General features: G+C 39.8%; 2 protein-coding genes and 1 pseudogene across 2 annotated transcripts; 2 read left to right on the top strand and 1 right to left on the bottom strand.

Moving 5' to 3' along the window:
* Positions 1 to 24,126: 24,126 nt before the first annotated feature.
* Positions 24,127 to 29,676, bottom strand: LOC115256144 (uncharacterized; annotated as a pseudogene).
* Positions 29,677 to 30,870: 1,194 nt separating this feature from the next.
* LOC134290770 (uncharacterized) lies at positions 30,871 to 38,992 on the top strand. Its single transcript, XM_062857967.1, has 4 exons — positions 30,871 to 30,903; positions 33,732 to 33,897; positions 34,176 to 34,185; positions 38,866 to 38,992. The coding sequence occupies exons 1-4, from the start codon at positions 30,871 to 30,873 to the stop codon at positions 38,990 to 38,992; spliced, it is 336 nt and encodes a 111-aa protein (XP_062713951.1).
* A 16,127-nt stretch (positions 38,993 to 55,119) lies between these two features.
* Positions 55,120 to 57,764, top strand: LOC134291331 (uncharacterized). Its single transcript, XM_062858948.1, has 2 exons — positions 55,120 to 56,783; positions 56,860 to 57,764. Exons 1-2 carry the CDS (start codon positions 56,434 to 56,436, stop codon positions 57,167 to 57,169), a joined length of 660 nt encoding a protein of 219 aa, XP_062714932.1. The 5' UTR covers positions 55,120 to 56,433; the 3' UTR covers positions 57,170 to 57,764.
* Positions 57,765 to 72,089: the final 14,325 nt, after the last annotated feature.

Raw genomic sequence — 72,089 nt, 5'->3', positions numbered from 1 at the left:
GACTCGTGCTGAAAAAATCAACTTTTTGCAACTCGTTACATAAATAACTATTAGAGACTCCGCAGTAGGCCTGTCCAGCTTTTCAAAAATGTTCTCTGATTCTCAAGTCCACCCCCGTATTTTGATTGGCATCCTGAAAGAAGTGACTGGTCAAAATTTCAGCCAAATCCTTTGAAATAAAGAGGTGCATCAAATCAATTTTGTGTTTTTCAAATATTTTCGAACTTCAAAAAATCATAACTACACTAAAACTTGACAAAACTTAATTCTTTTGGCACGAATTGAAAGATATACTTGTTTGCTAGTTCTCCGAACAACGCATGCCAATAGAATTGAATGAAACATGTGTAATTATCACATATGTTATCAGAAAAACCTTAAAAAGTTGATTTTTTGATAAGTTTTGTTCTGGATCATCCTAATATACGTAATATGATAGATTTTTGAAAACGGCATCATTTTCTCTTATGTTTTGTGGCTATTTGCTTCTTTGGCATCGATCCTGTAGGAGTTGAGCAAAAATTATTAAAATTCGTGAAAGCCAAATGTGTTCTAAAAACTAGCTTTTCGGGGGCAATCATGCTTGGGCGTGCAGAAAGTGGCATCGCGTCAGCATTGATATTGATGGCCAACACGCTTGTTTGTTGACACCCGCGATAAGGGGTAGCCAAGATATACCAAGGAAGCAAAGCGCCACAGCGTGATTGCCCCCGAAAAACTAGTTTTTGGGACGAAATTGGCTTTCACGAGTTTTAATAATTTTTGATCAATTTCTACAGCAATGATGTCAAAAAAGCAAATAATCACAAAACATTAGGGAATACGACGCCGTTTTAAAATATCCAACTTATTACGTATATTAGGGGGTTCCAGAACAAAATCTATTAAAAAAAATAACTTTTTAAGGTTTTTCTGATTACAAATGTGATAATTACATATATTTCCTTTAATTCTATCGGGATACGTTGTTAGGAAAACTTGTAGCAAACAAGTATATCTTTCAATTTCTGCCGAAAAAAAATAAGTTTTGACAAGTTTTAGTGTAGTTGTGATTTTTTGAAGTTCAAAAATAGTCGAAAAACACAAAATTGATTTGATGCACCTCTTAATTTCAATGGATTTGGCTGAAATTTTGACCAGTTACTTCTTTTAGGATGCCAATCAAAATATGGGGGTGGACTTGAGAATCAGAGAACATTTTTGAAAAGTTGGACAGGCCTACTCCCCAGGCATTGATCTAGATCAGTGATTCCCAAAGTGGGCGAAAATCAAGTCCAAGGGGGCGAAAATTACTAAAATGAAAATTGGGGGGCGAAAGTACTGAAAAAGGGGGCGATTTTTCAATAATAGAAATCCATCTATAATATGAACAAATAAGTGCAAAGCTTTGAAAAAATCATGGGTCAAAAAATGCTAATGACCTAAGTTATACAGAATTCCAAAGGAAGTGTAGTAAATTTTAGATGTTTTTGTTTTTGGAAATGGTAGGAGCTTTCCTACAAATTTATTCTCGTAAGACTACTACAAGAATTTACGAAAGAATTCCGTGGGAATCATATTCACAAGCTTCTAACTAATGAGAAAATTTGTAATATACTTTTTGGCAAACATTCGAGAAAAGGTTTTACCAAATTCATGTAAAGAAGATAGTGTTGTCACGTAAAAAAATATTTTGAATGCATTGGCGGATTTCTGCAGAGGTTTACAGTCACGAATATGGAGAAGTTTTAGGCATTTTTATAAACATATTGCTGGTGATATTGGTGAGGAAGTTTCTGATAGGATTTTTGGTGCGATTCATGTTTCCCAAAGAAAATTATGAAGACTTTTGATATTTTGTAACTAATGTAATTCGTCATACAGTATCTGATTTTTTAGGAAATGTTTAAATTTTGATTAATTATTTCCAAAAATTTGATAAAAAGTAGCCTCAAAAATTTTAGGTTCGCCGCAATATTCTTCATATTCCGTCAGTGGGGGTGTCATTGGGCCAAAACTGCATAGTCCATCCCTTTTTATGTCGTTACAACAATACTTTAGCTCTGAATCAATGTTGAATTCGGTAGACACGTTCATTTATATATTGTTTAGGATTGTTTAAAGTATAAATGCTTCAACTTTAATTTTGACACTAATATGGAGTAATTAAAATTGGCACAATGTCACCCCTTCGAGGGGGTGACATTGGGCCAAACACTAAAATTCAATACAAATAAATCAATGTGAGAAAATATCGCTTGCAAGTCAAAACTAGTGAATATATAGCTGCTTGCGCACAACCTATCCGTGCCTAGTCACTTTAAAATAACATCACAGACAAACAAACGTGAAAGTTTGACCACTTTCATTGTAAACGATCGTTGATCAATTACAATACATCCGCTATCCCCTGGATATAACTCCAACTAGCATTCTCAAAAGACAAAAGAAATATTTCCTCATCATCTACCTATAAACTAATATGCGTGCATTTTTAATTTAGCATGAATCTTACATTTATTTCTAAAACAAACGCCGATTTATGCATAAAGTAATGTGAATACTCGCAGTTGTTTTAATTCACATTTGTAGGGTTCTCGTACTGACTGCATTGCTTTTATATGGCCCAAAGTCACCCCCAAAATGAGTTATTTGCACTACAGCTCGAATTAAAAAGTTTTTCATGCAAAATAGCATACAAAACCAAGAAAACTTATATTACTTTTCAAAACAACTACCCAATATATCTAGAAAACAGCAGTCATTACATGTCCGATGTTCAGTTGTTTTCTACTGGGCATTTTAAAACAACGATTTTGTACAGTACGCTTAACCATGATATTCACATCACGTTTTCTTGATGGAAAATTAACACAATGTGACATTTTTTACAGTGGATGATCAACGCAAGTTATATTCACCATATGGTATCAGCTTTTTGATAATCACTTTAATAAATGTTAGTATTTTGAGCGAAACATCTTTCTTGATTTTTGGCCCAAAGTTACCCCCCAGGCTCAATGTCACCCCGACTGGCGGTTTTTCAGTACCGCCACCAAGTAGCGTTTTAATTCTTGTGATAAGGCCAATCTGCATAATGATATTGAAATTTACCATCTTACCTAAACGAAACCATAGGATGCGGGACCATTTTGGAAGGGAGTCATATTTTAGTCACTATTCCGCAGTCGTTAACCGAGTTATAAATTACGAGCAAGTGCCCAAAATAAGGCCCACGTCCAAATGGTGCCATCCCTATATCAGTAGTTCAAAATTATCACCTGTTTTCAATTAACAATCATCGGAAAAAGAAATCAGGGCTAATTTTTTTGTGATTAACTGTTGGCTCTTTTACGTATTAAAAATTGGTAAATGAACTTATTACACCCGATTTTTTTTTGTACGGGTCGTTTTTTTTTTTTTGCTATATCTTGGTCAATTTCGAACCTATTGATGGTTTTTTGTACAAGGGTAATACTAATTGTGTCTGTAAGTGGACAAAATTTCGTAAGGATCGATTCAAAATTGACTATGTTTTGAGAAAAAAAGCGACTCGTGTTTGAAAAATAATCAGGTGTAATTGCATTTAAAAATCAAGCAAAAAAAAGAGGCAGAAATGTGAACGTAAATACGTTACATATATTATTTTGCAATTTCAGTCTTCTTAAAAAAACTTGCCAAGGGGGGCGAAAAATTATTTCATCAGCTCCAAGGGGGCGATACCTCCGACAAGTTTGGGAAGCACTGATCTAGATTCTCAAAAAACTACAAGGGTATAACCCTAGGGGTTGTACGAAAGGGTGACGTAGGACCACGATGACTTGGATTCAGTAGTGTGATGATTCTTGTAGAAGGGATATTATATCCTAGAATTGTATAAGTTCCTCACGGCGGAGGTTTGTTGCTGCAAATTACTCTTTCATGTTCCTTGCTCCTTGCATAAGCATTTCAAACAATTTTGCCATGGCCGTAAATTTCACAAGACTGCTGCCAAGTCCTCTACCAATTTACCATTCAGTCCTTTTCGGGACTACCGATAGAAATTTCTCTCAAGAGTTTATCATTAATTTCTGCACGGCGGCTTTGTACTAGTAGGTTTTGAAATGTTGGAATTTACGTGTTTTCAATTCGGTAACTGTTCAAACTGGATTTCACTACATATAACAACTATAAACGCGATACTAGCACGGTTCGTCAAGAAGATCCTGAAGAACGGCGTTCGGCGAGAAGGGCACATTGGTTGGCGAAAAGGCAGAAGAGTTAGTTAGAATCCGATCGGCAAGAGGAAAGCAATGGACATCAATTTTACATAACTGATGCCAAGTCTACTACCAATTAACCATTCAGTCCTTTTCAGAACTACCTAAAGAGATTTCACTTAAGAGTTAATCATTAATTTCCGCACGGTGCCTTCGTAGTAGTTGGTTTCGAAATGTCGACACCTAATTCTAGGAGAATTAGATAATAACTCTTGCAGAAAATTCAGAATTGTAGCCCTCATAAGGGCTGTTTAAATTTGATTTCGTGATATCAAAATGTGATCAACTTGCAGAAGAGATTTGTTCGACGATGGTGCTGGCTCCGATGTCGAAATTTTAATTCACGCGGGACCGGGTTAGCTCCGATGAAGTAAATAATTATTCCCAGTTGCTGTCTTCCCATCCGCTGACGCACTGGGAAAATGCGAATGAGCCACCATCGCCACCTGCTCGGTTGCCGGCGGTGCGTCTACCACGCCCAGCGGCGCTTTTGCAGTGGTTTGTTTCAAAATGTTGGCACTTGCTAGGAAAATTTAGTATTAACTCTTGTGGAAAATTCGATTTCTAGCCCTTAGAAGGACTGTTTAGATTTAATTTCGCAAAATCAAATCTTGGAGATCACTTGCTTCGACGATGGTGCTGGCTCCGATGCTGGAAGTGCAAATGATGACGCACGCTCCGATGATGAAAAATTGATTTCACCGCCGCCGCTGCCCGCTACTGCTCGGTTGGCAGCGTCCGTCCGTCTGCCGCGCTCGACAGTGTGGAGAAGAATGGACAAGCGAAACGCAAAAGCGCTGTCGCCGACCCTCCACACTCGACGACGCACGGAAGAACACTGAGCGAAAAGGAGAAGAAGATTTTAATTTATACTCCACGGGCGCTCCGCTGATGCGCTCTCGACGAGGTATCGAAGAAGACTGATGGAAGATGAGAAGAAGCAGAATGCTTTTATACCGCAAGGAAAAATCCAAAATTCTGCTTGCACGTGATTGGTCAGTGAAAAGATGGGTCAACAATTTTCAATTTTTCAATAGTTTATGATTGAAAATAGTAACTTTCAAGTATTGTAGAAAATTGTTGTGCAGTTTTCCCATCGATTCGAGCTATAATCCGAAAAATCCACCGTTTACTTTTTGCGTTATTAACGTTTGAAATCTTTCATAATTTCGTGACGCGGCCGATTTTTGGTTTTTGCAAAGTGTACCTCGGTATAGAAAATAAAGACGTAGTCCTACGTCAAAAAATATTCAATGATGCCTAACCAGTTTTATCCCACAAAGTCATTAAAAAATCTCAACCATAATTTAAGTATAGGATTTTATACACTCATTGCACAATTATGGGTCACTCAAGGAACAATCATTTCATAATATGAATCGTATTTCGTACAAAAATAACACTTTCATTAATTTTATTTTATATTCTCTTCAATGAAACTCCTTTTTATTGTTTTATATAAAAATCTGCTTGTAAAATTCACTTCAGGCGGTGAAAATTACCAAAATGTTGGTGAATAATGAAAACCACAATAATGGGTCAAAATTGGCTGTGTAACAATTATGGGTCAATTTGTTGCCTATTATGGGTCACTCAAGAGGAATCGGCTCAACAATAATGGTTTGTCTATTTTTTCAATGAATGATCACTTATTTTCGATAGATCAACTATAGTAGAATCTAAAACTGGTCTCAAACCTCTTAACGAAGCTTGTTTTCACGATTTGGAATCAATTTTTCAAAATTGGTACAAAATCCCAAACACAACCCTCGTTAAACGCCTAAAAGTATGCAATGACCATGTACGCAGAACTCTAAATATTATGCTGCACAAAAAGTGACCCATAATTGTGTGATTTTCGCTGTTGTTTGGCACAATGAGTCACTTAAATTTTGCCTGAAATAAGCTTTAATTAGCTGCAGTCACATGAATTTCTACATTTAGAACGTAAATTATACCTTTGTTCTGGTGACGATACCATTTTGCACTCGAAAATCACTATAGCTCGCTTTTACAGAGCTTACGAAAGCAGCGCACGCACTTTCCGATGTTCACAATCGAAGCGTTACTTTGACAGATGGTTTTGAACCGAACAAAAAATTATTGAAAATATGTATGTTTTGACGTAAAAGCCCGTATGCAATACGTATAGTGACACAAAATAAATCAACTTATGAACGAAAAATGATAGTGGCTAACAAAAGCTTGCAATTAATTAGTATTTATGTATAAAAGTGGATAGTGACTAATAATTGTGTGTGACCCATAATTGTGCAATGAGTGTACAAAGAATTTGAAAACATTTCATTTCAACATGAAGAAAGCTCTGACTTCTTCAAAAACTCTGTAATCTGTCTACCAGGAAGATTTTTTTTTCCAGGGACTCAACTAAAATATTTTTCCAAAGTTATACCTGGAACTTCCACACTTTTCCAGAAATGTACCTTCTAAGCAGAAAACCCCCTGGAAAACCCTATTTGAATTTTCGAACCTTCTAAACAGAATACTCTCTTCAAATGAGTGTAATCAGTTTTGAACCTGTTAATTTCACCCTCTAATGCTTATCTTTTGACAGATCTACTCGTTATTCGTTCATTCGACTACCACTTGTAGTCTTTCTGAGTGTCAGTTATCCACTTTTTCAGAAATTAAATTCAGAAAAGTAAGAAAATTGAAAATAGTACCATAGACTAATTTCAAGACCTCGATGTACCAAAGAAAACCATTGATTTTCTGAGTCCAATCCAGTACCCAATAAATATTCATTACGGTGTACTTTTTCCGTCCTCCTCTCCTCTCCTCTTCTTGGCGTAACGTCCTCACTGGGACAAAGCCTGCTTCTCAGCTTAGTGTTCTATGAGCACTTCCACAGTTATTAACTGAGAGCTTCCTCTGCCAATGACCATTTTGCATGTGTATATCGTGTGGCAGGCACGAAGATACTCTATGCCCAAGGAAGTCAAGGAAATTTCCTTTACGAAAAGATCCTGGACCGACCGGGAATCGAACCCGTCACCCTCAGCATGGTCATGCTGAATACCCGTGCGTTTACCGCCTCGGCTATATGGGCCCTTGTACTTTTTCCGTGTAAATTGCCTTTTGTGTAAATTGTATTTAGTGTGTTACACCGATCTGACAGCTCTGACAGTAAGGGACTAAACATAAATTACGTAAAGTGGGTACCGTAATCCGGGGTATCATTGATCAGCGGGGTAACATTGATCGGCTTGACCCACCTCATGAAATGTTCAAACAAGCATTTTACATTGAATCAGTTTCTGCTATGGAATGGTATATCGTAATCTGCTATCATTTAGCTATTAAATAACATGCAATTTATGAAAATTGAAATTCATAAACATTGAATTAAATCGATTTTTTCATAACTGTGTTTCGTAACGCAATGAGATACACTGTCAAACATTCATGCTTGGCGTGAATACTAGATATAATATGAGGTTCGAAATCACTGTATTACTTCAATATGATATCCTAGAGTTGGATTTAATAAATGAAACTCTTATGAAAATGCTATTTTTCAGTAAAATATACGATTTATTAAAAGTCGGCTATCAATTTCTTAAGCCATTGCCTACCATTGGGCGTTATTCGTGGTTTAGAGGATTATAATCCTAAAATCACTTAAAAAGTACATTATTTGTAAGAATTTTGACAACATATTTGGAATCAGCGACCCCGAATTTTCTAAGTAAGGGTATTTTCAACACAAATGAACATTGATCACTGACATGATCAATGTTACCCCAAATCAACACAATCAAATATTAGATTTAAAAACCTATTTGAACATGCTTTAAAGTTTTACAATACTTTTTCGAGTAGCTTAACACAAGCTCAGAGAGCCAGTACTTCTTTTAAAAATATAAAACATGTAACAATTGGTTTAACAAGAGAATTATTCAAGAAAGATCGAAAATTCTGATCAATGTTACCCCGGATTACGGTACCGAGGATTGTTCACAATCAGCGTACTTGACTGCGGAAAAAATCGCGACCATGACGCCGCTGCTTGCACTCTACCACAACACCACAATTATGAAGAAGTACAAGGCGGGTTAAATCTGACAATGCTTTGTCAACACCTAGATGTATAAACTTGTGCAATAGCGCAGTTAACTTGATTATAACAAGTATCCACAACAGAGCAGCGGTACGGCAGCAGATTATCACGCAGAAGGATCCGGCTCGAATCTTCTCCATGAGTGAGTACACACTTAAAAATTCTGAAATTTGCACGAGGCAGAAACATTAAGGTGACTTGGTGCATCACAGAATTTCCATAGGAATCATTGACTTTTTAATTTTCAATGATTGTTTGCCTCGCGTTTTTGAAGTGATAAAAAACGGGAAATTTTGCAGTCACGCAGTAGAAAAAGTATCATCACACTCACCACGAGTGAGCATATGGGATGATACATTTTCATCCTAATTTGCGCTTTGGTAACTGAGTTTTATCACTTTGAAATTTCGAGCGAGATTTCAATGATGCTGATGACGCACTACGCGTCGTTAAAGAACGTAAACATTTTCAAGTCTGAATCATAAATTGGACTCAATTTTACGCGCATCATGTAAGTACTGGTTGATTGTCAACAAATCCACTTCACCAGAAACGTTAAATTAGTATCATATTTATCAGCCACCTTCTAACTCGGTGAAATAGCCGAGAGGTAAGATATGTAGCTCACAATCAGCAGATCCGGAGTTCGAATCCAGGCATGTCAATATATTGCGTTTATATGTTTTATCTTTCAGATCGGTTCTAGCGATTGCTAGACGCAAAGAAAACATATGTCCTGGAAGACGTAAATTTACATGTTTTTGACCTCTAAATGTGTGTCTTTGAAGTCCTGACATATGGTTCAGGACACCTAAAATTACATGATTTTTTCTAGGTGTGTAAGGTTGATCATGTTTCACGCAATATAAGCAATTAAACACAGGCTGTGGTGAATCTGGAAAGTACATTTTTGTTTTTACATTCATTTTGAGAAAGTTTCATCAGAAGCTGCTTAGAAAGGCAAACAAGCTTCCTTGTGTGAACTTTCAAGTTCCAAAATTACTGAAAAACGAAGCTGGTTTGAAGGCTAAAGAGCATCCTCCTGGATAAAAACTAACCATAGGGTATTTGGTGAAAACCATTCCTGTACCATACAGTGTACCAGCTACAATATAGTGTATTGTAATGGAATGGTTCACTAAAAGCTTTGCACATTGGTAGCTATCATACATTTACATCCGATCTTTATGTAACAATATATTATACTGTTTTTCTTACGTTTGAACCATTCACTATTCCGAAACAATCTTTTTCCGTGCATTTTTAATTTTTTATTCAATTTGTGATTTTTTCCGTGCTTTGTTTTGTTGATGTCCGTGACATTTTAGTTGCAAAGGAAATGAAAGAGAAAAAAGTGAATAAGTTGAAACATCTATTTAAAGTCAATAAAATGTTTAAATAAAATGGTAAACCAGGTGTCCTAAGGACTGCATATCCAAGAGATATGGTGGGCTAGGTATGTAGAGTGCGATGAGAGGAATACGAATGTAGGTCAACCCGGAAAGACGCAGGCCAGATTACCGTAAATCAGTGAATGAGTTCAACACTATTCTTCTCTTCTTCTCTCATGTGAAATTGCCTTGTACAACAACCGAACTTAATGCGATTTATCTTTAACATTTTTAACATAAGGACTGGACTGGACACTGAAACGACTTCTGAAATAAGTTCGTCTTCGCTTTTTAACCTAACTTATAGTTGAATCGAACTTGACAGTTTTCTCATGAGTCGTTATGTACACATTTCATAGTTCAGTCAAATTGGAGCCTCAATATTGCAATAATGGTTAAGCACACTTAGCGCGCTAGGCATAGTTCCATCATGCCGCTCAAAATGTTGCCACAAATAATGCTTAGTTTGCAAAACCCGGTTATCTGGCTGGTGGGACATGGGAGCTTAAGCTTCAACTGTTAATGCAATCAGAGGCTACTCAGACTTAGAAGAGTTTAGGTTAGTTTGGTTAGAACTGCCATTATCGAAGGAACATGACGAGATAATATAACATTATATGGTTTATCTAATGTAAAACAATACAACATAAATAAAAAGAAAATCGGGTTAAGTACGGTTCCTTTGAATTCCACTAAGAATTTGCATCCTTTGTCAGATACGTATTTCGACCTCAACTGTAAGGTCGTCTTCAGTGTCTTGTACTTGACTTGAGTCGAGTCAAGTACAAGACACTGAAGACGACCTTACAGTTGAGGTCGAAATACGTATCTGTCAAAGGATGCAAATTCTTAGTGGAATTCAAAGGAACCGTACTTAACCCGATTTTCTTTTTATTTACAGATATTCCCCTAACAAGCCCAGGTTAATCATCAACAATACAACATAACAAAAAAGAACCATTCCAAAACCATGATTAAATTCTAGATTGAGTTTAAAAAAGGGCGAAAGTAACATGAGAGAGTTCTCTTCATCGACTCTCTCTTCTGCAATTTAAAGTGACAAGATGCAAATTCAATCGAACTTTTTTACACTTAGACGCTAGATTGCATCGCAACCTAGCGATTTATGACCAAAAAGTTTAACCATACTTGCATCTTGTCACTTTAATTTGAAGAAGAGAGGGTCAATGAAGAGAAATCTCTCATGTTACTTTCGCCCTTATTTAAACTCAATCTAGAATTTATAACCAGTAGTGAAATTACAATTAAAAACAATATATTTACGGTACATTTTATTGTTTGAAACCATACGTGTACCATACAATGTACGGTATATTAAAGCCCACGTATCAGTATTTCGAACAATTCATTTACAATAAAATGTATGGTTTTGTATAAAAATATATATGGGGAAAAATATTTTTTTATATTGTTACGATACTTAACAACCCGTATAGTATATTGTAAAAATCTCATTTACAATTCACTGTATGGTGTCTAACATTACATCTTATTGTTTTTGTATTTTTGCCTTTCTCGTGCACCAAGGTGTACCGAAAGGCTATATGTTCACTCCAAAAACGAAAATTTGATAGAGCCTCCGGAGGGGTCAAGTCTTATATACCAATCGACTCAGCTCGACGAATTGAGGTGATGTCTGTGTGTGTGTATGTGTTTTTTTTTTTTTTTTTCCTTCTAAACCATAGGGGGATAAATCTGCTCATCAGACACCCTAACAGGAAGGTTAGGGTAGTGTGGGGATGAGGCCGTCTTCTACAATGCCGGTAGAAGCCAGGACTACTCTCTCCTCGACCCACTAAAACACATTCCTATGGTCGCCAAACCCTACGTCTCTCCGGAACCACCAAGAAGGTATTGCTTCAGAGAGGGGCTAGTGCATATCGCACCCTCAAGGTTAGCTGCCGTAGCCTAGCAGCAACGAACATCGATGACTCGCACTGGAGAGTCCATCACGATAGCATGCTGGCGCTTAGCCAGTTTCCCGAGTGGTCCTCGCCACTCCCTTTGTCCACGGAAGGCGGGCAGGGTCAACCCCGCCCGCGCCCTACTGCTGAGCGGACATCAAGAACTGATGCCCACATGCAACCCGATCTGACCTGCTGAAGGCAAGGGTATCACTACCCTTCAGGCCTTATCAGCTGCATCCGTAGGTTGCAGACAGCAGGGTCTCACCTACCCCGACCCTTGCCGGGGACCCCTTTCCAACCGCGGGCTCAGATCCAACCCAGTAGACCGACGCCACGACAGCACCGCTACCGGGACTTCCTCTCCGCGGCCACTTAATCGCTGTAAGGGTCGATCTCGACCGCAGGGCACCGGTATGACCTACGAAGCCGACTTCGAACCCCTGGACCACCTCTTGTACTGCATCTGGACTAGCCATTCTCCGAGTCCACGCGCCACCTCCTTTGTAGCTCCCAGACGATATGGGTGATAGCCGTTGAAACGGCATTCCAGCTAATCTCATCCCTACACATTCTCTGGACCAAGTTGTCCGGAGTTGTGTCCTCCCCGCATGTGGCAAGCATGCGGTCACGCATTGTGCGAAAACGCGGGCACACGAACAAAACGTGTTCCGCCGTTTCCTCTAAACCATTGCACACTGGGCATTCGGGAGAATCCGCATGCCCGAAACGGTGTAGATACTGTCGGAAGCAACCATGGCCTGTAAGGACCTGTGTCAGGTGGAATGAAACTTCCCCATGGCGCCTATTAATCCAACTATCTACCCTCGGTATCAACCTATGGGTCCACCTTCCTTTGGTGGAACTGTCCCACGCGCGCTGCCATTTGACCATAGAGGCCATCCTGACAGTCTTGCGTATGCCTCTTGTGCCGCGCATTTCGAAGCACTCCATATCCTCACTGATAAGAATGCTGATGGGCACCATACCAGTAATGACACAGAGAGCGTCGTGTGACACGGTACGGTACGCGCTTGCAACCCTCAGACACATAAGCCTGTAAGTACTTTCCAGCTTCCGTCGGTAGCATTCAGTACTTAGCGCGGTACCCCACGCCGGGCCGCCATACCTAAGTATGGACGTAGCAACACTAGCCAGAAGCTTGCGCTTACTGGCGTACACCGCTGAGCTATTGGACATCATCCGGGACAGTGCCGCAATAGCTGTGGAGGCTCTTTTACAGGCATAATCGACGTGGCTACCGAAGGTAAGCTTATCGTCGATCATCACGCCCAAGTGCTTGACAGAGCGCTTCGACAGGATAGTGCACTCTCCTACACTGATCTCCGTCTGCTGCGCCGACTGCATGTTGTTCACAACCGTCACCTCTGTCTTGTGGTGAGCCAGCTCCAGTTTTCTGGACCGCATCCACGCCTCCACAACCTTGATCGAGTGGTCGGTAGTCAACTTCACCTCCTCGATCGTTTCACCGTAGACTTCGAGCGTAATATCGTCGGCAAATCCGACAATCACCACTCCCACTGGGTACTCTAACCTCAACACCTCGTCGTACATGACATTCCATAACACCGGACCCAGGATGGAACCTTGCGGGACTCCTGAGGTTATGTGAAAGCACTTCCGACCCACCTCCGTGTCGTATACTAGTACGCGATTCTGGAAGTAGCTTCCGAGAATCTTGTACAAGTACTCCGATATCCCCAGACGCAAGAGCGCATCAGCAATAGCAGCCCAACTGGCGCTATTAAATGCATTCCTTACATCCAGAGTCACTACCCCGCAAAAGCGAATTCCCCTCCTCTTAGGCTCGAGTGCTTTCTCGGCGGTTTTTGTAACCGACAAGATAGCGTCTACGGTGGACCTCCCCTTCCGGAAGCCATACTGGTTGCTCGAGAGACCATTTACGCCCTCAGTGAACTTCAACATTCTATTGAGGATGATCTTTTCGAGCACCTTCCCCGCCGTGTCAATCAAGCATATTGGTCTATATGCCGACGGGTCTCCGGGTGGTTTCCCCGCCTTTGGCAATAGTACCAGGCTCTGCCTCTTCCAAGCTTCTGGGAAAACTCCCTCGTCCAGGCATTTCTGCATAGCAGACCTGAACATCTCGGGAGCTTCTGCAATAGCTACTTTTAAGGCCAGGTTCGGAACTCCGTCCGGACCTGGGGCCTTGCCTACGCTAAGGGACTTAGCTATCCCCGCAAGTTCCACATCGGTGACCCTTTCCTCATCGCCAGCCCCAGTCGCCGGCTGTCCTACGAAAGGAGGCCAAGGACTAGGATCATGACGCGGAAAAAGTCCTCCAATGATCCCCTCCAACATCTCTGGAGATTGCTCTGTAGGAGCCATCACACCTCTCGTCTGTGTGTATGTGTGTATGTGTGTGTGTGTGTATGTGTGTATGTGTACAAAAAAAAACTCACATCACTTTTTGGCAGTAAACCTCAACCGATTTTTATGACCGATGGTTCATTCGACGCGGAATCTGGTCCCATTGTTTCCTATTGAAAATGGTTCAGGTTGGTCCAGCCGTTCCGGAGTTATGGCCATTTAGGTGATCCGGACCGGTACCCCTGGAAGGGGCCAGATATGAAAATGCTACAAAACCATGCATGCGGCACATCAAACTACGCCATTTTTGATAACTTGATGAATGGTAAGCACCAAAATAGTCTCAGACCATATCTGAACCGGTAGTGACCCGTAACCGGTTCCGGGTGTTCCGCCGGAAGTAGCCAAACATAAAAGTGAACTAAACCCATGCATGCGACATATCAAACCGCAGCTTTTTCGATAACGTGATGAACAGTTAGCAAAACATTCTCCGACCATATCGGAACCGGTAGTGTTCCGGAACCGGTTGAAAATGTCCCGCCGGAAGTGGCCAAGTATAAAAGTTAACCAAACCCATGCATGCGACACATCAAATAGTGACTTTTTTGATATCCTGATGAACAGTAAGCAGGATAATATTCTCAGACCATATCTGAACCGGTTGTGTCCCGGAACCGGTTCCGGGTATCCCGTCGGAAGTGGCCAAATATAAAATTGAACCAAAACCATGCATGCGACATATCAAACCGCAGCTTTTTCGATAACCTGGTGAACAGAAAGCAGGAAAGCATTCTCAAACCATATCGGAACCGGTTCCAGATGTCCCGCCGGAGGTAGCAAAATATAAAAGTATATTAAACCCATGCAAGCGGCATATCAAATAGTGCCTTTTTCGATATCCTGATGAACAGTGACTTTTTAGAGGTAAGCTGACAAACGGTTAACAAGAAAAATAAAATCATAGACCATACTTTGGAAAACCGAAACCGGTTCCAGGTGCCCCGACGGAAGTGGTCAAATGTAGAAAAGTACCAAACGCATACACGCAGCACATTAAATAACGGCTTCTTCGATAACGCGAAGAATGGTCAACAAGAAAATAGTCTCAGGCCAGTAGTGTTCAGGAACCAGATTTGAGTGCCTCGCCGGAACTGACGAAAGGCACAAATGAACCAAATCCATACATGCATTACATCAATTTGCATGAAACTAGTCTAAAACCACATCAGGGACAATCGGTAAGTGGTAAAATGTGAACCGAAAGTGCTAAATGTGAAATTGGACCAAACCCATACGTGTCGTACCATAAAACCACGCTTATTCGACAATGATGGCTGTCTAGCACCGGAAAATCAACAAGAGAAGAATGCGAACCGATACCAATGGCGACGACCACAGCGACGAAAAGGGACTTGCGATTGGAAGCTCGGTACGTGGAACTGCAGATCTCTCAACTTCATCGGGAGCACCCGCATACTCGCCGATATACTGAAGGACCGCGGGTTCGGAATCGTAGCGCTGCAGGAGGTGTGTTGGACAGGATCTATGGTGCGAAAGTTTAGAGGTAATCATACCATCTACCAGAGTTGCGGCAACACACGTGAGCTGGGAACAGCTTTTATAGTGATGGGCGACATGCAGAGGCGCGTGATCGGTTGGTGGCCGATCGACGAAAGAATGTGCAGGTTGAGGATCAACGGCCGATTCTTCAACATTAGCATAATAAACGTGCACAGCCCTCACTCCGGAAGCACTGATGATGACAAAGACGCATTTTACGCGCAGCTCGAACGCGAGTACGACCGCTGCCCAAACCACGACGTCAAGATCATCATAGGGGATCTAAACGCTCAGGTAGGCCAGGAGGAGGAATTCAGACCGACGATTGGAAAGTTTAGCGCCCACCAGCTGACGAACGAAAATGGCCTACGCCTCATCGATTTCGCCGCCTCCAAGAACATGGCCATTCGTAGCACCTTCTTCCAGCACAGCCTCCCGTATCGTTACACCTGGAGATCACCACAACAAACGGAATCGCAAATCGACCACGTTCTGATTGATGGACGGCACTTCTCCGACATTATCGACGTCAGGTCCAGGGTTGTTAACGTTAATCAACGATTAACGCCGTTAACGTTAATTTTCATCCGAATCAACGTCAACGGCGTTGCGTTGATTTTCTAGCCAGTTAACGTTAACGTCAACGGAATGCGTTAAATTAACGTCAACGAATGCCGTTAATTTTGGCGTTAATTGATGTAATATGCTTTGTGATCTGTGTGACTCTTGTGGTTTTTTTTTTTCAATTTTTGGGTAGATTATTATTTGTGTTTGACAAGTTTTTTTTTATTACTCACTAGCAAGACAATTTTTTTTGAGGAGCTTGTGCGCCGGCATTTGACAGTGTCATAATTGAATTTACATATAACGTCCACGTCAAGAACCTGCAAAATGCTTTGCCGACTCAAAGCGTGAGTTTATGCTTCGGAGGGAAGTAATGGTGTTGGTGCATTATGCACCTTCAGTTGTGAAACTCAGCGCGCTTGTTATGCAATACGCCCAACGCGCTCGTCTTTGGGACTGGAAGTGCCCAAAGCGCTCTAATTTCGTCCATGACTATCCCCCGGTGTTTTTAGGCTACCCACATGTTGTTTGTGAACAATTATGAACCGTGACTCATCCTAAGTAGCTATTGAGTTGATCACAGTAGCCATCCATGCAAATGTCAAAAATTTTCCCATTGGTTTCTAGTATTCATTTGATCTTGGTCATACTTCAGCAAAGTCGAGTCAACGCGGTTTCAAAGTTATCTCAGCAAGAACTCAAGCAACGTTACCTGAATAAACCACTACTGCATTCAGGTTTAGAGGACAGCAAAATGTAAATCATTCATACCTAGATAGTTTGGTTTACCGAAGGCTGACGTTCAATTCTAAACGCGAAAAATAAAGGAAGCTGATGTAAGTAGCTAGGTTAAAGTTACCTTTCTTGTAAATCATGTGAAAGGAGTTATATGTATTTTGAGTCAATTGTTTTCCTGATTCATTCGTTCTAGTTGTTTTGTCGGCCATCTTTTCAATTATGCTTTTAAAACGGCCAAGGTTGCTTCAAATGCTTCGCCCATGAAAAAGCGCCCATATTAGTGGACTAATAACTCTTCGCGCACTAGGCAAAGCACCAATATGTCGCCTAAAGAGTTGCCACTTATAATATTGGGTTAGCTAATGGGGCAAGAGAGCAAATGCTTGGTCTAAACGAATGCATAATTTGATGTTGCTCACAAGACAACTGGTCAAGGACTTACAGTTGATGGATATTTTGGTTCCAAATTCCACCGCTAGGCGGTGCTAGTGAGCTAAAAAAAATTGTTTTTCATATAAATCAGGAAAATTTGCAAAAAAATGCAACTAGCGCCGCCTAGCTGCAGAAACTCGAACCTTACGATAATTATTCTGAAAGCCCTTGATCTACCAAACAATTGCCGAAGACACCATCTTTCTAAAGAATCAGAATGCTGAGATATGTTAAATGTAAAATTTGTACGCTCTCTAGCGCCGCCTAGCGGTGAAATCACGAATCATACGGCCCATATTCGGAAAGCCTTTGACCAGCTGAACAACTTTGCCGAAGAAACCAACTCTCTGAGATATATGGGATGGAAATTTTTATCAGTGTTGCATCTGCTTGTCTCAGATATCACATAAACCACAGACAAATAGATGTGACACTAACGAAATTTCAATCTCATCTATCTCGTAATCCTGATTACTTAGAGAGTTGGTGTCTTCGGCAAAGTTGTTTGGCTGGTCAAGGACTAACCGATAATAAGACTTAAGATTCAAAATTCCACCGCTAGGCGGCGCTAGAGAGCAAACACATTTTAAATTTCGCATACCTCAGCATCGTGTTTTTGTAGAAAGATGGTGTCTTCGGCAATATTGTTTGGTAGATCAAGGGCTTTCAGAATAATCACCGTTTGGTTCAAGTTTCTGTAGCAAGGCGGCGCTAGTTGCATTTTTTTGCAAATTTTCCTGATATATATGAAAAACAAAATTTGTTAGCTCACTAGCGCCGCCTATCGGTGGAATTTTGAAACTTAAGTCATATTATCGGTTAGTCCTTGACCAGCCAAACAACTTTGCCGAAGACACCAACTCTCTAAGTAATCAGGATCATGAGGTATATGATATTGAAATTTCGTTAGTGTCACATCTATTTGTCTGTGATTTATGTGATATCTTAGACAAGCAGATGAAACACTGACAACATTAAATGTGTACTACAATTAACGTAAAATTAACGGAGTCGTTAACGTTAAATCAACGCTCCGCGTTAACGTTAACGTTGATCAACGCTTCCAAAAAATCAACGGAAGAATCGTTGATCGTTACAATTAACGTTAACGAATTAACGAAACGGCGTTAATCGTTGATTAACGTTAACAACCCTGGTCAGGACCTATCGTGGCGCTAATATCGACTCCGATCACTACCTGGTGATGGTTAAACTGCGCCCAAAACTCTCCGTTATTAACAACGTACATTACCGGCGGCCGCCCCGGTACGATCTAGAGCGACTGAAGCAACCGGATGTCGCCACCGCATACGCGCAGAATCTCGAGGCAGCGTTGCCGGACGAGGGTGTGCTCGATGTGGCCCCTCTAGAGGACTGCTGGAGTACAATGAAAGCAGCCATCAACAACGCAGCCGAGAGCACTATCGGGTACGTAGAACGGAGTCGACGAAACGATTGGTTCGACGAGGAGTGCAGAGCGGTTCTGGAGGAGAAGGATGCAGCGCGGGCGGTAATGCTGCAGCATGGAACCCGACAGAATGTGGAGCGATACAGACAGAAGCGGAAGCAGCAGACCCGTCTCTTCCGGGAGAAAAAGCGCCGCCTGGAAGAAGCGGAGTGCGAGGAAATGGAACTGCTGTGCCGTTCACAGGAAACACGCAAGTTCTACCAGAAGCTCAACGCATCCCGCAAAGGCTACGTGCCGCAAGCCGAAATATGCAGGGATAAGGAAGGGAGCCTCCTGACGGACAAACGTGAGGTGATCGAAAGGTGGAAGCAGCACTTCGACGAGCACCTGAATGGCGAAGAGAATGTAGGCACGGAGGACCAAGGCAGCGGAGGAAATGACTATGTTGGTGCAGCAGAGGACGGGAACGAACCAACTCCCACGCTGAGGGAAGTTAAGGATGCCATCCACCAGCTCAAAAACAACAAAGCGGCTGGTAAGGACGGTATCGCAGCAGAACTCATCAAGATGGGCCCGGAAAAGTTGGCCACCTGTCTGCACCAGTTAGTAGTCAAGATCTGGGAAACCGAACAGCTACCGGAGGAGTGGAAGGAAGGGATAATCTGTCCCATCCACAAGAAAGGCGACAAGTTAATGTGTGAGAACTTTCGAGCGATCACCGTTTTGAATGCCGCCTACAAAGTGCTATCCCAGATCATCTTCCGTCGTCTTTCACCTAAAGTAAATGAGTTCGTGGGAAGTTACCAAGCCGGTTTCATCGACGGCCGGTCGACAACGGACCAGATCTTCACCGTACGGCAAATCCTCCAGAAATGCCGTGAATACCAGGTCCCAACGCATCACCTGTTCATCGACTTCAAAGCGGCATACGACAGTATCGACCGCACAGAGCTATGGAAAATCATGGACGAGAACAGCTTTCCCGGGAAGCTGACTAGACTGATAAGAGCAACGATGGACGGTGTGCAGAACAGCGTAAGGATTTCGGGTGAACTATCCAGTTCATTTGAATCTCGTCGGGGACTACGACAAGGTGATGGACTTTCCTGCCTACTATTCAACATCGCCCTGGAAGGTGTTATGCGACGAGCCGGGCTCAACAGCCGGGGTACGATCTTCACGAAATCCAGCCAATTTGTCTGTTTTGCGGATGACATGGATATTATTGCCAGAACATTTGGAACGGTGGCAGAACAGTACACCCGCCTGAAACGTGAAGCAGCAAAGGTCGGACTGGTGGTGAATGCGGCTAAGACAAAGTACATGCTGGTAGGTGGGACTGAGCCAGACAGGACAAGCCTTGGCAGCAATGTTACGATAGACGGGGATACTTTCGAGGTGGTAGAAGAATTCGTCTACCTCGGTTCCTTGCTAACGGCTGACAATAACGTGAGCCGTGAAATACGAAGGCGCATCATCAGTGGAAGTCGTGCCTACTATGGGCTCCAGAAGAAACTGCGGTCAAAAAAGATTCACCCCCGCACCAAATGTACCATGTACAAGACGTTAATAAGACCGGTGGTCCTCTACGGACACGAGACATGGACGATGCTCGAGGAGGACCTGCAAGCACTCGGAGTTTTCGAGCGACGGGTGCTAAGGACGATCTTCGGCGGTGTGCAGGAGAACGGTGTGTGGCGGAGAAGGATGAACCACGAGCTCGCTGCACTTTACGGCGAACACAGTATCCAGAAAGTGGCCAAAGCTGGAAGGATACGGTGGGCAGGGCATGTTGTAAGAATGCCGGACAACAACCCTGCAAAGTTGGTGTTTGCTAACCATCCGGTTGGTACAAGAAGGCGTGGAGCGCAGAGAGCACGATGGGCGGACCAGGTGGAGCGTGATCTGGCGAGTGTTGGGCGTGACCGAGGATGGAGAGCTGCAGCTGCCCAACTAACAATCACTCATTTAACAGACACCATTATGACGAATTAGTTCAGCATAATGTTGAATAACATTTGAACTATTTTCACGTACAACCTATGTTCGGGTTTTGTTCACACAAATTTGGAGAAGTTATAAAGCATCATGTTGTGCACCAACTAAATTTTTTGTTGTTCAAAGCGTTTTGCAAATGTACAAGAAAGTTGTTATTAAGCTTTGACGAAAATGACTGAAAATAAATAAAATGCAAAAATGTTGAACTCTCACGAGAGTAGTTATTTGCTCTCATGTTGAGAACACCTATTATGAAATAAGAATTACATATAAAATTACCTAAATCCGGATTAGAACTCGAGACCTGTCGATTGCCAGCTGCATGCCTTCCTATCTGCGCCATCCTAGAGATGGTGAGATGCAGCACCCAAAGCAAAACATAATCTTCCCATGACTCAATAATGATCACTCCTGAACTTGTGTTCAGCAGTGGTGAATTAGCACAGCACGTGGCAATCAACTGAACAACGCCTCATACTTCAACAGCTGTTCAGCCCAAAACACGTGTTTTCCACTCTGATTTCGTTGTCAGTATTTTTATCGCACGGTAAGAAAACTTGTATCCAATGCGGCCAAACAGTGTTGGTACTTATTGAAGATATTGTTTCCAGAGGTACTAATTGCGAAATGAATATGTTTTTTTTTTATTATTAAATATCGACCTTTATAAATGTATGACAATATGTGGTGCGGTATGGTCATCGACATGGTGCATTCACAGCATCTGTTCAGGTAATCTACTCATGCTCAGTCGAAGATCCGTTAAGCATTTTTTTTATTTATGCTTTTGTCATGGAATCTTGATATTATGTTCAATAAATAGTGCATGAGGATATTTATGGATACTTGAAATGTGTCGATTTATGAATGCTGTTTGGTTATCTAGGTAACTGTGGGAGCAATATTCAGTAAACACGACAGCACTGAAATGTCAAAAGCATCGATCCAAGTGTCTCGTACAATTGAACTGTTTCGGAAGATAAAAAATATAATAATCAAGTTACAAGATATCTTGTTACAGACTAATAATAATAAATAAATGCCTCATTTTTACGTTGATTACGTCTCTTGGCACTCAATGTTATTCTGTTTTATTTTATGTGATTCGTTTAAAATATATTGGTTGTTTTATAACGTGATTGTCTAAACAGTTTTAGCCATGATTTATCCCATAATCCGAACAAAGTTCCGAGTCAAACTATGACGGGCTGAAGGCGTTTATTTGACAAGTGAAAAGCATATTGTTCAGGAGCGTATGCTTATCGATACATCAGCTTAATAAGATGCAGACAAATGTTTTGTTAAACTCTTCTGTAAAGAAATCAATGCTTGTCAAATAAAGTTCTTGTTAAACTTTTGAAAAGTGTTTTAATTTATCATTGTTGATACCAATGAGAAAAGTCGAACATTGACTATTTTCTCAATTGAAAAATCATTTAAACAGTAATGTGTAGAGCATAATTTTAGTTCAGCTATCATAACTATTATTAAGCAACAATTCAGCAAGCTTGCTTGTTTGTGACTTGCAATTGTTAGTTGGGTGCAAATCGAGTATTATGGCGGCAAATTGTTGATTCAGTATTATCATGAATTTGATGTGAACTTAATAAATGAAATGAAGGCTGTCAAATTACCTGGGTAAACTTTTAATTCGATATACTAACTATTTTAGTTTTGTTTAGATTGTATGATTTGTTTTTGAACATAAATCTTACAGATATTGACGGTTTCCCCCCTTATCGAACGCGACGATTTGAATCCGTCGCGGATGAAACCGTCGCCAGAGTCGTCGCAGCCAATCAGCAGGCGGGAGTCTGACGTTTCTCCGATCTCACTAACACAAACAGCAGCAGAGGTGGTGCTTGATTCGTTGCGATGATTCAGAAATGCGACTGGAAGTTGGCAGCGCGTTTTGTTATGAAAGCAACATACAATATTGTGGTGGTACGAATTGATAGCTTGTTCATTTTACGATTGTTGGCTTCCGAGGTTCACTGCGGTTGATCACTAAACGGATCAGATGTCGAAAAGCACAAAATTAGAACTTTCGTTAGTAGCAGCTACACGAGGAGCCGCTGCGGATGTGAGTAACATCACAATATCGTATCATTCCTATTTACAGTGTATTACACTGTGACATTTGATCATTTTTTAATTCAACAAATTTCGAATGAGCGGGTCCAAATTAAAAAGTGTCGTATGAAAGAGTGATTTATATGTGTAAATATGTGTAAGAGAACAAATCTTGACATATTAAACCCACATACAAACAGATGTCTCGCTATACTCGCTACGTTCTTGTTTTCAATAAAATATAAACTAGAATGTGCAGAAAAATATTTATCGAAGACAGCAAAGTGATCTGTGAATGTGTAAAAAGTTATATCTTAGCTTGTTAATATCGTCTTGATATTGATCAGCTCCCAGTGTTAGTGAAGGTATTCAAGCAGTCAACTGAGAAATCTGATATTAATCAGCTCTGCTTATACGCTGAACACAACGTCGGACTATGTGTCATCAATAAGTTTTAAGTTAATTCAATTATGGCTTTGATAAAATGCTTGCTTTTCCTAAAAAATATCAGGATTCAGGAACACTTTGACTTACGTCAACGGAAAGATCGTGAGAACATATACGACGAGAAAGGCACTTTCACCTCTAGGTGGATTAATTTGGGTTTTTATTTTTACAGTGGTGTTAATTGTAACAATATGGTTCTAAATAGTACTGTTACAATACAACATTCGGTTTTTCTACTGTATTTTTTATTCGGGCTCCTGGCTGCCGATGCTGATGATGCCGTAAAAAGCCTTAAGGTGACTTGGTGCATCACAGAATTTTCATAGGAATCATTGACTTTTTAATTTTCAATGATTGTTTGCCTCGCGTTTTTGAAGTGATAAAAAACGGGAAATTTTGCAGCCACGCAGTAGAAAAAGTATCATCACACTCACCACAAGTGAGCATATGGGATGATACATTTTCATCCGAATTTGCGCCTTGGTAACTGAGTTTTATCACTTTGAAATTTCGAGTGAGATTTCAATGATGCTGATGACGCACTACGCGTCGTTAAGCACGTCTTATGGTCAAAGTTGCGCAATATCAATCTTGTCAGGTGACTACTGATATTGCACCATCGTCACTATCACTCCAGACCAATCAATATCAAAACGAGAATGACAGGCATAGACTTCACATTGACCCGCACTCTAGATCACAATCATTGCAACTGATGTGATGTTTTAGTGGTTTTCGCCAAAACTCAAACTTTTTTGTGACCAACATTCAAAACTAGTTATTTTGTACCACATTTAAAAATATCATCTTAGTAAATTTTCATTTGGATTTTTAAACGAATTTTAAAGGAGGCCTATCAGTGATATCCCAACACCATCACAGTCAGTCCAATTCTGCAGGAACAAGAAAAGTGACGGTGACTCAATAGAGCGTACGCTGACTTGGATCGCAGTCGGCCTATCAAAATCAGCGATTTCCTTACCATTGACAGTGACAGAGTGCAACTCTGCTTATGGTTATCGTTTATGCAGGTCGTTTCATACTCCAGGACATGTGGCACATTGAGCGTCAAATCAACCTCATTCATACTATCTACGGCAAGCGAGATTTTCCAGGAAGTATTACATTTTTACATAAAACGCTTTCTAGAAACTTATTTCAAACATGATTTTTTTTATAGAACTAACTGTTATATACAATTGCATTGCTCTTTAGTTGACATCAATCTTGAATTTTGAAAAGCTTTTTTCGATTTTTTTTCTCAATATGAAACATACCTGGGCTTCAGTTTTGTCAGCAGGGCTTAGTCTCTTCGAACCGACAAAATTAAATCTGGGATCCAACAGCAAACCGGCCTTGAATATCTTCGTCGAACTGAGCTTTTTGATCCGGTTCTGCATGGACTTGAGGAGCTTTCCCGCCAAAATGTTGGCTTCCTTTATGTCGTTGAGCTTTGCTTGGCATACAAGCCAATCCGCATAGAACTGGGACAAAGGAACATGATCTGCAAGGTAAGTTCAAACATAGGCTCGATGGCAGCACAAAACTTTTCAATGAACTGCCACTGGTGAGATAAATCTGAAAAATATAAAAAGAATGTATGAAGTATTTAAGCGGATAAAAATTGAATAAATCAACACTTACCAAGAGAATCGTTCGTCTTTACCAAAATTGACAAGAAAGGACTTTCTCGCAGATCAAGCAAATATTTCAGGACGATATACCACACGTTTCAACGAGTCTCATTGACTTTGGGTGGCAATGGATACTTGTGGATGTGGAATAATTGCTGGAACTCCTTGTGGCGCATTTAGATGCACACCTTGTTTATTTTGGCCAAACGTCCTTTTTATTGCTCCAGTACGCCCCACACGGCTAGTTGCGCCGTCTGAGCTGCACACCTAGTGCTTTCAATAAGGTCCATTTCAATAATTTCACTACTGTCGTCTACATTTTGATGTTTGCCATCCGCTTTCTCCAGATTAGTGTCGAAGTCGTCTGCGATCATATCATCTCCATCACATATCCAGGATTGCTCATCATCGCTGAGGTCATGATCGATATCCTCATTCGTACAGATATTCAAGTAGGCCTCTATCATGACCCTTTCCTTGGGAACAGTCAATCCAACGGAAGGACCATGGTCATCGTCGCTGGAATCGACTAGACGTTTTAAAAGTTGTACGGATGCTACCATATTGGCACCGTTGTCATGGGCAACCGTCAGAAGTTGGTAGTGAAACACCAAACTTCTGAAATTCGCACTCCATAACATCTCTCACATTGTCTTTAGTTTGTTGTTCGATCATCTCATGCAAAGCTGTAACAAGCAGAAGCAAAACCATCAAGTTAAGTTTACATTATAGGAGATCTTACTGTAATAAATCACGCTAAGGGAGCGTCCATTAATACGTTACGCTAAAATAGGGAATTTTCTACCCCCCTCCCTCCTTCGTACGGGTTTTCCTATACTTAATACATTGTTTGTCCCACTTTCATTGATCGCCATTGTCCCAAACGAGTCCGTCAAAACGGTCCGGTATTATAGGACGGCCGAGGCATTCGAGGTCCCATGGGGCTCGTGCGATGGCAAAGTTGAGTACAGGTGGCAAGACGTAAGGATCCCCGCGTGGTGCCCAGACCACCCCTAGTCGTGCAGCGGCTCGAAGTATTGCCTTCCGCCCCGGAAGCTCCTCGACAGAGGGTACACAGCAAAAAAAAAAAATGTGATATCACATCATTTTCGCTGCACATCAGTCGCGTCGTAAAAATGATGTACAAATTACATTCGTTCTACGCAGCAAATCAGCCGCCGCAAGTTAAAAGTGGGTCTAGCTATCGCTAGAACCGGAACGATTGATGAATCATATATAAGTCAAATATTGGCATGGATTCGTACACTGATCCGTTGATTGTGAGGCGTATCCCTTACCTCTCGGCTATTTCACCAAGTTGAAGGGTAGATGATAAATATGATACTGCTTCTGAGTATTTGCTGGAATGGGTTTGTTGACACTTTTCGGTGCCAACCAGGATGAACATTCATTTCATTTATTTAGTTAACATCAAATTCATGATAATACTGAATCAACAATGTTGGAAGGGGGATGGCGTTCAGTCTTTGGAGGAATAACTCAAAAACGGATTTTTAAGCTTTCATCCGACCTTTCGGTCGCTATATTGCGCCTTCTTCTGTGAATTAACTATGCTCCGTTTTGTCGTCAGTATGAGCCCACTGCATAGGCCACATTTGTCCCAGACGTAACGTATCGTTTGCCGCCGCCGGCGGATGGTTATCCCAATATCCGAAAAATATCCGAAAAACTATCCGGGTCGCAGAACAGCGATGCAGTTGCCCGTTTTGGCGCCACTTTTATTCTCTATTTTATCCCATCCATCCGCCGGCGGCGGCAGACGATACGTTACGTCTGGGACAAATGTGGCCTATGCAGTGGGCTCATACTGACGACAAAACGGAGCAAAGTTAATTCCCAGAAGAAGGCGCAATATAGCGACCGCAACGTCGGATGAAAGCTTAAAAATCCGTTTTTGAGTTATTCCTCCAAAGACTGAACGCCATCCCCCTTCCAACATAATCACCAACAGTCGAAATTCGAAGAAAGTGAATCAACAATTTGCCGCCATACTACTCGATTTGCAGCTGCAGCTCTCCAACGTCGGTCACGCCCAACACACGCCAGATCACGCTCCACCTGGTCCGCCCATCGTGATCTCTGCGCTCCACGCCTTCTTGTACCAACCGGATGGTCAGCAAACACCAACTTTACAGAGTTGTTGTCCGGCATTCTTGCAACATGCCCTGCCCACCGTATCCTTCCGGCTTTGGCCACTTTCTGGAAGCTGGGTTCGCCGTAAAGTTCAGCGAGCTCGTGGTTCATCCTTCTCCGCCACACAGCGTTCTCCTGCACGCCGCCGAAGATCGTCCTTACCACCCGTCGCTCGAAAACTCCGAGTGCTTGCAGGTCCTCCTCGAGCATCGTCCATGTCTCGTGTCCGTAGAGAACCACCGGTCTTATTAACGTCTTGTACATGGTACATTTGGTGCGGGGGTGAATCTTTTTTGACCGCAGTTTCTTCTGGAGCCCATAGTAGGCACGACTTCCACTGATGATGCGCCTTCGTATTTCACGGCTCACGTTATTGTCAGCCGTTAGCAAGGAACCGAGATAGACGAATTCTTCTACCACCTCGAAAGTATCCCCGTCTATCGTAACATTGCTGCCAAGGCTTGTCCTGTCTCGCTCAGTTCCACCTATCAGCATGTACTTTGTCTTAGCCGCATTCACCACCAGTCCGACCTTTGCTGCTTCACGTTTCAGGCGGGTGTACTGTTCTGCCACCGTTCCAAATGTTCTAGCAATAATATCCATGTCATCCGCAAAACAGACAAATTGGCTGGATTTCGTGAAGATCGTACCCCGGCTGTTGAGCCCGGCTCGTTGCATAACACCTTCCAAGGCGATGTTGAATAGTAGGCAGGAAAGTCCATCACCTTGTCGTAGTCCCCGTCGAGATTCGAATGAACTGGATAGTTCACCCGAAATCCTTACGCTGTTCTGCACACCGTCCATCGTTGCTTTAATCAGTCTAGTCAGCTTCCCGGGAAAGCTGTTCTCGTCCATAATTCTCCATAGCTCTGCGCGATCGATACTGTCGTATGCCGCTTTGAAGTCGATGAACAGGTGATGCGTTGGGACCTGGTATTCGCGGCATTTCTAGAGGATTTGACGTACGGTAAAGATCTGATCCGTTGTCGACCGGCCGTCGATGAAGCCGGCTTGATAACTTCCCACGAACTCATTCGTTTTAGTTGACAGACGACGGAAGATGATCTGGGATAGCACTTTGTAGGCAGCATTCAAAATAGTGATCGCCCTGAAGATCTCGCATTCCAAACGGTCGCCTTTCTTGTGAATGGGACAGATTACCCCTTCCTTCCACTCCTCCGATAGCTGTTCGGTTTACCATGGTTTATATGACTATCAGCCGATGCAGACAGGTGGCCAACTTTTCTGGGCCCATCTTGATGAGTTCAGCTGCGAGACCATCCTTACCAACTGCTTTGTTGGTTTTGAGCTGGTGAATGGCATCCTTAACTTCCCTCAGCGTGGGACTTGGTTCATTTCCGTCCTCCGCTGCACTGGCGTCGTCGTATCTTCCGCTGCCGTGGGCTCCCTTACCTACGTTCTCCACGCGGTTCAGGTGCTGATCGAAGTGCTGCTTCCACCTTTCGATCACCTCACGTCCGTCCGTTGAGAGGCCCCCGTCTTTATCCCTGCATATATCAGCTCGCGGCACGAAGCCGTTGCGGGTACAGTCATATTATAGGCGTATAAGTAAAGTAATAAGTATAAGTAAATATTCAATGGGTTTCTAAGGAATTTAAGGGACAATGTTTTCAACGTTGTCCTCAGCCTGTCCACAATACATGAATTACCCTACAAATACCTAATTCATTATGGTGGTAGGGTGCCATTGGGCCTTACAAAAGTAATGCAATCAGTACGAGAACCCTGCAAATGTGAATTAAAACAACTGAGAGTATTTACATTATTTTATGCATTGGGAGATTAGGGGCATCGCATAATGGACACCCTAAACAAATGAGTACGCTAGGTCTGTATAAAAGAGAAAAACATAACATATTATTAGTTGAACATGAACTTGAACTTGTCACCTACGTATTTCAATCATTTATGCTAATTCTTTGCATGCGATAATTTCTCACATTGAATTGGTATGTTTGAATCTTAGTGTTTGGCCTAATGTCACCCCCTAGAAGAGGTAAAATAAAGCCAAATTCAATAAAGCTTTACCATTGGCAAAATTAAATTAAATAGTATTACAAACAATGATAAATAATATAAAAACGAACAAATCTACCGAATTCAACATTGATTTAGAACTAAAATATTGTTGTAACGGCCTACAAAGGGATCGACTATGCAATTCTGGCCCAATGACACCATCTCTGGCGGTATTTCAATTCCAACTAATGGGGCTTTGCTAAAAGAAAGCGTTTAGAAAATCTTAGCCTTCCTGATCCAATCGAGCACTGGAATAAAACTGTCCACGAGACTCCCAGATCATCCAGAAATGAACTGATTAAATTCAGAACCTTTCTACTTTAACACGGCTTGTCCGATATTTCACGAGCACTCGTTCGATGCATCCCTATCCCGGACATCACAATCAAGCCCAAGAAGCCGAGATGATTGATATTGAATTGACACCATAAATGAACACTAGTGTTTGTTCCTATTCCTGCTGTTGTTTAACGTTGATATTCTAAAGGAATATGTTTCAAAGTCTTCATGATAAATGGATCTTTGGTATAGCACAAAGTTATTTGAAAATGATTGTCTTAAGACATAATATTAACAGAACAATAACAATAACTTTTACGATAGTCAAAATGCTTACCTTGGCAACGTTCTTCCGACATTTTATCCCAATCACTACTTATGATTTGGGCTAGTTGCAGTGCGGAAACTTTGCTGTATGAGGGTTGTGGAGACACTCTCTTTTCGTCTTTACTTACCTATGTAAGTTTCGATATCGCATATACAGTAATCCCCCCGGGTGCATACCTCCTTCTCGAGGGACGTACCTACAAAGACTCCCCCCTTCCAGTTGCTAACTCTCGCACTACCATTTCGGTCATTTTCAATAATTGGGAAGCAGAAATTTCCCCCTTTCCCAATTTGAAAAAATGACCGATGAAAACATTTTTTATTAGGTCACGATGCTGCGGTTTGTAGGATTTTCCGTTGTTGTCATAGTAGTCCAGAAAATGTTTTCCGTACTCATACTGCTCGCATGAGCTTCGCAACGACTGACGAAAATGAAAATGGGGAACCGCCCAAAACCGACAAATGAGACAATAGTAATTATGTGCACGTTAATTCAGTGTCCAGCAAAATCACTCGTGTTGATGCTGTGGAAAAATATTGTTGATGCAGTGTATTGAATAAAAACATGCTAAATTATGAGCTATACGAGTAAATCGTTCGTAGAGAAAATCTAGTTATGCTGTGTCGCCTTATTTGATTTTTTTTGTCCAAGAAAAATTGAACTATTCTCATTTTGTTCTGAATAAGTCATTTTTATGATTGATTTTATTTAGTTTCGTTCATTTTTATGTAATTTATGACTATTGTGGATATGAATTCTCTAAAATATTTTTCAAGATGCTTCTTTCTAATTTAAATTGGCTAAATTTCTCCTAATGTCTCACACTAGCAGGAGACATTGGTCCAAACATTGAAATTTATACAAAATAGTTCAATTTTAGAAAATTGCTTAAATTTAATGATTTTAAACAAGTACGTTTTCCTCAGTCCACGAGAACAAAAATTCTACTGCAAATCATTTCATTACAAAAAAATATCATTTGAAATACCGCCAGTCGGGGTGACATTAGGCCTGGGGGTAACTTTGGGCCAAAAATCAAGAAAGATGTTCCGCTCAAAATACTAACGTTTATTAAAAAGATTATCAAAAAGTGAATAGTATGTGGTAAATATAACTTGCGTTGACTATCCGGTGTATAAAAAAGTCACATTATGTCAATTTTCCATTAATAAAACGTGATGTGAATATCATTGTTAAGCGTACTGTACAAAATCGTTGTTTTAAAATGCCCAGTAGAAAACAGATGAACATCGGTCATGTAATGAACTACTGTTTTCTAGATATAATGAGTAATTGTTTTGAAAGGTAATATGAGTTTTCTTGGTTTTGTATGCTATTTTGCATGAAAAACTTATTAATACGAGCTGTAGCGCAAATGATTCATTTTGGGGGTGACTTTGGGCCATATAAAAGCAATCTAATCAGTACAAGAACCCTACAAATGTGAATTAAAACAACTGAGAGTATTCACATAATTGTATGCATAATACGGTGATTGTTTTAGAAATAAATGTAAGATTCATGTTAAATTAAAAATGTACGCATAACAGTTTCTAGGTAGATGGTAAGGAAATATTTTTTTCGTCTTTTGAGAGTGCTACATACTTGGAGTTATATCTAGGGGATAGCGGATATTGTAATGGATCATTGATCATTTACAATGAATGTGGTCAAACTTTCACGTTTGTTTGTAAAGTAACTAGACATTGATAGGTTGTACGCAAGCATCTAATATTCACTAGTGTTGATCTAGGATAGGATGTGACACCTGCAACTTCTCTGTCTAATTTCATAGCTTGCTGTCTTGTTTTTCCGCGTTGCTAAGATTATTGGTCCCCTAATTGGTCTCTTTTGGGCTGACTTGTTGTCGTATCCTATCCTAGGTGTTGATTTGCAAGCGATATTTTCTCACATTAAACTGTTTTGTTTGAATTTTAGTGTTTGGTCCAATGTCACCCCTTAGAAGGAGTGAAATTGGGCCAATTTTGATTAAGCTATATTATTGTCAAAATTAAAGTTGAAGCATTAATACTTTAAACAATCCTAAACAATATAAAAATGAACGAGTTTACCGAATTCAACACTGATTTAGAGCTAAAATATTGTTGTAACGACCACCAAAGGGATGGATTCTGCAGTTTTCGCCCATGACACCCCCACTGACGGTAGTCGAAAAAGACTGATGGAAGATGAGAAGAAGCAGAATGCTTTTATACCCCAGTCCCAGAGAAAAATCTAAAATTCTGCTTGCACGTGATTGGTCAGTGAAATGATGGGCCAACAATTTTCAATTTTTTAATAGTTTAGAATTGAAAATATTAACTTTCGTGTATTGCAGAATATTGTTGTGAAGTTTTCCTATCGATTCGAGCTATAATCCGGACAATCCATCGATTACTTTTATTAAAAAGACTATCAAAAAGTGAATAGTATGTGGTAAATATAACTTGCGTTGACTATCCGGTGTAGAAAAAAGTCACATTTTGTTTATTTTCCATTTATAAAACGTTATGTAAATATCATTGTTAACCGTACTGTACAAAATCGTTGTTGGACATGTAATGAACTGCTGTTTTCTAGGTATAATGATTAATTGTTTTGAAAGGTAATATGACTTTTCTTGGTTTTGTATGCTATTTTGCATGAAAAACTTATTTATACGAGCTGTGGCGCAAATGATTCATTTTGGGGTTGACCTTGGGCCATATAAAAGCAATCCAATCAGTGCAAGAACCCTACAAATGTGAATTAAAACAACTGAGAGTATTCACATAAGGCAGCATCCATTTATTACGTAACGCTAAAATCGACAATTTTTGACCCCCCCCCTCCCCCCTCCGTAACGCTTTTTTGTATGAAACCTGAAAATTTTTGTATGGGCCGTAACGCTCGGCCGGACTCCCCCCTCCCCCTAGAGCGTTACGTAATTTGTGGATGGCGCCTAATTGTATGCATAATACGGTGATTTTCATTTTGCACCCGGTGCCGTGGTACAGTACCGTACCTTCCCCATAGACGTAGTTTACGTCAAAACTCAAATTTGGTTAAACAGCTTGTAGTTTTTACTCAGCATTGGCACAGACGTAACACTTGCGAAATTTCCAACGACTACGCTTTTAACGATCATTTTAAATTTTCATAGTTGTGGCTTTTACAACCAGAGGCGCGCGCATCGTTTTTCTTTGCATTTGACGTTTTACACTAGCGCCTTCTGTTGACGATATTGCACAACACAATGATTCGTGCAACTTTACCACCAGGTGATGGTAGTGTGAACTGGGCGATGGATTTCCATGAAAATCGTTCAAGGTGTTACGTCTGTTTGTGAGTGGCATTGGGTTCTTTTCTCCCTCTTCCCACACGAATGTTGTCAAAAACGAAGAGAGAAGCACCGACACATCTGTGCGGCTCCGTGGAAGAAGCCAAATTGAGGTTATTTTGACTAAACCCAAATTTGCGTCAAATAGGCCTCCGCTGGGTGAAAATAACTTACCGGTGGGTGAAAATTTTTGCAGCGATCAAACGAGAACTACCTAGTGACCACTATCGCTGTTTGACGCAAGTTTGAGTAATTCCACGGAGGTGTGGGATTGCGTCAAAAGAATTTAAATTTGGGTTGATTTGTAGTTCCGTGATCATCGTTTTAGGTACGGAGCGTTTTGGTACCCACTTTCTGGTCGGTTTACCCTAACTTGCTTCTGATTTTCGGGTGTGTGGCTCGTGTGTTGCTAGTGCTTATTTCGAAAATTACACATTTCAAACGAAATTGTTGTTTTTTTTATGATTGTTTCTCTTTCTTTATCACTTTGCATGATATTGCGAAGCAGTGTCGGTGTTTAAAGTGCATTTTTCCATGAATTAAGCAATCAAAACAAAACATTGGGCGCCATACTGAATCGGATGCTGGATTGATTATTCTAGCCCTTCGTCATCCCCCTGGCACTTAGGCCGTTTTCTATTTATTAATGAATATTTTTTATTGTTGTGATAATATTACAAAATATAAGAGCAGAATTTAACATTCAATAGGACCCTAATTATTGTCATTACGATGTGAATTATAAACAACAACAACAACAACAACAGCATGCTTTCCACCGTGAACAGCAGCAGCACTACGAGAACTTGAGGAACTACCATAGTATGATGCTGCAAAACCAGTACGTCCATCAGCAACAACAACAACAGAATGAACAGCAGTGGCAGCACGGTAAAAAGAAAATGGCCCGTCAGCAAGCAGGAGAAAGCATTGGTAAGTATCGCTTAAGCTGTTAGTACACAGGGTCAAATATTTGCCCAGACATAAACCAATGCTCAAACATCTTGTTTGACTCGATCAAATTTCCATAGTGTCAAACTGATGTTGTTTCTTGAGTTCTTTCCTTGTCAAATATTTGACCCTGTGTACTACTGGCCTTACTCTACCAAAAATTTGTATTTAATATTTGTACTAGTTTTTCATTAGGGCCTAACTGACATTATCGATTTCTCGTCATCGATCCTCTGTTTTTGTTCTCTATCTTGCTACAGTAGACGTTCGGTAAGTGCAACATGTTTACGTTTCAGTTACCTAATGTAATTCGCTAACTGCAACGACTGACAGCCGTCTAACAGTTGTCAAATGCTGTTGGATAGCGGTGCGATAACTGCAAAATTGTTGCACTTAGCGGACTTGCAGTTAAACCGTTGCACCGAGCGAACGTCTACTGTATAAAGTAAAGAATAATAACTTAGTTTACATTTGTTATTCGTAACGTATGTTGGTCTGTGGTAACAGCAATAGGGTAAGTCGTGTATTTTGGACAAGCTGAGGACAACGTTGGAAAAATCGTCCCCTAGCTTCCTTAGAAAACAATTGATTATTTTGTAAAGTTACTATAAATTGCATATTCCCAACAGGAACTATCCCTGGGAGAATTCCTGAAGAAATTCTTGAATTAATTCCTGTAGGAATCTCTAGATACGTTTTGGAAGGAATCCCTGGAGAAATTCCTAAAGGAATTCCCAGATAAGTATCTGGAGGAATTTCAAGAGGAACTGCTAGAGCAATTTCTGAAGAAATTCCAGGAGAAATTTCTGGAGGAAATACTAGAGGAATCATCGGAGGAATTCCTGGAGGAATCTCTGGAAGAATCCTCATAGGAATCCCTGAAGGAATTGTTGGTGTATTCCAGGGGCAATTTTTGGAGGATCCATGAAAAAAATCCTGGCGGAATCTCTAGAGGAATCCTGGGGGAGAAATTCTTGATAAAATTTCCGGATGAATTCCTGGAAAATTTCCTGAAGAAATTCCTGAATGGTAAATCCTTGAGGAATTCTTAGTGGAATTCCTGGAGGAGTTCACAGAGAAATGCTTGGATGAAATCCTAAAGGAATGCCTGGAGGAATACCTTGAATAATTCCTGGATAAATTCCTGGAGGAATTTCTTGGGAAATTTTTGAAGGAATCCCTGGGGAAGTTTCTTAAGTAATCCCTGGAGAATTTCCAGGAGAAATTGCTGGAGGAACTGCGATAATTATTTTTGAAGGAATTCCTGTAGGAGTTCCTGGGATACTTCTGGAGGAATCCCTATAGAAATCCCTGGAAAAACTCCTGGGGGAATGCCTGGAATATGCCGCCTGTAAGAATATCTGGAGGAATCTCTAGAGAAATTCGTAGAGAAATTCGTTGAGAAATTTGCAAAAATTCCATTAGCAATCCCTGAATGAATTCTTGGAGAATTCTCTTAAAGACTCACTGGCACAATTGCTGGAGGAATCCCTGGTGGAATTCCTGGAGGAGTCCCTAGAGGAATCTCTAGAGGAATTCCTGGACGAATCCCTGTAGAATTTTTTAGAGGAATCCATGCAAGAATTCTCAGAGGAATCCTGGAATAATTCCTTGAGGACTTTTGGAGAAATCCCTTGAGCAGTTCCCGGAGGAATCCCATGAAGAATTCCAGAAGAAATACAAAGTTTAATTTCTGAGGGAATTCCAGAAGAAGTTTCTGAGGAAATCTACTGAAGAAATTGCTGAAATTCCTAAGGAAATCCTGAAATCGTGGATTATTTCCTGGATGAGTTTCTGAAGGAATGCCAAGAAGAGTTCTTGCAGATATTTTTTTAAAATAATCCCGGAAGTTGTTCCTGAAAGAATTGTAGAGGGAATTCGCGGGTGATTCCCTTCAGGAATTCTAGGAATTCTGAAGAAACCCCATGAGGAATTCCTTAGGGAATCTCAGGAAAGCTTTCTTAGCGAATTCCTGGTAGCATTTTTGTAGGAATCCCTGGAAAAAAATCTGAAGAAATCCGAGTCTGTAGTAATTTCTGGGAGAATTTTTGAAGGAATACTTGTATGGACCCCTATAGAATTTTTTGTACAGATGTTTTAAGCAATTCCTGGATTATTTTTAAATACACTCATTGCACAATTATGGGTCACTCAAGGAACAATCATTTCATATATGAATGGTTTATCATACAAAAATAACACTTTCATTATTTTTTATTTTATATTCTCTTCATTGAAACTCCTTTTTATTGTTTTATATAAAAATCTGCTTGTAAAATTCACTTTAGGCGGTGAAAATTACTGAAATGTTGGTGAATAATGAAAACCACAATTATGGGTCAAAATTGGCTGTGTAACAATTATACTAGTTTACAGCATTTTTGAACTCGGTAAGCTGATGATCATTTTTGGTGTAGAATCATGCCCTGAGTTCGAAAACGCGAAGGAAAAAAAATACAGTAGAGCGGAAAAATTTTCGACTTTCCATACAAGGGTGATGATTTGAAATCGATTTTTGTTCTATTTTTAAGCAAAGTCGCTCACTTCACACATCTCATTCTCAGTATTCAATGCTCCGATTGAGCTGATTTTTTTACTGCAACTCGCCCACATATGGTATGTCAAATAAACGTCGAGAAAGAATTTTTAAATTGTTTTTTTCTTATTGAAAAAAATACATTTTTTTCACATATTTTTGGAAATTTCGCTAAAGTTAGAGAGATTGTCCCTAAAACTCGCCAATATCTTGAATGTCATCAATCTGACGCAAAACCTGTATTCAGATGATCGAAAAGTATTGTATTCAGCTTTTAATTTATGGAAAAAGATTTAAAATTGGTTGAACAAAACGTAAGATATTTGAATTTTAGTAAATTCCATATTTAAAAAAAATGTAAAACTTGATATTGAGCTAAATCTCAAAAACTGTTCTACTTAAAAATTTTTGAAGCACGGTTGCGAAATCAGCGCTAAATTGCGCTTCAAAAACGTCGTTGATAGAAGTTTACGACTTTCGTTTTATTTTGTAAACTTGTGTTATGGGTCAATTTGTTGCCTATTATGGGTCACTCAAGAGGAATCGGCTGAACAATAATGTTTTGTCTATTTTTTTAATGAATGGTCACTTATTCTAGATAGATCAACTATAGTAGAATCTAAAACTGGTCTCAAACCTCTTAACAAAGCATGTTTTCACGATTTGGAATCAATTTTTCAAAATTGGAACAAATTCTCCAACACAACCACTGATAAACGCCTAAAAGTATGCAATACCCATGTACGCAGAACTGTCAATATTATGCTGCACAAAAAGTGACCCATAATTGTGTGATTTTCGGTGTTCCTTGTCACAATAATGAGTCATTTAAATTTTGCCTGAAATAAGCTTTAATTAGCTGCAGTAACGTGAATTTTTACATTTAGAACGTAAATTATACTTTCGTTCTGGTGACGATACGATTTCGCACTTGAAAATCACTAAACCTCGCCTTTACAGAGCTTACGAAATCAGCGCACGCACTTTCTGATGTTCACAATCGAAGCGTTACTTTGACAGATGGTTTTATGCCGAACAAAAAATTACTGAAAATATGTATATTTCGACGTATAAGCCCGTGTGCGATACGTATAGTGACACAAAACAAATCAACTCATCAACGAAAAATGATAATGGCTAACAAAAGCTTGTAATTAATTAGAATTTATCTATTAAAGTGGAAAGTGACTAATAATTGTGTGTGACCCATAATTGTGCAATGAGTGTAATTGCTAGTATAATTTTCTGAAAGATTTTTTTCAATAAATTCCTGCAAAAATACTTCGCATCATTACAGATGGAAATATTGGAGCAGTCTCTAGCGGAATTCCGGAAGAAATATATGGAGAAATCCCTGTAGATATCTCTGAAGGAATACCTGCAGAAGGATCTCTGGAGAAATTCCTGAAGGAAACCTCAAAGAGGAGGAACCACTGAAGATATCCCAGGACAAATCCTCGAAGATATATGAATTCTCGAAGGAATCTCTTGACGAATCCATGATGGAATCGCTGCAACAAGCTATGGAAGAAAATCCTGAAGGAATTATTTATACTCATATAGTTTACGAAACTATGAACAAATCTAAAACAGTCATTTTGATTCCTCAAAACTGCAATGCTGATTTGCATATTCACATATCTGGCGTCCATCCCGCTTTAAAGTCATTATAAGTCAGGCCCCCCCTGGGCCCCCTCCAGAAAAAAATCCTAGGTACGCCAATGGAAGCGACTCATTCGAAGAAAAACTTCTGAGAAAAATTTATTCGGAGAACTAGGGTAACTTGTCGTTGAATCAGCAAAACATGTTTTTATTTTTTTTTCAAAATGACTCCTACAAACTGCGTGCCTTTGAATCAGACGAAATGGTTGACTCCATATTTCAGATTGAATGAACTTATAAATGTAGATTCTCAAAGGGTAGGCCAAACACCTTTCGCCCAAGATTAACATTCAATTTCTAATTTCTTTCCACAATTTTACAACGAAACCTTGAGATTACCCTTACACTCTCCCATGCCATGTTACGCAAACCATGTCGCACATAAAACTTACACGTTACTCGACGCAATTTCACCGCATCGGAAATGTGACATGTACTGGCCACTCCATAGACCATAAATATTTGCATAACATGTCCACTGCGCCTCTGTCGTGACAGTTCATTCCAGCATAACTCAAACTCTCCGACTGTCATTGGCTCAGCTGCTCCTGCAATCGGCTGCTGGCTGCAGCTGCTACCGGCCGGCGGCCTGACTGCACACATCCATCGGGGCTAAACGCGATGGACAAATCCAGAAGCCCAGTTGACGGCCATCGTCGCAGTCGTCGTCGGTTGGATATGGTTGGTATGCAAAAAAGGGGACCCCAAACGCAACATCTCACGAGAATTTATCTCATGTTTCAATTTTATAGATCTATTCTCCTGATGATGGAGCAATTAATGGCCCCATATGTGTGCAATTTGAATAGCCCTCGGAACATGTCCGTGGACATTTCAGCTCTGCTGCAGCCTTGCTCGAAGCGCGGAGTCTTGACCTAGGCCAAAAGGATCGCGTCGCCGAGGGGGTAATTTTATTGTCGACTTCATTGTTTCGTTTTGCATAAATTTTCGTTGATCTATGAGTTTATCGACACTTTTCATCCGAGTCCGTCGATGGAACCAATATGGCTCTGCTGCTCCCGTGGTCATCTTCATGATGGTCATTTGAATAACTCGGCCGCGTCAAGCTGGTTGCACCGCCGTTGCACATCGGGAATGGGATTTATCTGATTTATCACCTGTTTTGCGAGATAGCGCGTCGTTCACTGATTGACGATAAATATCGCAGCTTGACACTCTATGGGTATTGGGTATTGTGTTTGTTCTTCTCTGAGCCTTAGTTTCAATCAGTCAATGAGGCTGTCCGGGGTTTGCTTCAGGGCTAGAACTATAGCAGCAGCGCATCCTCCTCTGTTCAAGAAGTTGAACTCATGGGTTAATCGCCGTGGTCTCTCCCTAACCCGAATATGCAAATCAGTGTGAGGTGAACTTCATGATCTGGAATCAGAGGTGTGCTGCGGTTGTGAGGTTCGCGATCGATTCCAGTTCAAGCTAACCAAAACAAACCTTCGCATGCCAACGTGCAGTAACCAAAACCACTGTGGGAACGATCATTCTTCTTTTTCAAGACCAACCGAAGACCTAGAGCAACAGTTTTTTTTTGCTGTTTGCAATGCAGATTTCGTGGCATATTTGCATGTTTCGATGAATAATAAAATACATTCTCCAACATTGTTTCCGTGTAAATTAAAGCATTGATGTTTGTCGTCGTTCTGTACGTTGGAAGGTTATGCTCACGCGCTACCATGCATACCTACCTACATCTCAGTGTAGAGCTCGGAAGGGAACTTAAACGCTTGAACATTACCGGGTGATGGGTGCTGCTTGCTGCCTGCCCCCCATTCGCCATTCACCGGTGCGCTGTTCCTGCTTGGGGCTGTCCATAAACCACGTGGTCATGAGGGGGGGTTCGGCCAGTGAGCATTTTGTATGGACGAATAAAAAAATTTGTATGGACTAATGACCACGCGGGGGGGGGGGGGGGGGGGGTTTGAGAAGTCCCAAAAAAATGACCACGTGGTTTATGGACAGCCCCCTTCGGTTTTACTTAGATTTTGTTCGCATTTGGTGATCGAGGTGCATTCTGGGAGATAAACGGAAGAAGGTGAGACGATGATATCACATACCATTGAGAGTGGCGCACAGTGCAAAATCGAGGACAAAAGTTGATTCAGTTTCGTTATCGTGACTGCTATCTGCACGAATTCTAAAGGTTGTGTTTGTTCGTTAGTTGTATGGAAGTAAGCATGGTTGTCAGCTAAATGTATTCGAATCATTGGAATGTCATGAGCCTTGTTTTAGTTTTTGTTGAAAGTGTTTAGAAGAATACGTTAAAATATCGAATTGAGTCTGTTTTAATATTCATTTTTATTGCCGAAGCCAGCCAAACAACAGTCAGTCAAGAGTTTATAAAAATGTTTTGAACATTCTTTCTTGCCATGCACTTTTTTTTGCAGAACCCAGCTTTATTTCAAATCTTTTGCAAGTTTACTGCTAGCTTAGTATTGGGGTTTTTCTATTGTTCCGTCTATAAGTCGGGGTTTTTAGTCAAGAATAAAACATTTCTGTTATTTTTACGGACATGGAATGAAAAACTTTGGGTTTTATCTTTTTCTTAGAAACGGCTACGCAGTCTCTTTATGAACAAATGATGCTCTACGTTTCGCCACGAGGTTAGACTAATTTGAAGGTCCTGAGCGAACCAAGGCCCGCCTCTTTTCTCCAACTTTGTAACTTTCTAACTCCTTCTTCCTTTTCTTCTCGTGTTCATAGCCATCGCGAAAGCTAAATGAATCAAGATTAATCTGTGGGTCCACATTCCTTTGGTGAAACTATCCCACGACCGCTGCCATTTGACAATAGAGACCAATCTGGCAGTCCTGCGTATGCCTTTTTTTTTATAGAATATTTTCTATTTCTATTTTCTATTTTCTATTTCTTGCAATTTCAACAACACAGTTACCCAAACTTTTGCTCAAACAGCATTAAATTAGGCAAGAATCCATATAACCCATGCTGTTTGCAGCATTTCATTGCAAAAATGGAGAACTGATCATCTCACCATACAAAAATCCAGCTCACTACTTTCAATCTAGTACTTCACTGATTGCTTCCTATTGCATGCGCCGCTGTCAGTTCCACTTCCTCTATCGACTCGCCGCATACCGTGAGGGTAATGTCATCAGCGAAGCCGACCAGCTTTACGCCCGGTGGAAGTGTGAGCCTCAATACACCATCGTACGCCGCGTTCCATAGTACCGGGCCCAGGATTGACCCTTGTGGTACTCCCGCGGTGATGTTGTACCTCTTTTCGCCCTCGTCCGTGTCATTCGGAAATAGCTCTCCAGTATCCGGCGTAAACTATCCGGGACTCCTAGGTGTTGATTGGCACATTCAATAGCCGCCCAACTGACACTATTGAACGCATTCTTCACATCCAACGTGACTACCGCGCAATAACGAATTCCTCTACGGTTATTCTGGAACGCTATCTCGGCCGTTTTCGTTACGGCCTTAATAGCGTCCACCGTCGATCGACTCTTACGGAAGCCAAACTGGTTATCCGAGAGTCATCTGGTTTCTCGGTGTAGACCAGTAGCCTCGACAGGATGATTCGTTCCAACAGTTTCCCGGAGGTGTCTAGTAGGCAGATAGGTCTGTATGTCGACGGGTCGCCGGGTGGCTTCCCGTGCTTGGGCAACAGAACCAATCTTTGCCTTTTCCACCTCTCCGGAAATTCTCCTCTGCCCAGGCACATCTGCATAGCCATTCTGAACATATCAGGGCATGCCTCGATGGCCGACTTGATGGCTACCGTTGGGATACCGTCCGGACCCGGAGCCTTGTTCAAATTGAGCGACTTCGCAATTACGATGAGCTCATCGTTCGTCACTGGAGCTACCTCCCCCTGGTCTATCGGCCAGGGGGGATGGCAGCCCATGGTCTTGTATCGTGGTGTGGAAACAGCGTTTCCACGATCCTCTGTAGCATCACGGGTGAACGTTCCGGGGGCGCAGACGCTCCTTTCGTTTTGGCAATGACTACCCTGTAGGCATCGCCTCAGGGTGTCGTGTTGGCTGCCTGGCAGAGATTTTCGAAACACGCTCGTTTTCGTGCCTTAATCTCTTTGCTCAGTGCCAGTTTAGCCGTCCTATAGGCCTCACCTCTTTCCACTCTACCCTCATCGGTACGAGCTCTTTGCATCCTCCTCCTCGCTCTTAGGCAGGACACTCTGAGCTCTGCCATTTCAGGACACCACCAGTATACCGGTTTTCGTCCATTCCTGGGTAGCGCGCGCCTAGGCATCGCGGCATCGCATGTACGGCTTAAAGATCCGACTAGATCATCACTGGACAGATCGTCGATGTTAGGCTCCATACGCAACCTTTCGACGAATGACGCCTTATCGAAGCGCGAAGTCAACCATCCTCGATTGTTGTCTATGACCTTCGGCTGCGTCCTCCTTCCACCATGTTCCACCCTATATCGGGGGAGGGGGGTTGAAAATGGCCGATTTTTGCGTGACTTAATTTGTGTATCACCCCTAAAATGCGTGTTTTGTACTTCAATTTTAACCATATGGGGCAAGACGGTCACCCCCTCGGGGCAAGATGTGTAAGTATAAATAGGTGTGTTTAAAAATGTAATTCATTCAAGTAAAATAATGCCAAATAAGTTAGTTTACTATTTATGTGACTTTATTCGACTTAAACAAATTCAAATACAAAAGCCGATACCAAGTATGTACTGACAAGTGTACAAAACCAAACAAGAATCATTCAACAACTTAACAATCAATTTGGTTGCACGAAGGACAATCATCTCCGCAACATTCGTGGTACCACGAATTGCACGTGGCGCATTTCGACCACCCTTCTCCAAATTGGGATGAACTGAAGCAGCGCCCACAAGAGGAACAAAGTGAGTCTTCCAGATTCTCCTTATCAGCTCCTTTTTTTTGCCTTTTTCGATCTTGTGGTTTTCGGTGGATTGCGACGTCGTTTGATTGCTCGATTCACTTGGAGAATTCCTTTTCGGCTTGCGCGACCTTGAGTTGGCATAGGTATACTTCCCCGGTCAATTCCGTTGCTTTCTCCTTTCGGCGCTTTGTAATTTTCTGTCTTTCACTTTAGGCAAAGGCTGGATGATAGCAGGTGTGATTTTGAAGCCCTTTGACGAAGTTTGTTTCATTGAACAAACTTCCTTCTCAGTGTTGTTTAAGGTTCCCGTCCCGAGCAGAGGAAAATATCAAAATAATAACAACGGAATCACAAAACCTGTTTTTATATCTCGGTTTGTTATTATTAACTTATTAAGTCATCACCGTTCCATAACATGTTCTGTTGGGCAATGTTACTTTGTAATGATCGTGCTCTTGGTATATTTTCTTCAAATTACATTTCAATAACATGTTTTGTTGTAGCACAAGTTCAGTTATTATTGTGTCATTGAGACTAGTACAAATATTTGATCATTAATATTACAACATAACTAGCTTTGCAATCAAAACGACACCAATCGAGATTTTCGTTGCCCACAGCATTCCGTGAGAAACTGTAAGAGAAAATATTATTTTGTCATCAGTTCCTCTTCTTACTGACATTACGTTACAATGCCAACTTATCAGCTTTTTGTTTTATAAGCACTTTGAAAAGTATACCTGGGACAAAAAACCAGTTTCAGTTAGGTATGAATACGAAAATAGAGAGTATAATAGAGTGTTAGTCATTTTATGAAACATTTTGGATCAACTGGTGGAATTCAACGACGAACAACATATTTTCGACAAGAATGTAAAAAAATAAGTCATCAAGAACTCCATTGATTATTTTTAGACATTTTATTTTTATTGATGTCATAGCATCGAGCCCACTTAGATTAACTAGGATAAATGTGTCAATCAATGAGGTACCGTAAAATGGGGTACCCGAGCAGAAGAGAATACCTAACTAATACCATATCAATACCAACCTTTGATCTAATAGCAAAAATTGTTATTGCGATGTTATCATACAAAATGGTTTGATAACATCACAATAAGAATTTGAGGTATTAGGGCAGAGGTTGGTATCGATATGTTATTTATTGACTTAGCCTAAAATTTATTATATCTGGAATTATCAGGTAATTGCCTCTTCACGATATTTATATGTCAACAGACATATTCAGTTCGTCTTTAAATATATGTCTGTTATTTACACCTCATGGAGGTTACCTACAAAAATAAATCTAAAAAACAATGAACTGCGAATTGCATCTGAGCATTTATAGAAATTCGATAATGCAGACAAAGCTTACTCCAACTGATCAACTGTGAGTGTTTAAGTTGAATAGTTGAGAGCTGCAAAGATATGAGTCGACAACATGGAGGGAGCATCCAATTTACTGGTCCTCATAAGTTCCTATCTAGATTACTAGATGGAGGAGGTTGGCTCCAAGCAATCGTTCACCAAGAAGATGTGATTCAAATAGCCTTTGTTCAGGCATCCAACGGTTGCATATGCAGTGCTATAAAATTATTGAACGTTTTTAATCATTAAGTTATTTTAACAAATTCAAACAAGTCCATCATATGCACCATAAAAAGTCGTTTATGATTGTATAGGCAAGTGGATCAACGTTGTATGGGAAAATTGAAATTTGATCGCATCAATCCGGAACAAAGCTTTTTGTAGCGTGAGTGCGTTTTGCCCCAGGTTACCCTAAAGAAATATCATCAACACTCAGGCAAATAAACCTAAGATTATCATAAGGTCTAACTTATGAAATGTCCTTTAAACAATTCATAATGGCTAGAACGATTTTCATAAGGTCGGTCTACGACGCAGAATCGACTCACAGTTTGGCTTTTATACACATTTAGCAACACGATATTTTCAAGCGTCGATAGCCGCGTGGGTTGGGCACGAGCTCAGTGATCTCGACGTTCATGGATCGATTCCAGTCTGCATCATTTTGTGATTTTTCTGCTCTTTTCATAAGGTATTATTTAGGTCATAATAAGCATGTTCAATTTTCATAAGGTATTCTTATGGCATCCATACTTTATAGTTATGGCTAAATTTCATAAGGTATTTTGATGAATTTCGGTAGTTTACTTCGCTGAGTGAATAAGAAAATCTAAATTTTTGGCTTATATTGCCAAGCGAATACTATTTCCACAAGCCTCTGATCAATTTACATCAAATTTCAATTGCAATGCGGAATACGGGGACACAACCAATCACTCCCAAATGCTGCAGTTATTATATGGATGCTAAAAGGAATCGAAAAACTTTGTTCCAAAAAATCGACCTTGTTGACCCAGTCTGTTAAGCACCTACCTTATGAGAATGCGCCAGAAATGCTAAATATCCCAAAGATTCTTTCTGATAACTGCATTTAGGATTTTTAAAAACTGATCTCGCCTTTGATGCAGTCTCTTGTGCAGTCTTCACTCTTCACTGCCTAATCGTACACGAATAGGCTAAAACTCAAAAATAAGCTAACTAATTTTAGTACTTTTTCAAACTATTTTTGGGTTGAATAAACCTTGAAATAAACGCAAAATTAGGATTCTCGAATAAATTTGTTACCCAAAATTAGATTGCTTTCCTTACTGAAATAACATAAAAAAACCCTAACTAAACTTCAAACTTTACATCCTCAATTGAAGAAATAGGAAAAAATAATCAGACCTTTGGCGATAAAACTCCTACTTTTGAGTGTAATTGACCCAATAAATATGAGTCTTGATGTTGAGTGTTTACGCGTGCAACATTGCGTGCAACTTTGAAGTTGGTTGGAATAAACTTACATTTGGTTAATTTCGCGCTTGCGTGTATACTTCGCACACGTCACTCATGACGTCAACGTAAACGTAAATATTGACAAACCGCGTTCCGTTAGTTTTTCTTTTATTGTCGTGCTTAAAATGTGAAAATAATAATATAATATAAAACGAGCTTTAGTGAAGTGAAAAGGATATCTAACTTATCCGAAGTAAAGCGGACCAGATTTTCAACTGGTTGGTGTGCTGCGGGCGAATTCGGAGTCATCTAGGATGAGCAGAGCTTTGTCCTTAGTGCGTGTTTTGTTGTGGATATCTTGAGCCGGCGTAGTTCGGAAAGTATGACGGGGGAATGCGCAACGGTCCGTCACGGTGGCAAGTGAGGATCCGGAAATTTGCCGGATTGGATTCGACTTCCGTTGAGAACGTAAGTACTTCTTTTTCTTGGCGTGACGTCCCAACTGGGTCAATGTCTGCTACTCAGCTTTGTGTTTCATGAGCACTTCCACAGTTATTAATCCTTCAGGAAGCGCACCTGCTTGATCCTGAAACTGCACCGCGCTTGCGTTGTATACAAGCAAATTTTTTTTGTAGTTTTGTACTTTTTACAACGGCGCGCACCCTGAAGGGTTAACGAGAGCTTCTTCTGACAATGACCATTTTTGCGTTCTTATATTGTGTGGCAGGTATGTAGGAAAATTCCACTACGAAAAGTTCCTTAACCGTCCGGGAATCGAATCCATTACTGTCCGCGTGCTCATACACGTTTACCACTTCGGCTCTAAGAAAACGTAAGTACCAAGATGGCATGTAATTCATCTAAATTTTCATACAAATAGTGTTAATTGCGTTCTAATATTGAATACATGTAGGTACACTTGATTATATTTTTGTGCACGGGTCGAGTTTTTGCTATAAAATTGACTGAGTATTTTAAACCGATTCTCATGGAATTTTGTACACATGTCGGCGCGATTGGTACTATAAAATCAGATCAATTGGTTCAAAATTGGCAAAAAAAACTACCACTGCAAAAAAAAGAATCGGGTGTAGTCTCAGAATTCATCGGAAACTTTTTCTTGGCAAAGGTTTTCTTGGCATAGAAATAGATGTTCAAAGTTGTGGGAAGGAAATAGTTAACAACATTTTTGTTAAGTTTATAACAGAGATGAACCAGCCTAGGGCTGAAAATCTCTTTAATAAAGACAAACAAAAAGTTTATAACATTAACGAATGTTACACATGGTTTTATGGCAACAACATGATAATACATAACATTTTTATAGAAAAATAGAAAGCGATCGTAACATTTGATGTTAACAACCGAAAATAAAATAAGTTTTACAAACTTTATGGCTCCTGTCATCGCTAGTAATTTAGTTTTCCATAGAATCACATTTATTATAACTAAATTTATAACTTTCGCTTCATTAAAGAACTTGGCGATTCCTGTTTTGTTAAAAAAATGTATTTTATACCTACTGCATGTTTATTTACCACAGCTTGTCTTGTACAGTTCCAGTGGGCATTCCATTTCGCCCTGCGTCGCAATGGCAGAAATGTTTTTTTGGGAGCGTGATTTGAAGTACACTGACATAAAAACGTGATGAAATTAAAGTTTTCGGATGTGGCAATGTGTTACATTCTCTTTTGTTACGATAGTTTACAATCGTTAAGATAATTATACCAAAAAAAAAAAATGAACGGTGAATGGCGACCTTACGGTATATCACCTATGTACCTCCAACGGTTCATTGCGAAACCGGCAAGTCAATCTGACTGATTATGATTGTGCTTTAGCGCATTAATCAAAACTGCTCAATAAACTGAGACATCCTCAGGGCGAAATAGATAAGGAATAAGCATTGGCAGTAGTATCCATGAACTACGTAGAGTCATATTTTGGCCATCTCAGATTAACTGTTACTGTAAACTTTTTTATCCTAGATTTATATGTGATTGTTATCTTGATTTTTCTTTTATAATAGAAAAGTTATTTTATTTCACAAACAGAAAGCTGTGATCCAATATGTTTTCAATGAAATGGGTGGCGTAGTGGCATTATTACAACTAGGAAAATCGTCCAAGAGCCGGTAACAGATTCCGAAAGAAAGCTTCAGAATGATCTGTTCAGAAGTGCTGGTCGACGTTACTGGAACGTTACAGCAGACAGATCATCAGGAAAGAAGCTTCAGCAAAGGCAGATTCCAGGAAGTTCCAGATTTCAAACAATCCATCTTCGGATTGTTACTATAGTCCAGAGTCGATAACGCTCGCTGAGAGATGTCGTAAGGCTAACGAAGAAAACGTACCTCAGGATTAAACGGGTGAGTATGACATTTGAATGATCAAAAAGAACATACTATTTTTTTCTTCCCATATCGTATTTTAGCTATTTTAACTGCAACCATTTGAACGGATTCGTTGGTAGTATTAGTTAGAAATATTTTCCCGAAGGAATGTTACGCTAGTACTACTAGAAATATACAGTAGACGTTCGCTCGGTGCAAACGGTTTAACTGCAATGCTTTTTAACTGCAATTATTGCTGCGTCCAACAGCAATTGACAACTGTTTGACGGCTGTCAGTCGTTGCAGCTAGCAATTTTCATTCGGTAACTGAAACGTAAACATGTTGCACTTATCGAACGTCTACTGTAACTGAAATCATGATGATTTTTGAAAATTTGATCCAGAAACGTGATATCCTAGATTTAAATAAGCTGAAGGTTTACACTTATCGTTATCTGAAACCGAACTATCTAGTTACTTTTTTTATGTAGCCAAGAACACCGATGGCCACCGATTTGCCATTTTTTTCTAAATCATTTATTTCTGAAAAATGTTATATATAATTCATAAAATATACCACAAAATATGAATACTCTTTTAATAACTAATTAAAGTAATCCAAAATTTTCGCTTCAGGACGCGCGCTGTTGTAAAAAGTACAACACTACCAAAAAACCTCGCTTTTCGTATACAGCGCGGGCGCGGTGCAGTTTCAGCTGCTTGATGGCGCGCGTCGTGTAAGGTTAATAACTAATTGCCATTTATTTGTTATCGAATACCTACGCAATAACAAATTTAGCTATCGATAAATATAAAATTCAATAATAAGATTTGTTATTTATTTGTTATGGAATACCTGCTTGATAACAAATTGAGCTATCGAACTAACGTACAATTGAATAATAAGAATTGTTATTTTTTTATTATTCAATACCTTTTGAATAACAAATGCAGTACTTGGTAGTGTGTTGGAAATTTTAGGTATGCATTCATTATTGAAATAATCCTCTCCTCTTCTTGGCGTAACGTCCTCACTGGGACAAAGCCTGCTTCTCAGCTTAGTGTTCTATGAGCACTTCCACAGTTATTAACTGAGAGCTTCCTCTGCCAATGACCATTTTGCATACGTATATCGTGTGGCAGGCACGAAGATACTCTATGCCCAAGGAAGTCAAGGAAATTTCCTTTACGAAAAGATCCTGGACCGACCGGGAATCGAACCCGTCACCCTCAGCATGGTCATGCTGAATACCCGTGCGTTTACCGCCTCGGCTATATGGGCCCTATTATATTGAAATAATAAGACTTGTTATTTTCTAGGTGTTATTCATACAGAATTATGGTATTCGTTTTTGTTATTTTGCCTCTTATTACCACCTAATGAAGGGCATATCGAGGTATGGTGGTATTTAATAAAAATACCTTGACGTGTTATTCAGTTGTTATTTTTTTCTGCTCGGGTAACTTTGATAGTTTTTCAGCGAATTTTCTCAATATTTTTACATGTAACAGTATTTCCCCGAGTTTTATATTTTTAAAACAAGTACTGGAGTATCAGTTATCAATTGCAATTGAAAGGTTCGATAATCTGAAATATTTTGGATAACTTTTAGTTTTTCATATAACCGAAAATCAGATTTTCATTTTGGGGTAACTTTGATAATGCCCTAAAAACACATCAAATCTCAAAAAATAATTACAGATTGAAATCTTAGGAGAATGAACATGATGAAAGAAGGCTTGTGGAATATATTAGATAGAATTTTTTGTATCAAAACATTGATTTTTTACTGAATTCTACATATAAAATTGAGTTTGTGGAGTATTGAGTGCAAAACACAATAAATTTAGCTATCAAAAATCATTATTTTTGTAATAATAAATGCTTAACGGTACATCAACATATGATTACATGCTATTCATGATTAGTTTTCTTTTTTGAGTAGTTTTTCAATGTTTTATTAACAAATTTTGAACAACACATATTTATCTACATTAAATTACAAGGGCATTGCATACTTTTAGGCGTTTATCAATGTATGGATATTAATATCCCAATTTACAAAATTACAGTCATTGCACAATTATGGGTCACACACAATTATTAGTCACTTTCCACTTTAATAGATAAATTCTAATTAATTACAAGCTTTTGTTAGCCATTATCATTTTTCGTTGATGAGTTGATTTGTTTTGTGTCACTATACGTATCGCACACGGGCTAATACATCAAAAAATACATATTTTCAATATTTTTTTGTTCGGCGCAAAACTAGCTGTCAAAGTAATGCTTCGATTTTGAATAACGGACAGTGCGTGCGCTGCTTTCGTAAGCTCTGTAAAAGCGAGATTTAGTGATTTTCATGTGCGAAATGGTATCGTCACCAGAACAAAGGTATAGTTTACGTTATAAATGTAGAAATTCATGTGACTGCAGCTAATGAAAGCTTATTTCAGGCAAAATTTAAGTGACTCATTATTGTGCCAAGGAACACCGAAAATCACACAATTATGGGTCACTTTTTGTGCAGCATAATATTGACAGTTCTGCGTACATGGGCATTGCATACTTTTAGGCGTTTATCGGTGGTTGTGTTGGAGAATTTGTCCCAATTTTGAAAAATTGATTTCAAATCGTGAAAACACGCTTCGGTAAGAGGTTTGATACCAGTTTTGGATTCTACTATAGTTGATCTATCGAGAATAAGTGATCATTCATTGAAAAAATAGACAAAACATTATTGTTGAGTCAATTTCTCTTGAGTGACCCATAATAGGCAGCAAATTGACCCATAATTGTTACACAGCCAATTTTGACCCATTATTGTGGTTTTCATTATTCACCAACATTTTAGTAATTTTCACCGCCTAAAGTGAATTTTACAAGCATATTTTTATTTAAAACAATAAAAAGGGGTTTCAAAGAAGAGAATATAAAATAAAAATAATGCAAGTGTTGTTTTTGTATGAAAAACGATTCATATTATGAAATGGTTGTTCCTTGAGTGACCCATAATTGTGCAATGAGTGTACTTCCATTTCGTAAAAACACACTTCGTTAAGAGATTCAAGCCCAGATTTGGAATCTACTATGATGAATCTATCGAGAATAAGAGTCCATCCATTGAAAAATAGTTTTAACGAAGTCGTATAGCAGATTGTTTGAAGGGGTTGAAAAATGACAAAAATATGAACAATTTTTATTTTTTGTCCAAAAAGTTGTATATAAACTAGATTTTAATGAAAATTCGTCTACGATGAACTTTCATATGCATAGAATTGATTTACGTTTACCTTTTTCTTAACCGGTTGAAGGCATCATAGTTATAAGATAAATTACATAATGCCTGCCGCACTATCAAAGATACCCCGTTTTACGGTAATAATGTAAATTAATCTTATAAACAATGAACCACCTAATAAAGGGTTTCAAAACGACGGTAGTTTTTCATCGTAAGTTGTTTGGAAAATAAACGAGGACTATTGTTTCTCTCTGTTTTCGATAAGAAATCGCTTGCGACAACAATAGCGTCCCAATTATGAATGAAACATTTAACAATAGATCCTATTGTTGCGTATCCCATTGAATGCATATGGGACTTTGGAGGAGTTCCTATCCGCAACAGAAAAAAAGCAAATTTTGTTTTCAGATTGTTATCAATAACGTATTCATATCAAAATTTGTTATTGAAATATTTTCAAAATTCGCTGTTATTAAGTTGTTATTAAACAGGTCTTTCAGGAACATTTTTTTGTTAAAATATTTGTTATTTTGCCGCTTATGACAGACAAGTTTATAACAAGATAAGCTATGTAAATAACATGAAAATAACTCTTTCCGCTACTCAGTTATTTTTCCAAATTAACACATTTAATTATGCTGTTGCTATTCCCTTCTGCTTGGGGTAGCTTTCTTTCCGCCTGCGACAACGGACTTCTCCTGGATCGGAATGTTCCCCGGATCATAGCTGGTTCCCGGAACGGGAGCTTCCACACCAGTATTTTGAAAAAGGTTTTGCACGGATGGACGCACGTTTGAACTAATTTCTTCTCCAATTTCATCGAATCCATAGCAGTCCGGCTCAAGATCAACATCATCCATGTGGAGCGGACCTGGTGTGATGGTTAGAACACTTGACTATCACTCCGAGGACCTGGGATCGAATCCCACTCCCGACAAACTCGCAAAATGTGAGTTCTTCCTTCGGAAGGGAAATAAAGCGTGGGTCCCGAGATGAGCTTAGGGCTAAAAATCTCGTTAATACAGATAAAAAAACATCATCCATCCATTTGATACGACTTGCATCGGCCACGTTCATTGAAGCACATGCTTCCGGCATGTGTGATACATCAACCACATCGGTCACATTGGATGGAGCATATTCTGTATCAGTGAAAATAAACTTATTGAAGGGATAGATACCCGTTTTCATGAAGATGAAACCACTGATGGCGTTGGATGAAGTTGCTGTTAACAAAAAAAGCCTCTCCCAACAGTGCACTAATCTCATTGAGTGTAACAACTTTTTCAGAATGTTGCTTGATGAAACTCTCTTGCGCTTGAGAAAAGTAGGTCTTCAGCTAACCCATGAAAGCAACATCAAGCGGTTGTAACTTGTGGCTGCAGTGTGGTGGATGGAAGACTCATGACTGTAACTGAGTTCTTTTTGGCCTTTTTCAGAAACGCCAAATTCTTCGTGTGCTAGGCATGTCCGTCCAGAAGAAGCAGCACTGGATTAGTGGGAAGTGGTCGGACATGCTTGAGAAAGTGATCAAACCATTTGTTGAAGGCATCAAGAGTCATCCATCCAGACGAGTTGCAATCGAAGACCGTGTCAGGCGGAGCCCCAATCTTCAACTTATCCGTTAGTTTTTCACGTACAAAAATGAGCATCGGCGGTAAATATTGTCCAGATGACATACAAATAGATGCTGTAGAAAGAACACCCCGCTCTGCCAATGCACAATGGTCCCAGGTCCGAATCTAGCTAGACAAAATTATTTACGGCGAAACTATTGATTTTAGCTATATGGTGTCTTTGGGAAAGTTTTTCCAAAATTTGTGTCCTATTTAGTCAATAAATTGAAATTAGGGTGGTCCAAATGGTTTAAAAGATTTGTATATCAACTTTTTTGTTTTTCCAAATACACCTATACAATGTTCTACAAAGTTTTAGAACAATTAATTTGGAGCAACTTTGCCGAAGAAACCAACCTCCTAACTATTACTGTTGACGAGTTATGATTTTTTGAAGCTTGGATGTTAGGGTGGACCTTAAAAAATCAGTTTTTTGCTTATAACATTTCATAGGGACATTTCTCGCAAAAACGTTGTTCCTAGCACTTTTAGATCTTTTGATTTTACACTTTTTCTCCGAAGAGGGCAATGTTATATCTCTTGAAATAAGAAAGTTATGCAAGATTTCCTCTTAAAAAATCGCTTTTCTTACATGTAAATATTTCAGAATGGCGCAAACCGATTTTCAATCTTTTAAATCCATTCAAAAGATCTCACTTTCGTTGTTCGATGGTGAAAAAATAAAAGAAGTGTTTTTTGTTACAAGCGCTTAATTAATTTTTGAAAATATGTCATTTTTCATCAAAAAATGGCCATAACTTCAAGAATATACAAAATACAGGTATGATGTCTTCGGCAAAAAGGTGCGCAATTGAATGCTTTAAAATTGTCTAGAACTAAGTTTTTTTTGAAGAATCAACACATAAAAACATATTTTAAAAAAATTGGATTTTTAACTAAAAAATAAACACTATCAACGTTTCAAAGAACCTTCTGTCAATGCTACCCTAATGAAAGGTTCCATACTTTTCTCTCTATGTTGGATTTCTAAAAACAATCGATTAGTATGTATATACTTAATATTTTGGTTTATTGAGCTTAGAACAAATAAAAATTAAAGCTACATATCTTTTCAATTCAATTCAAAATAACAAGTTCTTGAGCTTTGGCTGGAAGAGAGTTTAAAGGAGAATCGCTGCTTTTCCTATTCATCAAGGAAATCACTGGATCGGATGTTAGAAGCAAACGTTGGAAGACGTCTTCGATGTTTGCCGTTCTGCTGAATTTCCTGGAGTGGAATTCTCGGAACTTTCTGATAGACTTGTTCCGGGTCTCCAGTGCTTCCTCGCTCAACATTCCAACAGGAACAGTACTGTGCTTCGCGATGGCACCGCCGTGGACCAAAATTTTGTGGAGAGTTGGAGACAGCGGATACCAACCATATAGGCTAGAATAAATTATTATTATTATCCAATTCCATTATTATTAGTTTTATTATTATTATATGTCAAACTACATCTTACCTGATATAAAATTTCCTAGTCGTTTCCAAGTAGTTTTGGAATACTTCCACGTTGATATCACTCTTACAGTTGATAATAACTAGAATGATGTACATTCTCTCCAGTAGATCTTCATTCAACCCCGTAATTTCGCAGATTGTACGCCATTCTTTGAAGAACGTTCGTGAGGTATTACCATCATTGCTGTTGCCACCGCTCGGTAACGGTTCGCTAATTCTGAGCCCTAGTCTTCGTTTTATTTCGGCTCGAACGGTGGCTTCTCGTTGACGGACAGCTTCGATAGACTTCGCTACGCGCCATGTCGGTTTTTCCATTTTTAGTCGATATGCTACCTTAAGAAACAGTTCCATTGTCCGAATATAGCAATGGAGAGGGGAGAATCCACGAGAGAACTTTTCAGCGTTGGTCTCGTTCAGATCGTTGGTTGCGTCATTCAGATTCCTTCCGCTTTTCCCACAAAATGAGCAGGATTGCGAGTTTGTTTCTGTGAGGTCGTTTACTACCTTAGTATCCATCATACTTAGAATTAACGAAGAATATACAGTAATTGTCCGACCGTCTTGAAGAATTTCAGTTGGCCTCAGATTTTTTATTTGATCTCGCACTTTCTCAACTTCATTTCGCGTTAACTGAGCAGATTCCTTCAAAAAAAATAGCTTGATCGGTCTGCACAACGAAACGGAAGAAGGTAGATCATTTTTCTAAAAAATATCTCGTTCGTGCTCTGAGATTCTTCCAATTAATTGGAGAGGAACAAGAGCCATCGAAAATATGTGTGAATCATTGTACTCTCGTAATTCACCGTCTTCATCCGTTTCAACAAAGTTTTGCTTATAGCGAGAGTGATTGCTACTGCCATCGCAGCCCCACTTATAGTTAATCTCAAACGTATTACAAGCCGAACCAGCAAGAATACTTCTATGGCTTTCTATTAAGCGTTTGTTTGTGTGGTCAACTAGGGATTGGAGGGGAACTTCGGCTGCTGATGGTTTTATCGTAATACCTGAAAATTATGAATATCTCATGACTATTTTTGCATTCCCATAATTATCTGTCCATAAGCAACATAGATTCATTTCGATCATGTTAGATAATAGAAAAGATGTTTTGTGATGCCTTTATAGTGTATGAATGGGCCCTATCTAATGAAATAGAAATTACCTTCAGGATACTTCTTTTCCTCCAAAACCCGATTGTAGGGTGGATACAAATCACACCCTTTCTTCAAATCCGATGCACGAATGTCATTGTATTGACTCTTGGAAAATCCGTTCTTACAAATGAATGCCAAAGCTTCAGTCGGTGAATACTGCTCCACTCCGGCATCACTAGACTTCATAGATTGCTTCAAGCTAGTGGCGGTTTCTGGAAATTCAGAAATATTTTTGATGATCTTTGCCGCATCTCTATGTCCGGAACTTGTGGCTCTTGTTGCCGCTGCAAACATCAACTCCTGATACGGAACTTCGACGCTGATATCATGAACTTTTCGCTGCTTCGATTTTGTGCTTGAGGTTTCAAATGATTTACGCGGACGCCCTCTCTTCGTGTTCGACATCGGAAGTTCTTTGAAAGTTTCAAACCCACTCAACCAAATTTTGTTGCGCTCAAAGAAACGGTCTCTTTTCCGGTTGCTCTTTTTCCATGCTGTTGTGAATTTGAGTGCGAAAAAGCTAATTTTCTTTTGAAGTTCTGCAGTATCAATTGTTTTGCCCTGGAACTTGTCAATAACGTACTGACACAAAGATGTTGTAGAACTATCGGTAATGAATTGTTCAGCCAATTCATGGAAGGCGACTTTAAGACCTGGTGGAAAATTTAGTTAGGGAATCTACTTCAAAAGTTGAGAAATTCTGTAACTTACCAACTGACATCTTGCTTTTTTCTGTGGAACGATAACGCACTAACCAAAATTCAACAGCATGCATGCAGAAAATCATGCTCTGCTGACTAGGCTTCTTTGAACTAGGCTACTTTGATCTAGTCTACTTTGATCTACAATGGAACTGTTTCTTAAGGTAGCATATCGACTAAAAATGGAAAAACCGACATGGCGCGTAGCGAAGTCTAACGAAGCTGTCCGTCAACGAGAAGCCACCATTCGAGCCGAAATAAAACGAAGACTAGGGCTCAGAATTAGCGAACCGTTACCGAGCGGTGGCAACAGCAATGATGGTAATACCTCACGAACGTTCTTCAAAGAATGGCGTACAATCTGCGAAATTACGGGGTTGAATGAAGATCTAATGGAGAAAATGTACATCATTCTAGTTATTATCAACTGTAAGAGTGATATCAACGTGGAAGTATTCCAAAACTACTTGGAAACGACTAGGAAACTTTATATCAGGTAAGATGTAGTTTGACATATAATAATAATAAAACTAATAATAATGGAATTGGATAATAATAATAATTTATTCTAGCCTATATGGTTGGTATCCGCTGTCTCCAACTCTCCACAAAATTTTGGTCCACGGCGGTGCCATCGCGAAGCACAGTACTGTTCCTGTTGGAATGTTGAGCGAGGAAGCACTGGAGACCCGGAACAAGTCTATCAGAAAGTTCCGAGAATTCCACTCCAGGAAATTCAGCAGAACGGCAAACATCGAAGACGTCTTCCAACGTTTGCTTCTAACATCCGATCCAGTGATTTCCTTGATGAATAGGAAAAGCAGCGATTCTCCTTTAAACTCTCTTCCAGCCAAAGCTCAAGAACTTGTTATTTTGAATTGAATTGAAAAGATATGTAGTTTTAATTTTTATTTGTTCTAAGCTCAATAAACCAAAATATTAAGTATATACATACTAATCGATTGTTTTTAGAAATCCAACATAGAGAGAAAAGTATGGAACCTTTCATTAGGGTAGCATTGACAGAAGGTTCTTTGAAACGTTGATAGTGTTTATTTTTTAGTTAAAAATCCAATTTTTTTAAAATATGTTTTTATGTGTTGATTCTTCAAAAAAACTTAGTTCTAGACAATTTTAAAGCATTCAATTGCGCACCTTTTTGCCGAAGACATCATACCTGTATTTTGTATATTCTTGAAGTTATGGCCATTTTTTGATGAAAAATGACATATTTTCAAAAATTAATTAAGCGCTTTATACAAAAAACACTTCTTTTATTTTTTCACCATCGAACAACGAAAGTGAGATCTTTTGAATGGATTTAAAAGATTGAAAATCGGTTTGCGCCATTCTGAAATATTTACATGTAAGAAAAGCGATTTTTTAAGAGGAAATCTTGCATAACTTTCTTATTTCAAGAGATATAACATTGCCCTCTTCGGAGAAAAAGTGTAAAATCAAAAGATCTAAAAGTGCTCGGAACAACGTTTTTGCGAGAAATGTCCGTATGAAAAGTTATAAGCAAAAAACTGATTTTTTCAAGGTCCACCCTAACATCCAAGCTTCAAAAAATCATAACTCGTCAACAGTAATAGTTAGGAGGTTGGTTTCTTCGGCAAAGTTGCTCCAAATTAATTGTTCTTTGTAGAACATTGTATAGGTGTATTTGGAAAAACAAAAAAGTTGATATACAAATCTTTTAAACCATTTGGACCACCCTAATTTCAATTTATTGACTAAATAGGACACAAATTTTGGAAAAACTTTCCCAAAGACACCATATAGCTAAAATCAATAGTTTCGCCGTAAATAATTTTGTCTAGCTAGATTCGGACCTGGGACCATTGTGCAATGTTAGACACCCAACTTGACGTCTCCCTTTCAGGGCCAACACTTTCGAACGTTTGGTTCGAACCTTATTTTGAAGCTGTCGTTTTACGTAATTAGGCAAAAGAATCTAGGTACAACTAACCATCATAGCACAAGTCTCGTCGACATTGAAGATTTGACTGGGTGAAAATTTGCCCTTCTCCATCACCTCTTTCAGCGCATCAAAGTACCCATTAACTGCCACTCGATTGAAGGCTTGGGCACGTGCCGTTGATGTGGCCTCTTGGCATCGCAAGGCCAGCTCCGGATGACGTTTCCGGAATCCATAGAGCCTGTCTTGTCCTGCTAGTTCAGTTTCCATGTCGAATGGATGCGGTATACCATTCCTCTCCGCAAGTTGGAAGGCTAAGCTTGGGGTCTCTCTTGGCGTAACACCGAAGAGCATTGTTTCCATCTGAAGAATGTGATTTACTAGTTCTCGCTCCTGCTGATTCGTGAAAACAACGCTTTAACGGCCCAAACTGCGTTCCTGCTCATTTGGTCCATTTTTTCACAGAAATAAAGTGTCGCTTTAACGTGTTCCTTGGAATTCCATGCTCGGTGGCAGCTCTTTTCAAAGGTGTTCCGTTGCCGGCAGCCGCTATGGTCGCAACCATGTTCTCTTTGGTCCAGATTTTACGGTCGGATACTCGTTTATAGTTACGAACCATCTTACCACGATTTACCACCAACAATGTTTACGTTTTTGACAGCTCTTAGATGCAAATTTTAAGGTTAGATTTTCTTCAAGGTTGGTGGCAATCTTGCCCCTACCAAAGGTGGCGGTCTTGCCGCGAGCGTACAGATACTTTTGTTATTATTCGTTTATGAAATAGGCCACAAAAATTAAAAATATTTATCAGCAGGATTATTCGACAAGCAACTGCTTAGCTCATAAAAATATTTGTTACATAAAAACATTGATATTTATGATGAAAAACCTTAAATTAACCTAACCAATTATTATAATATATCTGTGTTGAAAAGGACTGATGTTCAAACTCATATTTAAAAGAGATTTCAAAAAGATTCTGAAGTATGTTTGGGAATATTAGTAGTTAGCAGTAGAAATATAATATTTTAGCTTAACAATGCCCAAAACTAATGCTGGCCATCTTGCCTCATATGGCCATCTTGCCCCACAACCCCCTATGACAATGTGAATAATAATTTACGAACCAATAAAATAGTTTTCTTTGATTTGCATTACAACATGGCAATAAACGCGAAGAGTTCCCCACAAAGCGCGATGAATGGGACAGTTGACCAGAAACAAATTCGATTTATGATCCCAAAATCACCGTGAGCATAAATAAAGAACAAATATGCAAATTATTTAATTCACCAATTGTCATCGTCGCGCCGCCTCGCCTCGTTCGGGTGGTGCCTGCCGTCAACAACGGGCCTTCGATTCAAGGTTCGGCACCACCTCAAAGTGGACATTTTTCATTCATTTATTTATTTCATTTCGTAACTGGAGCAAAAGATCGATGGGAATGCAAAAAATTCGCGACAGCAGGCTATAAGTCTCAGCGTGGCGCGGTGTGATCGGCTTCGGCTGTGGCGAGGTGCAATTGTCAAGTAAGCTTCGTGTCGATCCTCCCTCGCACACTCGCCGAGTGTGTGTGGACTCCTTTCGAAGCGGCCTCTGCGCTTGCGCCCCATTTTATTGCCTGTCATCATTCACGCTCGCTCGAGGCACATCTCGTGTTGCTTCCCAAGTGAATAAATTACCAATTGATCGGCGAATCTATTCACCATTCAATTCAACAGATTAGACTTCCATAAAGCGCTTCAACATTGTTTCGCTGTGTTGAGGGATGGGAGAATTGCAACCGTAGTCGACGTCGTCGGGATGTGTTTGGAGGAGCACTACGAACGATTTCTAGTTGAGCTCTAGGTGCCTATATTTTATCACTGGAATGCCATCTAATCAGACCTGAAACAATCGATAGTATGCGTCCTTCTCTCGTAGCTGTTGGAGAGCTGTTCTTCGTTTGAGTGCGCGATTGAAGCAATAGTGCAATGCATCACTCAAGGTCCCAAGAGGAGCCCAAATAAGGGTTTCAAGTGTGCTACTGCCAAGGGGAATTGAACTCGACAAACACCCAGACGAAATGCCAAACAACGTTGATGGTGGTGTCCACGATTGTAAATGTGACGTTAACAATTCGATGATTCAAGTATGTTACTACAACTATAAGTAATTTACACAACAAACTTCGCGCTTAAGACATATTTCACTAAATTGCCATACTTTATTTCAAAACTCACGTTCTCTTGACGAACAACTCGGAAAAAATAATACAATGACTCCACGGATGACTTCTCCCTCGCCGAGGTTGTCATCACCCTGGAACATCAGTGGTACGGCGGTGAAAATCTTTGCCAGTTTAGTGTCAGGTTGAAATATAATAAAATAATGAACAGCGTGGGTGGTTGCCTGGTTAACAACGTACGGGTATATGAGTTCCACCAAAGGTTGACCCTGCTTAACTTGTTGAAGTCGGGACAACGAGCAAGGAACGAAGGGATGGCAGAGTGGTAAGCGCATTTTATTTGTAATTGGATTTACGTGATGATAATCATACTGATTGAACTTTTTGCTCCGGCGATGGTAAGGTTAGGTTCGTTTCTCTGAGGTTAAGGCGCAGGTTTAGATTTGGATCAATCAAGAAGAAAATCTATTTATCTCATCAAAGCAGGAGCAGCCAGAACTCCCACATTGATCTTTGCTTTAGAATATGAGAAATATCTTTTCTCATTTTCTATTCCATGATAAAGTTGCAAGAATGATGTCTGGAAAGTAATAAAATAATGAGATTAGAAGCACGAATATGTGGTACATTTGATTACGTGCAGTCCAAGAGCTTATTGAAAACATAGTACATACATAACAGATCGGAAACCCTAGAAAATTTATGCATGCAATTGCAATCAAATAATTATATCACACGTCTGTGATTATTACCATTTAGCTGCCGTCTTTGAAAAGGACTACGGATACGGATCTCTTGATCTGGTGATAAGAATCCACGAAACAGGGTACCGTAATCCGGGGTATCATTGATCAGCGGGGTAACATTGATCGGCTTGACCCGCCTCATGAAATGTTCAAACAAGCATTTTACATTGAATCAGTTTCTACTATGGAATGGTATATCGTAATCTGATATCATTTAGCTATTAAATGACATGAAATTTATGAAAATTGAATTTCATAAACATTGATTTAAATCGATTTTTCCATAACTGTGTTTCGTAACGCAATGAGATACACTGTCAAACATTCATGCTTGGCGTGAATACTAGAAACAATATGAGGTTCGAAATCATTGTATTACTTCAACATGATATACTAGAGTTGGATTTAATAAACGAAACTTTTATGAAAATACTATTCTTCAGTGAAATATACGATTTATTGAAAGTCGGCTATCAATTCCTAAAGCCATTGCCTACCTTTAGGCGTTATTCGTGGTTTAGAGGATTTTAATCCTAAAATTACTTAAAAAGTACATTATTTGGAAGAATTTGGACAACATATTCGAAATCAGCGACCCCGAATTTAGTAAGTAAGGGTATTTTCAACACAAATGAACATTGATCACTGACATGATCAATGTTACCCCAAATCAACACAATCAAAAATTAGATTTAAAAACCTATTTAAACATGTTTTAAAGTTTTACAATACTTTTTCGAGTAGTTTAGCACTAACTCAGAGGGCCAGTACTTCTTTTAAAAATATAAAACATGTAAAGTTTGCTTCAACAAGAGAATCATTCAAGAAAGATAGAAAATTCTGATCAATGTTACCCCGGATTACGGTAACTACAATTGAAGGTGCCGAGGAATGTATTATCAAAGGGCTAAAAAGATGCTCGGATGCTTTCCAAGATTTCCTGGAAATATCTCCATCAAATCAATGTAAATTCCTCCAGGAGTTTGTTGGGGAAACGCCTATACGTTTCATGAAAATTCCTTCACAAGTTACCCGGGTATTCTTCCCAGATATCCCCGAGAATTCATCCAGGATTTCTCAAAAAATTCATGAAGGCCTTACCCGGAAATTGATCCAGTATCTTTCCAGTATATTTCTCCAGTATCAGGTATCAGAAGGCCGGCTCCAGAGGCACGTTATCCTCCATTTGGGATATTTGTGCCATCGCCAAAATAATTGCCTATTTCATCATCTACCTGAGGGAAAAGGAAGAAAATAAGAATAGGGATGAGGATAAGGACAGGTAGGGAAATAGGAAAAGTACCCTGGAAGAGGATACTATCGCATAAGCGTACCACAATGGGTTCAAACAACGTCCTGAAAAGAGCACTGTAAAAACACATAAAGCGAAAGAGAGCCTATAGCTCTTTAGCGGGTTAAGAACAACAGAATATCCTGAATATTCAGGTCTCTGAAGTCAGTTTCACTTAATAAGTGTTTACCGAATACTCGGAAACGCAGTTACGCAAAAACTGGACAGTTACATATCAAATGATACGATGTTCCATAATCGGATTCACAGCTATCACATGCAAATGAATCAGCTTGCTGAATATACGCCATGTGATAGCTGAGTCGGCAGTGGCCAGTCAATGCTTTGACCAGAATGCTGCAATTCTGCTTTGACAGATTTGTAAGATACTTCGCCACCCTTGGAGATGGCTCAGTACAATACAATTTGGTTTGACCACATGACTTCAAACCGTTCCAGTATTGTCTGTGTTGAGTAGCAGCCCAGGTGTGAATCTGAAGCTTTACCCAACACTTCGGAATAGCTGGCTCAAGGCCAATGAAGTCATGTGATGCTCCAGTGCGAGCTAACTTATCAGTCAGTTCATTTCCAGCGATGGAAGAATGGCCAGGTACCCATACAAGGTGAACAGCGTTTGCTGTATTCAGCTCCTCGATTTGAGTTCGACAAGCGATAACTATCTTCGACCTGGAGTTAGCCGAAGCAAGTGCTTTTATAGCAGCCTTGCTATCTGAACAGAAGTATATTACTTTGCACATTACGTGTTGCTGTAGTGCTGATTGCACTCCGCACATAAGAGCAAAGATTTCGGCCTGAAAAACGGTGCAGTGTCTACCAAGTGAGTAAGACTGATACAGCCTTAATTCATGAGGATAAACACCAGCACCTGCTCGACCTTCGAGAAGGGAGCCATCAGTGCAACATATGATGCCGTCTGAAATACTTCTTTCCAGATGTCCACTCTTCCCGGGATTGTCCACTCTTTCGTGGAAAATGTCCTATATGGAAAATTACAAGCAATTGTAAGATCACTTGGAGCAAGGACAACTTTGTCCCAATTCACCAAAAGTGGAAACAACGAGGTGTGTGTTGAACTGCGATTCACTGGAGTTTCCTCTAGTAAACCGAGTACCCATAGACGGTAAGCGCAAGAAAGCGCTGCCGTGGGAGTTGAAGAGAACACTCCAGAAATCGCCATTAAGCACATCCTTTGGAGATGGCCTAACTTTGATTGAACCGTTCTAATTTCGCCCTTTTGCAGCCACACAAGACATCCACAAGCCAATATTGGCCGAACAACAATTGTGTAGATCCATTTGATATACTTGGGTTTTTGACCCCAAGTTGTACCAAAGGTTCGCCGGCATTACCCGGAGGTCATACAAGCTTTCTTGATTCTGAACTGAATGTGATGTGTCCAGGAAAGCTTGGAATCAAGAATGACTCGAACGTACTTTACCTGTTCAGTCACATTGATTTCAGAATCAAAGAGACGTAAAGGTCGATCACCATTACGGTTTAGCTTTTCCGTGAAAAGAACAATACAGTAGCAAATTTTGAAAATGACGTATAATCAATGGTATAGCATTGATTATACGTCGTTTTCAAAATTTGTTACTGAATAGATGTTTTACTCAGATTTACCGAAAGGCCATATTGGCGACACCAACCCTCAACTACCTGAAGAGCGTTTTGCATCAGGTCAAAAAGGGTGCTGATGCACATACCGACTAACAATGTAAGGTAGTCGTCGGCAAAACCATAAGTAGGAAAACCGCTATTATTGAGTTGCCTCAATAGTGTATCTGCTACGAGATTCCACAAAATCGATGGTAAGACTCCTCCTTGGGGGCATCCACAAACACTCAATTTCCTAATCCCTGCTAGATCCCTGCTATCCCCGCAATGTCGAGAAGAGATATCGGTTTTTGAGCATTTGATGAATCCAATTGGAAATCATTGGAGATATACCATGACTCCGTGCGGCTTCCAATATGGCATCGAAAGGCACATTGGCAAAGGCACCCTCGATATCTAAGAAAACACCCAAACAAGATTGCTTTTGAGCGAATGCTTTCTCGATATCGTAAACAACCTTGTGTAAAAGAGTCACAGTGGACTTACCAGATTGGTAGGCAGGCATGTTGGTTCACATGAAGGCACGATGGCCAGATGAACAACACGGATGTGATGATCCACAATGCGTTCTAAGCATTTTAGAAGAAAAGAGGTCAAACTGATAGGTCTGAAACTCTTTGCTTCTTCATACGACGCACAACCCACTTTTGGAATAAACTTTACAGTAATATCCCGCCAGGATTTGGGAATATACCCTGTAGCAAAACTGCAAACAAGTAGTTTTTTCAAAACATGTTTGAAATAATCAAATCCCTTCTGAAGCAAAATAGGATAAATCCCATCTGCCCCAGGAGATTTGAAAGGAGCAAAGCTATTAAGAGCCCACTCAATCGATTCTATAGTTACAATACTCCGAGCCGAAGCTAAAGAATCATAACTACAAGAAAAGACATCAGGATCATCCGAAGATGTAATATCCACACATCCAGGGAAGTGTGTGCTGAATAAGCATTCCAGAACTTCCTCATCAGAGGAAGTCAGATCGCCATTTGGCAAACGAAGTTCGTTCACTCGGAAATCCTTAGATTTCGCAAGGATTTTGTTTAACCAACTAACTTCACTCAAGCTGGAAACATTTGTACAAAGGTTTTTCCAGCCGGATCGTTCAGCAGACCGGAGAGCTTTCCTGTAGGCCTTGCGAGCCGACCTGAAAGCCTCCGAACCAGCCGAACGTCGTCTGTTCCAACTCTTTCTACATTGTTTCCTGAGCTTCGCCAGATCGGAGTTCCACCAAGGGGTTCCTCTTGTGATCTTCACAGACCGTAGAGGGCATGCTTCTTCAAAAGCTTCCATGATGAAGGTCTTTGTAGTATCAATGGCATCATCTAAATCACTTGGAGTGTCAATGGATGGTGAGTATCCATGAAATTTTACCGCAACCAAATCAGTGAAAAGATCCCAGTTTGTTGACCGAGGATTCCTGAAACGCAATGTTTGCGAAGTAACATTTAAATGTTCAAAAAAGATATAGCGATGGTCAGATAAAGATCCTTCATCTGACACATGCCAATTGGTCAGCTCGTGACTAATTCTGCTAGAGCAAAGCGTTATATCTAACACTTCCTTTCTAGCAGATACCATGAAAGTTGGGCGGTTGCCTATGTTAAGTAATGCAAGATCTGTACTGCTTAAGTACTCCATCAAGCTGGAGCCTCTCAAGTTAATGTCTGAGCTGCCCCAGATGATATGGTGAGCAGAAACCGACCAAGATACAACGATCAGCAGTTTGGAGATAAACGTGGAAGACTACGTCAATGTTCAATCTCGTGCAGCCATCTTCGACGTAAAACAGGTTCAGATAAGATATTGAAAGCATACGCAACCTACAACAACGTTAACGTTCTAGCTACCTTCGTAGCCGAGCTAAAAATTTCTGACGATCGACCTACGATGCTGGAGAAGTTTTATGCTGTAGATCAGGCCGCGTCGCTTCTTAGCAGAAGTGCCTCAATTAGATATAGTGTGCTGCAAGTAGGGTTAGGTGTGCCAATCATGAATGGTATTCATATGGTATCCTGTCCGCTTCCTGGAGAGATTTTCACAATTTGTTTTCTCTTTAGCAATTTCCATTCCTCTTATGTCAATCGCTCACAATCTTTAATTAGGTACATCGTCGTCTTTGAGAGCACAATGTATGCCTAAACAACGAAAAGTGCTTGATGGGGTTCGGTTCCACGGAATATAAAATGCTTTTGATATATATATTTTGTTAACATTTGTTTTATTCTATATTTTTCAAATTATTAATTATAACGGTAAATTACTCTAAACTGGTATTATCTTCTACAGAATTATCAGGGAACTTCTGGAGGGATGCATAGGGAGCTCCTGGAAGAATTTTGAATTCATGGAACTCCGTGGAATTCCCGGATAAATTCCGAGGTAAATCCTGAAGGAATTCGCGGAGAACTCCGGGAGGAATTTCCTGAGAGCTCCTAGAGATATTTCCTGGGAACTCCTGGAAAAATTCCCGAAAAACTACTGAAGGAATTCCCTTAAAGATACTGGATCAATGGATTTCTGGTCCTGGTAAGGCCTTCATGAATTTCTTGAGAAATCCTGGATGAATTCCCGGGTAACTTGTGGTTGAATTTTTATGGAACCTTTGGACGTTTCCCTAACAAACTCCTGGAGGAATTTACAGGGATCTGATGGAGATATTTCCAGGAAATCCTGGAAAGCATCCGAGCATCTTTTTCACCCTTTGATCATCCATTCCTCGGCACCTTGAATTTAAATTTTGGAAAATGCATTGATTTTTTGATTTCATACGAAAGAGCACCTTTTTTTGAGCCACTATGTTTTTTTTCAGAAATTTATTATTATTATTATTAAATTTAATTACCGTAATCCGGGGTGACATCATATATATAAAATCTCAGCGTTGTCTGTCTGTCTGTCCGTAACACTTTGAAATGTTTCGTTGAAATGTTTCACCATAATTGTATCAAATTTCCAAAAAGGTACGAGAACATTCTGGATGTTTTTTGACTTTCTAGGAATAACCTTCTGGAATGTTCTGGAACATCAAAATTCTAAAAATTCTAAGAACTTTGTGGAAGTTCCAGAAAATAACGTTCTGGAATGCTCTAAAATATGAAACTTCTTAAATTTTTCGAGAATCCCCTTGAAGTTTCTGGACGCTTCAGAGAGAAGAAGAAAAACCTTCTGCAGCATTATGGAACATCATTTTTTTGGCGTAACGTCCCAACTGGAGCAAACCCTGCTTCTCAGCTTAGTGTCTATGAGCTCAGTTACTAACTGAGAACTTTTGCTTCTAATAACCACTTCTAAGTTGTGAAATGTTCTAGAAAAGAACCTTCTAGAATGTTCTAGAGATCATGAAACTTTATTATATTGGGAAAAGGTTATGGACGTTAGGGAACGAGCAAGGAACCAAAAATGAACCTTCTAGAATGTTCTAGAACAAAAAAATCCATAAAATTTCCAGAAACCTCCTGAAAAATACTGAACGTTAAAAAAGTAAAACAATCATCTGAGATATTCTGGATATCACACTTCCTCAAATATCGAAAACTTTCTGTGCGTTACTGAACGTTTCAATCTGAGAAAGGAGAAGAACCTTCTGGAATGTTCTGTACACTTTTCATTCTTAATTTCAAGAACTTTCTGTAAGTTAATGAAAGTCCAAGAAAGGAGTAAAGGGCCTTCTAAAATGTTCTGGCACACAAAAATTCATTAAGTTTCGAGACCTTTCTAGAGATTACTGAATGTTTCAGAAAGAAGAATAATAATCTACGAAAATGTTCTACATAATCAAAATTCTTAGAACTTTCGAGACGTTACTGGACAAAAACAAGACAAAGACATTCTGCAAACTTTTTAAATTTACGAAAAGTGTCTGAGAGTTTGTGAACGTTCCAGAAAGAATGAAAAATACCCTTTAAGAAGGTTCTGGAACAACCAAATTCATAAAAGGTTTGAGAAATTTCTGGAAGCTACTGAGCATTCCAAATGAAAACAGAAAAAAATCTCTAGAATACTCTGGAACATTAAACTTCCCAGGTACTTTCCAGAAGTTACTGAATGTTTCAGAAAGAACAAGAAAGCTAACCTTCTGGAATTTTCTGGAACACATTTTTTAATGCCGATTATACAGTCGAGACTCTTATAAGATCACTGGTCGGGGGGCGCAATAGGAATCCGCTTAATAGGAGACTAAGAGCTTATGGGATTTCGGCATTTTGGCGGTGTGGCCTATTATCTCGGGTGTGTTAAGAGTTAACGCAATACTTTCTTCGGCAAAGTTTTAGGGCTTGATAAGATCTACCATTTAGACGACCCACCAACGAAAACACCAACTTCCTAAATTATCAGGATTCTGAGCTATGAGATTTCTAAAATTTGCATGTTCACTAGCGCCACCTAGTGGCAGAATTGCGAAACAAGTGTTTATTTTTATGTAAGTTTATGTCATACTGATAAACTTTGCCGAAGACACCAACTTTCTAAGTTATCAGGATTCTGAGCTATGAGATTTCTAAAATTTGTATGTTCACTAGCGCCACCTAGTGGCAGAATTGCGAAACAAGTGTTTATTTTTATGTAAGTTTATGTCACTCTGATCAACTTTTCCGAAGACACCAACTTTCTAAGTTATCGGGGGGAGCGACACTAGTTTTGCCAAGCCGAAAAACTGCCAAAAAATCGAAAAAAGACGAAAAAAACCGGTAAATGCCGCCTAGTGGCAGAATTGCGAAACAAATGTTTATTTTTATGTAAGTTCATGTCATACTGATCAACTTTGCCGAAGACACAAACTTTCTAAGTTATCAGGATTCTGAGCTATGAGATTTCTAAAATTTGCATGTTCACTAGCGCCGCCTAGTGGCAGAATTACGAAACAAGTGTTTATTTTTATGTAAGTTTATGTCATACTGATCAACTTTGCCGAAGACACCATCTTCCTAAGTTATCGGGATTCTGAGATATGAGGTTTTGAAAATTTACTTGCTCACTAGCGCCGCGCAGTGGAGGAATTTCGAACTTCGCAACTCATCGTCAGTAAGTTATTGGCGTACCCAACAACTTTCCCGAAGACACTATCCTTCCAAATTATCAGGGTCTTGAGCTGTCGCATATCGTAACGTTTGCTTGACAACCTGGTATGGTTCCTGTAGTGCAATTTAGCATCAAATTGTTGATGGTCCCTCTAGCGACCAAATTGCCAACTAATCATATGAACCAAAGTTCTTAATGGTAGATCTTATCAAGCCCTAAAACTTTGCCGAAGAAAGTATTGCGTTAACTCTTAACACACCCGAGATAATAGGCCACACCCCCAAAATGCCGAAATCCCATAAGCTCTTAGTCTCCTATAACGCTCACCCCTGTCTAGTAGGAGTTCGTTTAATAGGAGTCCGTTTAATAGGAATTCGTTTAGTAAGAGACTCGACTGTATTCGGGGAGTTTGTCAACGTTCAAAAAAAAAAGTCAAATGGACCTTCTGAAAAGTTCTGGAAAATCAGAATCCATTAAATTTTGAGAACTTTCTGGAGATTACAAAACGTTCAAGCGAGAAGCATTCTGGAGAGAGATTCTGGAATGTTCTCGATAACAGTTTCATTGAAGAAGTGTAACTGGAATTTTAAAAACAATCTCTTTTTAGCTAACGTGGCTAGCCACGTCGGGTCAGCTAGTAGTTTATTGTTTCTTTGTTGATCCATCTGGTTTAGGTTAGGCAAACTTAGAGTAGATCAAATATGAGTGTCCGCAACAATAAAGATAGATGAAGGCTAAGTGCTTGGTTGATGGCAGTTCTTTGGCCGTTGGTTAATGGCGTTAGATCATACCCTTTGCCAAGATTCGCTGGCGTTATTAGTTTTAAATTAGGTGGCAATTAGTTTAAGGTTAGTCTGGTGGCAATTTCATTCGCGGAGTTATGTGGTAAGCGTTTAGCTAACGTAATTTAATTAGTCTGGTGACACCAAATAAAATGATCATCGTTGCCATCAACCGACCACTTGAAAGAATGATAAATAGGTCTGTTTAAGAATTTTTCAAGAATCGCGATTTCGATTCTTGAAAATTTTTTCCGCTTTTGCTGGTGTTGTGTTACATTTGTTAATTAGTTGTGACGTATGTTATATAGTTTTAAGAATTTTCTATGAATTGCATCCCCCAATTCATGGAAAATTCTTGGATTGTTGCATGGAGTGTGTTACGTTTGTAAATTGTTGTGAACATTTTATCAGTTTATTTTGCAAATTATACTAAGGGTTCATTCAAATATTACGTAACGCTAAGAGGGGAGGGAGGGGGTCTAGCGCTGTGTTATGCTTCATACAAAATATCCAAATTTCCCATACAAAAGTTGTTACGTGGGGGGGAGGGAGGGGGTCCAAAATGATCAAATTTCGCGTTACGTAATATTTGAACGAACCCTTAGGTTTGTACATCTGTTCCTGAATTTTAATGTGCATTTGTAGCGCTCCAAACATTTCAGGAGCGATCCAGTACAAAACACGCAAGCCGTCTTCTAACACGGACATCAAATTGTAGACGGTCTTGTGTTGTTGCCCGAATCTAGATGCCCCCTTAGGATTAGAAACTGCTAAACCAAAACAAGCTATGAATGCAGCAACAGATGCTGCGAACTAAAAGGGCGAACTGCCAAACAAAATACAATTCTAGGATGACTGATGGACCAAGAACAATAATGAAACCTCGTCATCCTGGGTTTGGACTTCGTTATCCATATGGATGACTGGGCACAAATTAATGTTATATGTTGCATGTTTGTGTTTTGTGCATGTGTAATGTTCCATTTTATTGTTGTATCTAGTTCCCAAACATTGGGCCCGATGCGGAAAATAAAATGAGCATTCGTAAGGTTGGTATTTTTTACACCATTCATGCCCAAATTTTGCACAGTTGTTGTTGACTAAATATGACCAATTCAAAATTTTCCCATACAACGTTGATTTATCCTAACATACATTTGTAAAATTACCTGTTTGTAGTGCAACAGGCAACCATGGTGCGTAGCCCGAGGAAACACGGAACGGCATGCATTAATCAGAGCTTTTTCGAAATCAGTTACGGTTCCAGTGACTTCAATGGACGGCAAAAATGAGACCAGCTTTAGTAACACGGATGTGTACTGATCCGCATTCGGCGATACGATCCGTGTGGGCATAAATGCCAATGGATACATTCGGGTCTGTTACACACGCTATCAAAAATAGCTCTGTAAGAATCGTAGCTGTTACAGCTTGCCTCTTTCAGAGCCTGTATAAGTTCTTCCATGCATATTTGAAACGTGCTTGGAGTAACCACGATGACTCCACTGAGTATGAAGCAAAGCAAAAACAAAAACACTCACGAGTTTATATTCGCGAAGAACTTGCGGAGGTGCTGAAAGTGCATTTTAGTGCGATTTCAACAGCAAAACAAGTACTTATCCATCAGAAATTAATGTTTTGTGCTTCACTGTTGCTGAAAAGCACAACAATCAGTCGTGTCAATGCGCTTTTCATTAAACTGAAAAATGTTCAGAGCGGCTTCGCGAATCAATCACGAGTGCGATCAGCTTCGTTAGCTCGCGAGTGAAGGAAGTGCGAATATATTCAGGCTTCTGTTGTTGGCTCTACCCCATTTGGCATAACGCCATTTGGCATAATGCCGTATGGCATAATGCCATTTGGTATAAAAGCCATTTGGCATAACGGCCATTTGGCATAATGGCCCTTTGGCATAACACATATTATGCACATTCTTACCAAGAAGGCTGTTCTTCGTGTTATGCCAAATGGCCTTTATGCCAAACGGCGTTATGCCAAATGGCATTATACCAAATGGGGTAGAGCCTCTGTTGTTTACGAGTAGGTTAGCTTAGCGTTTGTGTCTGTTCAGCTACAATCCTCACATTTTTTCATTGCTGAAATACAACTAGTAGATGGAGTTCGCTAGGCGAGCGGGTTCGTTAGGTTTTATCTAAGGAGAGCAAAGACAGGAGAAGGTAGCTGTGCGCGACGTGGCAGCGTATGAAATACCGTTTCTCCATGGTATCGTAATCC

Source organism: Aedes albopictus, chromosome 3 (assembly GCF_035046485.1).
Source record: "Aedes albopictus strain Foshan chromosome 3, AalbF5, whole genome shotgun sequence".
In the NCBI taxonomy this organism is placed as follows: Eukaryota; Metazoa; Arthropoda; class Insecta; order Diptera; family Culicidae; genus Aedes; species Aedes albopictus.
Note: the sequence above shows the minus strand (reverse complement) of the source record. Positions and strands in the feature narration are given on the sequence as shown.

Coding starts and splice junctions, on each gene's coding strand:
- LOC134291331 (XM_062858948.1), top strand. CDS start 56,434: ATGGAACTGTTTCTTAAGGTAGCATATCGACTAAAAATGGAAAAACCG. Junction 56,784..56,859: donor ACTAGGAAACTTTATATCAG/GTAAGATGTAGT, acceptor AATTTATTCTAG/CCTATATGGTTGGTATCCGC.
- LOC134290770 (XM_062857967.1), top strand. CDS start 30,871: ATGCCCAGTAGAAAACAGATGAACATCGGTCAT. Junction 30,904..33,731: donor AACAGATGAACATCGGTCAT/GTAATGAACTAC, acceptor CAACAACAACAG/CATGCTTTCCACCGTGAACA.